General features: G+C 31.6%; 1 protein-coding gene across 1 annotated transcript; it reads left to right on the plus strand.

The window, feature by feature from the left end:
- Positions 1 to 8,890: 8,890 nt before the first annotated feature.
- On the plus strand, positions 8,891 to 45,335 carry LOC124356848. Its single transcript, XM_046808096.1, has 2 exons — positions 8,891 to 9,220; positions 44,669 to 45,335. The coding sequence occupies exons 1-2, from the start codon at positions 9,110 to 9,112 to the stop codon at positions 44,969 to 44,971; spliced, it is 414 nt and encodes a 137-aa protein (XP_046664052.1). The 5' UTR covers positions 8,891 to 9,109; the 3' UTR covers positions 44,972 to 45,335.
- The last annotated feature ends 26,754 nt before the right edge of the window (positions 45,336 to 72,089 follow it).

Here is a 72,089-nt window from a genome sequence, read left to right on the forward strand (position 1 = left end):
CAGTGTGAGGCAAACAAAATCAAAGTGATTTATGTTGATGTTAAAGATATTGAAGAGTGTCAAGAGTTATTGGAGTCTCGATGGGCAGCTGTCAGACCTATTCCTAAAGTCCAATCAATGCATTATTTACGGGCATCAACACTTTACCCAGAAGTATTGTAGCCGAAATACTGTGAAATCAGAGCTTCAACTCTCAGAGTCTTGGAACAGTCATGATGAGTCAATTAATGAAAAACTTTCTGATGAAGATTCCTTAGATTCTGACTTTCTCACTGAAAATAAAAAGGTCCAATATTTAGATGTATATAGTTTCTGAAGATGAGGACTCATATTTAAGACCTAAACCTTTAAAAAAAGATGAAATAGAAGCTGACAGTACATATTAGTAGAACTTGTAAGTGAAGGTAAACAGAAGAGAGCTCATAAGTATTTGGCTATAACCCAGGGGTGCGTAGAAAGAAGACAACAACGTGGATGTCTTGTTCATGAGATTAGTGCAGAAGACTAAAACCTAAGGACCAACTATTTGAAATAGACTCTTCTAAAACATACATAGTGTCTGTTTCAGAAATACAAGGAGTTTTTTGAGGGGCCAGAAGTAAAAGAATTGAGAAATAGTATTTATTATAAGTTTGCAAAAGTCAATCGAGCTGTAAGATGAAAAACCCTTGTAAATATTTAATTTCAATTATAACAGGTTCTAGTTGTAAGTAAATTTAAGTTAAATAGTTGAGTAAAAGTGTTCATGAATAAAAAAGTGTATTAAGTAAACTGTTTGTTGTTTTTATACACAAGTAACCTTTTGTCCCGTCCGTCACGTCCCGTCCGTCACACGTCAACTGCTAAAATTTGAATTTTTTTTTGTTGTAACACAGAGTTTTAAAATGGAATATAAAGCACATGATTACCAGAAAAACAACTTTACAAAACGTATACTATTATTTTAAAAAATAATTATTGTACAATTCACAGAAAAATGTAGTAAAAGTTAGTGTGTAGTTTCTGTAGTGTCCCAAATTACGTCCCGTCCGTCACACGCTTTAAAAATGCTGTAAACTCATTTATATTTCAAAGTATTTTTTTTTAAGTGAGTTTAAAAAATGCTTAAGATATGCTGAAAAAAACTGCAGAAGGTTTTAATGCATGATAACTTTTTTTTATAAGATACTATAAGGAAATTTATCTCTCTGCTTGTCCCGTCCGTCACAATGGAATGGCTGTTTTAACATTTATTTTACACGATGCAACGCACTATAGATAAAAGTCAAAGTCTAACTTCACTCATGAATGGTTTTAATAATGTATCGAGAAATGTACTCAACGTCAAACACAGCGAGCGCTTGAGTAACTTTCACATCGATGAAGAGAAGAATCCTTTTTCTCTCTCTTTCACTGTTTGCTACAAAGGAGTTAGTAAACTTTGAAAATACATTTCAAGGGTACTTTTATGTACATCTGCTTTCTTAAACTCTGCAAATGAATACACGAATAGCAAATTGACTTGATTTCCGTTTTTGCTGCTTTAAACTCTAAACGATCTGAGAGTTCCCATTAAAGATCCTTGGATATCACATGTTCTTTGGACTCAGTGTTATAGTTAGTAATATCAAGAACTTTCTGAAAAAAATTATATGTAGCGTAATATTAATTATACGCTTAGGGTTTTATTTGACGATTAGAAAAATCACTGTAAAATTGTATCAGTTTTTAACGTTTAATGTTAAAGCTAAAAGTTTACAAGTGTGGTTGTACGAAACCATGACCCCAGCCATGAATAGAATTGAATAAATCCCCTCAGCGTACATATATCCAAATACAATCAATTTTATTTTGTAATATATTGTTATATCCAAGGAAATATGAATCGCATTTATGGTTTTACATGTTACGTACAAAATAAATGTAAACAGTGATCTTCTACAGAATATACAGAAATTATATATTAGTAGATCGTAGCCGATTACTTTATTAACTTAGCTTAAATTTGTTATAACAGAGCTGTGTTAATGGCAATTGGATAACTGTGTACTGTAGATTTATAAAATATAAATAAAACTCTACAAAATGAAAACATAACTATATCTTTGTTATAAATATAAAAATTTGAGGGATAGTAAAGTCAATGCTAAATGAAATTACCATTTAATTTTAACCCTTATTTACTACTTTATACAGTGGATCGGTATACGATAGTATAATCTGTTAACTCCACTTAGATGGAAGAGCCCAAAGTAAACTAATTATTTGGGTTTTCACCGCGACGTGTTACATTAAATACCTCACATTCACATGTCAATTATTAATATTTGGATACAATAGTGATTGTACTCCGTTATTTGCCCCCTACTATTAACTCCCCACTCTTACAGTTAACTTTTTCTATTACAGTTAGGATGAATTATACTAATTGTTACCTTTCTTAGGAATATGTGATCAGAAACTTTACATTTTTGATCCGTTGCATAATAGTTACTCAGGTAAGTTTTTATTTCTAAGTCGGTTTTCAGTTATTTTCATCGAATAATTTTACTGTCCGCCTTTTTGAAACGGTTAAAAGAATTATGATAATTTTTATTTTTTCAAAAATTCTGCCAAAGATTAATACAATTTGCAAGTTTTGTTCAAAATATACAACTTTTTTGATAAATAGCACATAGAGATAGATGGACGGGAAACTAAAGGTTATATGACATCTTCATATTAACTATTTGCTCATTTTTATGAGTAGAACAAAAATCTAAAGAATTGGGACACTTTCACTGAACACCCTGTATGATTTAAGAGCTGACATATCCGCGTATTTTTTGGCACTGTTTATAACTAATTTATTCCCTTGACGGAATTTCCAAGAATATATGAGACACAATTAAATCCTTAGAATTTAATAGAGCTTAAAACTTTTCATGTATATCATGGATACTCAGCAATATATTCACGTTCATCGTGAAAATCAAAACTGGGTCATTTGGAAAACTCTCTACTTAAATGACATAAAATAAAAAAAATTCTTTTGTAAAATTATATAATAAGTTTGGTCTACAAGGGATTAAAACCGTGTATCATAATATACAATCATCACATACTAAAATAAATTATTCATTAACTTATTAAAGCTACACACGAGAGAACTTCATATTATGTAACACAGAATATATACATGTACACATTTGTGTGCATTTTGAAAGCTAAAATTTTTATTCAGTTGAATGGTACCAAACGGTAAAAGCTCTGTGAGATGGGATTAATGTTCCTTTATCAAATTAGCATTAACGTTACAAAGACCCTGGTTAAGGAATTGCCGAGTCAGTTTCTCATTAAGTTGCTTGAATTTGATTTCAAGATTATCGTCTTTCATTATTCAGTTTGTTGGCTAAAGGATTTTAAGAACAGATATTGTTTTACTGAAATTTAGTTTTAATTTTATCTGAATTATATCTTCAAAAATAAATCTATAATGCTGACTACCTTCATTTTCTTGTTATTAATAATTCATTCAAGAGAAAACAATCAAAGAGCTTCTTACAACTATAATCGATATTAGAATTTTCAGAGAAAATCACATCAACATGAAATTAGTAAATATATTTGTGGATAAGGAGATCTTATAAAAATGCACTGGAAGATGGTACAAGGGATGTGGTGGTTGAGCCATGGTAAGGTGTTTGTTATTTTAATCAAATATAACTTACATATTTTATTTCCTCTAAATCTCTCTTTTTCAATCAGCTATGTTACAGGAAAAAAGTAGCCTAATAATTTGAAGACCCATTATCAACATTATCCCGTACATCCACTGACTAGTTCTTCCTTAAATTTATATTTTAATTGTCAAAACCTGCATATTTGGGAAATAAAGAAAAGGGTATACAAAAACAGAATAGAAGAGTTTTATTTAGTGTGTTGATATCCACAACAATGCCCTCTGTTTAATTAACCTGTAAACAGTGTAAACGGATACGTGGGGTTGAACGAATAGGTGAACGAGTCCATTTTACAATAAAACCCTGCAGCCATGGTACTCAAGCTCGTATGCTTATAAAATACCTAGTCATTATTGCAATATGCAGAGACGATTGCATTATTTACTAAATAGCGTTAGGTTATTTTTGATGATGAAGAAATGTAACTAACTCAACGCCGAATTCTGATCCAAGGCCTATCTGTAATGTCGAACATTTGCTCCTGTACACTAAGCATTACAACCAGTGTCATTGTTGTCACATACAGAAGTTCGCAATGTTTGAAACGCAATAACCGGCTGGGTACAAGCAAGACACCCAAGTAATCGAATACCGCCTTACTCATGGAAACGTATTGTTTTTGAGAATCATTTAATTTTAAAATAAACGAATTGAACATAAACCCAATCCGGGATCCTAATGAAAGCATAATTCATCAATTTTGTGTAGACAGTTACACTCAAAATTTAAAATGCTCTATTTAATTATTTCTGTAAAAGCTACCTTAAAGCTGATCTCCAACTTCAATAGTGCTCCGGAATAGGTTAAAATTCGATCTTAATTTCCACATTAGCCTAGGTTAATAATTCCAAAATTTTAAGAAATGGTGTGCATGAGATATGAGTTTAAAGTTTTCAAACAATCCTGAAATTCCAAAAAAATCTTTTTAATTCAATCAAGATACTATAACGAATTAGTAACAGCTCAATCTTGCAGCCTAAGCTGATATAACTTTGTTCTTTGGAAGTAGACATCTGGGGAATGGGCACTTGGTATCAATGAGACAGTAATGTTGTTGGTCCACTTAACTGTTTTGCTGGTTAGGGGCGAAACATTGCACTTTTGATAAAAAACCATTTCACAAATGTCTGGACAATCCACTCCTACTCAACAAATAAGAGGCGGATCGTCAACCTTCAAAGTACAGGACTGAGCCTTTGTCATATAAGGAAAGAGACAATTACTACACGCAATATTATTCACTTTCTAGATTCACAATTTACTATCGTTTTAGATATTAGTTGAAGTAGTCAGGAATGTTTAATGAACGGCTCGGTATATAGACTCTGTTGTAGCAACTGAGTAAATGAAATGTTTATTTCTGCATCGTTTCTCACTTTATACCGTTTTTCAGAGTCTGTACTCATTACTAACTGTACTTAATAAGGTGAAATGTAATAAACCAATAATACTACAATATCAATTTTGTAAATTAAGGAACACAATAAATAAAAAAAGTTATAATGGTCAGAATAAAAACTAGACGTGCTAAAATAGGTATGTTTAAAATTCTAAAATTAGTAGACATTTATGAGTGTTTTAAAATCTTATGCTAAGGAATCACAATTAAAAGGTGTTGAAGGTGCGTATTTAAAGTGTTATAACTTATATAATATTAAAAATAAACTGTTTCTCAGCCATAGAAGTTTAGAACAGTTCCCAGAAACTACTCCATTTTATAGCAACGAGGTAATCAGTAGAGAGGTTAGACCGCATGATCTGCATGAAACCGATACCGCACCGCACCGCAACAACCACGAGTAAATTATCTAAACATAACCACGCAGTTTACGATGACACCGCATATTGCCAATTCTGATTGAGATTGATTTTGCATTACTGTTTCCAGTTATAATAACCTTTCCCTATGTATTAATGGAGGTAACTTGTTCGTGTGTTTGTCGATATGATGGATATAAATAGCACGTCTTTATTAAGTTTAATATACAGTTGACATAACAGCCACGGTTTTACGCCTCTTAAATAAGAGTATTATAACAAATGAGTAGACATTTAAATACCATAGTAAAATAAAATTGTAGAACACATCGGTGTTTGAGCACTTGTAGCCTACATTAAACAGCTTAGTCAAAATAATAAGTATTCAATAATACTTCAGTCCGGTACTCGTACAATTTGAAATATTTATTGATATACAGAGTATGATATCAGGGATAGGTCTACCCAAAACTTCCCAGACTATTCTGAACTGTGGTAAACGGAGCTTTTGTGGTATGTATTTCTCCCAGTCAGGCAAGCATTCCGCAACTTCTTGCAGATTATATACAGTCTATGAATTCATCTTAGAAGATTTTATAAATTATATTTTTATAATTAGCATACATTGTTTTGTCGACAACGTGGAACGTAAAACATTGCCTTTCTAGTGCTTTATATCCAAAGTTCAACTTTAAAAATGCATTACTGTTATCCGTCAAAATTTGTAAACAAGATAGGTACAAGTGAACCTATCTAGGTAGATAGGTTTTAGTTTATAATTTTAGAATAAAATAATTGGACCATACGATAAAATCGGTATTAAACTACAATATTATCTTCTATTCTTGTTCGGGTGGTTTGAAAGATTTGGCAATGGTGTCGTTATGGAGCTCTTAAAGTCATTGTATTCCTAGTGTGGTCTTGTACAATTTAAAATGTTTATTCTAACACCGGTTTAACCAAACGTGTTTTGTTAATTTACCACGGTGGGTACCTGCTCGTTTGAACGCACAAACCGCCAGAATGCCCAGGGTGCAAATAACCTACTATTTTTTAAATAATAAATGTTTTGAATGGAACCTATAAGTCGTTCTTATAACGACTGACTTTGAAAAACAAACTTATATTCTTCTATTTATTTATATTTATTATTTTTTCAATGTAAAGTAACTAGGGCTGTAACATTTATAAAATTAGAAACTTAGTTCCAGTTAATACTGTAATTAATTACTAACTTATGTTTCACTTGTTGAACAAAATGGTGTAGATTTACTTACTTATTTAAGAACTAAAAATGCACTTGCTTCTTTAAGATTTTACATACCATATAAAAACTTATAATTGGATAATCGGATAGTTGAAACTATAAGATTAAACACTTTTAATATAGTAAAATATTTAAACATATGGCCTAATTCCAACTGTATTTAGAATTTTAAAAATGCGAGTCATAAATTGCCCGATATTCCTATCTTTAAAAATCTAATAGAAATAACTATGGTACTATATCAAAACGAATGGAATTACCTAAGTAGTATTCGTATTATTACTACTTACTATTTAAATAGTATAATACATATTTAATATACATAAAATGTATAATTAATAGACTAAATGTATAATTAAGGTAATTAATATATTTGATTTACTGAAAAATAATTTTTTATTTGCTTTATTTTACCAACCACTAATATTCACTCTACGAACCAATAACACAGTTTCGTAGAATCAGATCTCTCTAAACATGCCCCAAGCTGTATTATTTGCAACCAGTGACATCCCAAACGTATAATTTTTTATTGGGAGTAGAATCAAAACGTTGGATGAATATGCAAATTTTATACTGTTTAAATTTCAGCTAACAGGTTCTCAGAACAAAACATAGTCAGAGGATACATATATTAGAGAAATATTGCACTAATGATTTATTGAACTTGCAGTTATTAAGATTTCAGACTCTTGCCACTGCACTCTTTTTATTTGCGTATACTGAATAAGTTAATTGTTCCCTCATTAGGGTTAGTAAACGTTGTGTCAACGGCGTTCTTAAGCCTAGTGCGCACAACAAACTATATAGAATTTACTCTTTGTCTCTTTTACTATAGAACACTTTGTGCGGGAGTCTGTCATGCTTGAGTACGAGTAATTAGTACAAAATGCTTCTTTATCCTAATGATGCATGAAGTTCAAAAGTTGTAAATTAAAAAAATATATAATTTGGAAGTATAAAAGTGTTTAATATTCTCATTTCAGAAACGAATATATGGAATGCAAGTGTTATAATGCTAAAATTTCCCATCTTATAAAATTACAATAACAAATATTTATTGGTCAAGAATTGTAAACATTTTCATAGTAAGTAGGTACTTAAAATTAAACGGTTTATCTTTTTTCCTTACTAAATATAAGACATAAAGTTAATATATTGAAATTAAACTGCCTATGATCATACTCCATTTAAAACCCCTCCGGTAACTAGATGAAATAAAACTCGGTATTAGGCCTACTTTGTGCATACATGTACTTGTAATATAATTAATTAGTTCGATTTCAGGAAATTCTGTGAATTCTATAACGGATGGACTTTTGGACTGATAACGACGATTTCAATAAAACCCAGTCGGGTTCTCAATAAATGATTAAATAAATAAAGTGGATGTAAATTAAATACTAGCAGGATGACCAGAAAATGCTCTGCAATCTTGCTAATTGATAAATCTTGGATTGCAATTTGGCCGAAAGAAGGTATTAATATTCTAATAATCGTTATACAGTAGTAATCATTAGTTTCTGTTCTGTAACAATTTTTTTATGAAATAAGTAGTTAATAAAATGCAATATGTAACACATTTTTAACTGGTACGCTAACACTTTGTTGTTGGCTGTCGATTCCGAAAACATCTGGTTTCGGAGCACACCAAATAAACTGGAGAAATCCATGAAATGTTCCAGCATCATAAAAAATTACATACTGCAACAATGTAAATTTTTGTATGTGGCGATATGGCATCCTTATTCTACTTACGACTCACATGTTGCGTATATGCAAATGTTTCCTTATATTTATAAATTTCTAGAGTGTGAACACTATACAAAATGTATACCTGCTTAGAAAAATGCATTGCATAAACTCGGTTTAATCTACAATTTTATTCCCATAACTACCAATAGTAGAAAAATAACATAGTCGAGTTCTATTATTTAGTATCTGTACAAGTATGGACGAATACTTTGGAATTCAAATAGGACACTTCGGAAGTTACCATTTACTGAAAGCTTTGTTTGTATTCACGCGGCACTTTAGGGACACAAAGGGGTCTATTCTCACGATGTCGATAAGAGCAAAGTTAGTTGGGAAATGTAATGCTCAAGTTGGTATTATAAAGTGGTGGGGACGAAGTATTGACAACTGCCGGCAGATGGGTCTGTGCGCCGCGCATGCAGACTGATATGTTTCACTTCACAGCTGAGCCGATCCAACAAAAATGGCCGCATAGTGCGAACTGAGCAGGCTCCGACCGATGTGGAGTTGTATAAGGTTGAAAGTCTAGACGCGGTTTACTTCAGTATCAAACGGACATCAGGATGAGACGCCGAAGTAGTTTTTAACTGTTTCATCGCGTGTGATTTTGATACCTCGCTCTCTCAATATGGGAATTGGTGTTTGTGTCACGACTGAAGGTTATTGGCTGGTATTTATTATAGTGTTCTTTTCAATAAACTTCGGAGATACCCAGCTGTTGATAAACGTCAAGAACCAAGTAAGTGGCGTCTGATTGCTTTGGCATGATTAGGCTATTATAATATGTAGCCAAAAATATTTTATTAAGTCAGAACAGAATTTCTACATTGTTACATCTGTATTTTCAGGTTATGGTGTTGATCTGTACATATAAATTATTTATATGCTAGGCCTAAAATTTAATATACTATTCAGTACGAAATATAGATATCTGAGCTAATAATTTTATAAATGTGGACATATGAATACTTGGGTGGATGTGTTTGGTAATAATAGTCATTAAGTATACTAGACAGTTTTACTTAATTATATTTGATGATTTTGTAAATTATTGGCTACATGTCATTTATAAATATAAAACATAGTAGCCTATACAAACCCAGAACTAGCCTAAACTTACAGTTCAAAATATTGTATTAAAAATAAATATTTTATATACTGCCATTACAAAATCGTGAGAGAGAACAGTCTAAAGAATAAGGTTATGTGAAGATAGATATGAAAGCTATGCTAGGCCTAAATTACTGTTGAGTTATGCGTTGTGATTAAAGTTACCAGTCTACCGAACAGTATGCCAATTTATAAGCCCAAAATTTTAATAAGTTAATTTGAGTTAAGTTCGCCTTTCTACAGCAAAGTTAATTTTTCTGAAAGAAACATTGGCAGTATACTTTACTTAATTAAATATTAAAAAGTAATCGTAGCCTATTCATACAAGGATATATATGCTATTTGAATACACTAGTCTACTTTTCAACCGATAACATCTATGAACATGTAGGTTACAGTAACCTACTAGGCCTAGTATACCTAAAGAACCTAACTTAGTGGATAAAACACCAAAACTGTGTATAAGCAATAGGTACCTTCATAACATAAAACTTAATAGACCTACATTTAAATAGAGGCTGTACTAGGCTATCATTAGGGACTGGCAAAATTATCGGTTATAAATATATATATCGATTGGGTAGAGTACGATAAGTGAACCCGGTTTTTATATTGATTAACATAATTGACGATACTTAAGTTAATATTCTTTATGTATTGAATATGTTCTTTACGATTCTATAAATCATAACATATCTATAGTTGTAATAACAATTAGATTTGAAATTAGAATTACTAATATAATACATATATAGTGGCAATCTCATAAATAATAAATGAGTTTTTCCTATTTCCAATTATTAAAAATCATAAACAATTAATAAAATGATAACAACATAACATTTATGACAGAAAATACAAAGTAGGGGAGACCGGGGCACTATTGGACGTAATTTCATGTTTCACTTTATGCATTTTTCTAATTATGAAAACTGTTAGTTAAAAAAATTTTAGTTTTTTGCCTTGTGTTTTAGTTGGTCTTCTAGAACCCCACAACAAATTTTCTAGATAATTTGAGCACCCTTTTATGTGGATTATTTTTTTTTTATAAACTCTACACTTTGTCCAAATTTGCCCCGTCGGGGCAGTTTTGGACAAAATGATTTTTTATTGGGGCACAATTGGACAGTGCTAAAAAATTGGTTTAATTGGACATAAAAATAACTCATTTATAGGTTTCAAACATCATCTATATTTAAGTAAACATATATACAAACTTTTATAACTGAAAAAAAACAGAAGACACACGTAAAAAACTATTTGAAATTAAAAGTAGTTCAAATTTTCCTTGAAAACAAAGCAGTTTGCTGCTCTGGATGTCCCACCAATTATATCTGGTTGTCGCAGCTTGAACTCGATGTCTTTGGTTTCGACAAAGCTGACTTCAACATTTTCTGGGAAGTAAAACTTGTAAGAGTTTTGGTTCTTTTTGAGAAATTTCACACTGAAAAACCATCAGTCACATGCTCCTCTATTTGGCCAATAAAGTGGTAGATGGCCTTCTTAGAAGCAAACTTTGTCAGTATGAAGTCATTTGTGGCATAGTTTTTATTCAGGAAGGTAATCAAAACAGTTTCTTCTTCATCCTCAGAAAAGTCTTCAGGGACTAAGGCCTCCATCGTCTAGTTTTTATTTGTATCTCATCTTCGTTGCTAGATGAGTCATCTTGATACAGCTTTCTACAGGCCCCCCTCAGGTTTTTTCTTCTTACTTTCCTTTTTTACTGCCCTCTCTTGTTTTCTTTTTTCCACAACATTTTTCTTATGTTCTTTTTCTTTTAACTCTGCTACAAGAGCATCTTTCTCTGGAGTATCAGTCAGAATTCGCGAACGACCTTTTTTTCGGCCTCGCCTTTCCTTTCCCTTAGGAACGTATTTGGGGTAAGGCATGACATCCTCTGGAGTAAGCGTCAATGTAGTAGGTCTTTTAACATTTACTGGTTGTGGCGTTGATGGGCCAGGTACATTCGGGTCAATAGTTGGCTTGTTTGATGATTGTGAGCCTTGTGGGGTCGTCAGAGCTTTGGCTATTTTCCATCAACGGAAAGTCACATGACGTACCAGGCACTGGATTATGGTTGTTGGTTTCTTCTACTTGCGATGACATAACACGGTCAGTCACACTGGCACCTTGAAATCATTGTCAGTGAACCACACTGCGGCTGAGTGGATAGATTCCAGCTTTACGAAAATTCCACTTTTGATGTTAGATGCAGTGAAAGATTCAACAAAATGGTTTAGCAGTAAGCTGAGCAATTTCTCGAATTGTAATCGTATGACCAGGATGTTGAGATAGCCAGAGATTGAATTCAGAACGTAAGCGCCTTTTAAACGGACTAAAAACTGCTACATCCAGCGGCTGACTTTTGTGCGTTGTGTGTGGATGGCTAGTGATCATATGTATGCCATGATCTCTGCTGTACATCACCACATCCAAGCCAATGTGGGACTCATGATTATCCAGGGTTAAAACCACGGGGTTTTCTTTAGAACATTTTGTGGCCTTTTGGATATGTTTAAGCGTCTCTAAAAAGAGAGCTGATGTCATCCAACCAGAATCAGAATAAAGAGCTTTGCTTCCTTCAGGTGCCCCAATCATGTAGGCAAAGTTTGGGCGTTTTCTGGGGAAAATGTAAATTGGTGGCAAGTAAAGTCCCATCGGGCGCATATGACGGCACAGAAAGTTATTTGCTCCCCCCTCTCTCCTGATACGACTTGGCCCACCTGTTTTGTTCCCCTTGCTGCAATCACTTTTGGCGCCTCCAGCACAGTACTTATTCCACTCTCGTCTAAATTTAAAATTCTTGACGGAGGAACTTCTACTTTTGCGAACAAAAGCTTCTAGGTTGTCAAAATACGTTCCCACGTTGTGTTTATTAAAGCTAGTGTTCCTGGACAGACTAGTCTTTTTCTGCTTGGCGAAGTGAAAGTCCTTGTTGTCTCTTCATAAAATGGTTTAGCCATTCTTCTCCTGATAAGCCTGTAGTACGCCATTTAGCAGGTATGCGTTGATCGAGATTCAAAGCCAAGGCATATTTGAAGGCTAATTCCCTGGCCATCATGTAAGTTAGGCCATAGTTCATTCTGGACCTTTCAATGCAATAGTCTGCAATTTTTTGTTCTTGTTCAGGTGTAAATACTTGTCTTTGAGAGTATTTAGTGTTATAAACAGGGGCCATATCTTCTATAGTAACCTCTTTTACTGGCTGGTGCTCATCTTCAACCTCTTGAAATAAAGTTACATTTTCATTGCCCACAGGCTCATTGACATGATCCTCATTGTTAAGCTCATCAACTCCATTACCATTGTTAGGCTCATTAGCTATAAGACTTATTCTCATTGTTGACTTCCTTTTGCTTTACTTTGTTGAGTCTGAAATGTTAGGGTCGACTTTTTAAGCCCATGGGCTTCGGCAGCTTCTCTAATGGATCGGTAGTTACCATTTCTATAGTCATTTAATGCCGCTACTATAGATTCTCAGAAATATTAGCCCCTGTCTGTTTTCTTTATATACTTCCTAACCATCTTTAACCTGGAAAAACAAAAAAAACAGTATGTAGCAATGAACAAAACATAAAATAATGTTTTGTCCAATTGTGCCCATACTTTTGTCCAAAACTGCCCCGAGGTAGGTTAAGATATAAAAATTGAAGATTACAGAAAGGAAGTGACATAACCTCAAAAATGAATGAATTCATTGCATAGTCAGTTTAAACTAACAATTTCAAAATAATAGACACAATTGTTTTCAGGATAATACTTACTGTGAAGAGATAAGTTTGTGAATATGCAAAATCACTTCATTTTGGGTAAAAAACATAAAAATATGAACTCAATTTCTAAGAAGATGTGCCACAATAACCAAACTTTCCACAGTGAAAATGTGACCGTCTCAGGCATACCAAAATGGGAAATTGAAGGGAGACAAAATTTCCCTCTAGCTATAAAAGGCATTGTCCAATAGTGCCCCAGTCCAATAGTGCCACGGTCTCCCCTATGCTTAGCATAATTATTTATATATTTTCTCCTGGGTAAGTGCATACGTTTATTATATGAAAAAGTGGTTATAGTTGGTACAAGTAGATTATTGTTCAAAAATTGATATCAGTTGGTTGTATTGAAAGTTATGGTTAAGTAATATCGTTAATAAATTTCTATATAAAAACCAGGTTAAGTTAGCATATCGTACTCTACCCATATCTATCTTAAATGTTTATATCGATATTGTTAAACTCGCTATTATAATAGGGTAGTTAATGAAATAAAAATGAAACTAGAATTATACAGGTACAAATACCATAAGTCAATAAAGTTAAAAATACACTACCGGTAGTCTTCTAACAATTAGGTAACATGATTTAAATTAGTTCGTTACTTGTTTGCCTTCCAAGGAATTCATAATTTGTAATTAAATGGTATTACATACTGGAAATGTATATATAACTTAGTGTAAATCTCAAACATCTGATTATAAGTATCAATGTAACAAAACAAATGAGTATAAATATGGATACAAAATCATGTTTACAATAAATATTACAGCCTTCCGTTGATATTACCTACTGTACAATATCAACAGTAAGCTAGCCTAGGTTCTAATATAATCATTATTTTTATAAGCCAGCTTCTTATGGAAGTGCAATCTAAATAAACCTACAACTAATAGTACCTAAGGGGTAACCCACACGTACTAACTATCGGTTGTTACAATAGTGTATTTATAGATAAATACAGTCAGTGATGGTTTCTATTTCATGTATTTACTCTGTAGACTTGATTTGTGTATATATGTAATTATTTTAAAAGCACTGTTGGGTATACTTCAAGAATGGGTGTCCTTGAGTACTCGATAGAGATAATCAAATTATTATTAATGGATAAGTAGAGTACATTAGACTAAGTATGTGTGATGTAAGTTATTGATCATTTTTAGGTAAAACTATATTTTTATAAGAAATTGGTTTTTGTTTCAATATGAAACGTACTTATTAATCAAAAACGCTTGTCAAAACTACTAAAGATATACAGAAAGCTGGAACTATCATACTACTTAAATATTTTAACACTTTGACTAGCAAATGGTGCAGTGTCTAAATTGTCAGCATACACAACACAAAATATTCCTGTAAACTTTGGTAGCGAAAGTGTTCTATGTGGACAGTACTCTAGCTGTATTTGACCTATACGATATTAAAACTTGACAGTGTATGATTCTGGCACGCACACTAGACAATGATCCTGTAGTCTTGGGTAGAGTACATGTTAAAGTATATTAAGTCAGGGTTAACGTTTGTAACTCATATGTAGAAACAATAATGTATTATTTCAACCATTCTGATTGTGATTGTTATCACTTTACCATTTACCACAATTCAATGCAAATTTCATCTTAGTATAGTACGGTATCATTGGTACTAATAAGCAAACAGTTAAAAGTAGCATATTATAAAGATTTAAATCTTTCTGAATAATCTATCTCGTATACCAATAAACACCTATTTAAAGTGAAAATATCTTAAGAAGATTCATTTGCATATTTTACAAAAGCAATTACCAAAATAGGCTATCTCACAGAGAATAATATAAAAATAATTTTGTTTTGTTTTTGGTTTCTTATATTCTTGTAATTTTACTCGTAGAATAGGATAAGTTAGAAAGCCTTTACTAGTGATTAATAATTTTTTATTTATTTTGATAACTAACCTTCTGTAATATATTTTCTTTCAAAGCGGGTGTTTGCGCCTTTTACAATATCACTGGAAGTAATTATGCAAAACTTTGAATTTAGACAAAACTATTCTATTTTGTAACAATAGGTATATTTTTATAAGTTTTTGTTAATTTATTATCTCCATTCTGGTATAACCAGACAGTAAGCAAGGAGAATGAGCCATGGATAACCAATTCCTTTTTAATATACACTTTTCCACCAACTTAGGAATCAAAGTTATAAAGTAATTGGGTCTTAGTCAATCCTTTAATAATTTGGTCAGTAATTTTCTAAAGTATGAAAGGAGTATATAACTTTTTTAAGTTATTCTGCTAACTATGTGAGTTATTAATTATGCAGTGATCTTATGTTATGGGTTTTTTATACAGGGTGTATATTATGTCTGGAAACACCCAAATATATCCTTTAATAATTTAAATATAAATTTGAAACCTTTTACAATCGTGATAGAGATTGGGCATCTACTTTTTGGAACAATGTTTTGTTATGTCACACCAACGGGGGACGTCCTGCCGAGGGTATCGTGAATATTCTTAATGGAAGCCTATACCTTGTGATACATAATTTTAAAGGTAATAGCTTACTGAATTGAATGCCACAAACCGCATCTCAAGGGAATTATTCTATCAGAAAATAGAGCATTTTTAGTATTGAAAATTTACTGATGTTCAACAATGTAATTTTAACATGGTTCTTGCCACAAAATGTGTTACACTAATTTTTTTAGCATTTTTTTAAATGTTCAATTAAAATAAAACAAACAATTTATTTTTAAGCTGGTTTATTAGCACAAATTTATCAGTTTTTATTACAATTATTAAAAGAACTGATTGCATTTTGAATCTGTATGGTGATGTTAAGTATCTAAAATTATTATTTTATGTACTTATTTGATATCAATCAAGAATTTTAAACTCTAGATATGTGGTTTTTGTGGATTTTAAATACATTAGCACTCCATTGGCTTTTCACTGATGAAAATTTTAATTCATTTTATTGTAAAACCTGCCGTTTAAATACTTGAATTTAAAATATAGGGTTTCTTGGTTTAAAATTATATTATCCCAAGTACAATCGCCATATCCAGGAATATTCTAGGACCTTACTCCTATTTTAACTTTTTCTTTCGGATTCCACTATAAACCAAATATTCCAGTACAGTACAGTTAAGTCCTAATTTTTGCTGGCATGTTAAGATTAAGATCATTACTAAGTTGCTCAATTTTGAGAAGGTGAGTACAATATTATGTATTCATAATGTCTGTCTACTTCTGTATAGCTTCTCATTATGACTTCCAAGCTCAGAATCGCCTTAACATACCTTAAGTAGAGTCCTGAATATAGTGAAAGAGTATATTTTTTGATAAATTGAGTGAAATTCACTAATTCAGAGTAATTTTACTACTTTTTTACTAAATGATGAGAGTTTTTAAAAGAGATAAATAAAGTGGGCAATATGAAACTACAAAGAATAAAAGAAAAAATATCATGAACTTGAAGAAAAAACAAGTTCAAAATTCTGAATTTAGAGAAAATAAAAGGCAAATACGGGTTTACAATAATTGCGGGGTTTGAAAACTGCAATCTACCGAACAGATTTTTAACTGTCCTAGATGACAGAAAGAGTAAATAAATAAATAAAAGAGATATAGGCTACATATAATTTCACTGGAAAAATACAATGAAAGGTCAAGAATTTGTTACCATTAATTTTGTAAAATAAATACGAGATTATTGACAGATTATTGTGATTTCCTTGTTTTCTTCGTTGACTTTGGCAGATTTTGTTTTACAAGAATGTTTTTACAGTAGATTATTTTTCAAAAGATTATTCATAGAAACATACAGCTTTGAACAAGAGATTTCCTGTTTGGCACTTTGAACAGTAATTAACTTTGATTTACTGTTAGTTCCAAATAATATTTTTATAATTTTTCCATGGTTCTTTGAACATTAATATTGGGTCCATCCAACAGTAATTAACTTTGGTTTACTGTTAGTTCCAAATAATATTTTTATAATTTTTCCATGGTTCTTTGAACAGTAATTTACATTAATTTTCAGTCTATCGAACAGTAATTTACATTGATTTTCGGTCTATCGAACAGTAATTTACATTGATTTACTGTTGGCTCCAAAAGTGCACTATAAACCCTATATTTATATCTACTTATAAACATATACACACATAAGTATTTGTTTATATAATAGTTAGTTGAAGGTGGGTGAATAATATTGTTAGTATTCTGTCTTCATTCTCTTGGGTCTGATTGGATTAAAATACAGTCTGACCTGGAGACTAATCCATAAACTTACTGTCAGATTTCATTGAGATTCCTCTACTGCTAAAGTCATTAGAATAAGTGAATTAAAACTTTACAAACTTGGATTCTGGCTCTTTGGTACCAAATATGCTGAAACCTTAATTAACATATATTATTGTAAATACTTTTTACTAATTTTGTGTTATTTTTAGTCAATAATTGTAAGCTCTAAGGTTAAATTCTTTATATCAAAGTTAAAAACTAGTTATATAAAGTCTATTTTTTAGTCCTCACAGCATATATATTATACACAGTACACGGTTTTAACAAAAATTCCATTATCATGTTTTAAGTTAGTCTACGTCAAAGACTACAAAATGAATTAAAAATGTTAAAGTGTAAAGAGAGAAAACCTGATGTTGACTAACTTAGAGTTTTTAAAACTCAGTTGGGACACTATATCAAACTCTTTACTGTGTTGTTTTCCGGGCTCTGCTGCTGACAGCTTTTCATGTTTTACTCATAACTTGTGAAAAGAGTGTTCGTAAGGCTGCTTAGAGCTATATTACTGACAAAACAAAGTTACAATCTGACAAGTGCAAATATACAAGCTGAAAGTTACTTGTAGTTTGGTGGAGCATAAGTTATAATAATATTGCGGTAAAGTTGATACATGTTACATTGCCCTCTGGAGTTATGTTTGCTCTTCGTAACAGACTTGTCTGAATTACTCGTCCAGTTCTGCAAAATTACTTGTTCATGGATGGTTTGAATCATGGGCAGATGTAGGGAACCAACTTTGGGGGTGGAATTAATCAGGGGAAGATTACAATACCATGAAACACCTTATTTAAGCGTTAAGCTGCTGATGAGATAAAAGAATAATCTCAAATACAGTTTTAGGATGTAGTAGAATACTTAATTATAATTTTCTAACCTGGTAAAAATAGTTTTGTATTCTTATCAATGTGTAAGATATGTCAGTTGACTGGCATTATAGCTTTCGTTGCTATGACAAACTACTAATTTTCTCAAACTAGAACAATTAGTGAGACATTGTGCTATATTACTTCCCAATTGACTTATAATAAGTGAACTAGGGACTTAGCCCTAGAACTAATAGGGTTAATTTCTGACTGGTAAAGTGATTTTGTTAGATGTGTTCATAGACATTTAAAAATTTAAAACAATATATTTAGTGGACAGAAACATGATGTTATACATAATTTTAATCTATACGAATCGGAGAATATTGTACAAAAACATATATTTAAAAATTATTTTTATCCTCTTAGACAAAACAAAATTTTCAATAACATTTTTTCAGAAGTAGAAAAATAGTGTCAGGAATACATATATACAGTAAAGCAAATAAAAGTTACACACTAAACAACTAAAACTATGCTACTCCACTTTTTTTGAATGTGTTCTTAATCAGAGTCACTTTCAGCTTTTTTCTGACCCTTTTGGTAGGATATGAACCCACTTAAGACGTGAAAAGAAATTAGAACTAGATACTAGAATTACTATGACTGAACTCGGTGAGATCTGAGATTGACTGGAAGTTCACTATCACAACCTGATAAGGAAAAATCATCCAGTATTTCATCATAATATAAGCCGTATGCATATCGGTTAGCAGATTAATAACAAGCAATTTATAATAATATCTTGTATCTGAATTAGGCTACATATAATTTTCACCACTGTCTTTTAGTTTGTGATAAGGGACTCAAGTTTACTAATCATTAATTTTATAGATTATAGTCTATAGTAGTACAGGAGGATCATAAAGAATATTATGGACAGGTTTTCAACTTAAAAATAGTTTTTTCTTGTTTTATAAATACAGGTGAATTTTAAACATAATTGACGTTCTATGGAATAACATCTAACATGTGATAGGTTGTTAACATCCTTTTGAGCCATGGAAGCAAAACTTCAGAGCCAAAAAAAATTCTGACTCATTTATCCTGCATGTCTTCTACAAAACATTTTCATGGAATATGTATGAACTAAGTTTTAATCAAGGTTAGTTCCAGATTGCTTTTTTTTAAAGACAGTTTAAAGAGCCAAAGTTGAGTTACAGCCACTTATTGTGCATTTTCTCTGTGATACCTTTTGGCTGATTGGTCACAAGATAATGTGAATCTGGGGTCACTCTGGTTTCTCATATATCCTCACCAACTTGTGTTTTAAATGTTTTAAAATTATGATAAGATGATTCTTCCTTTGACCTTTGTATTAACAAGCACATCTTGTTAGAATACCAGCGGACATCCTATAGATGTTCAACTGAAATTGACATGAACAATCTATAGAAGGAATTTTAATCAAATAAAGTTGCTTATCTTTAGTTAAACAGGAGGAGGCTCTGGAAATATATAGTTTTCATCACAGCTGGTATACATATCTTATTAATTAATAGATTTTCCTATATAAAGACTGTAATAAATGTTAGACCAGCATAGCTGTGAAGAGAATGTAGTGTGTGATAAATGATTATGATGGGCAGGGTTACAAACAGGCAAGTATTCAAAAAGTTACTGCCTTGGAGCATGAAGAGTTTGGAGCATGTGAGAGCTCCTTAAGGTCGAGAAATCCTAGATATCAGGAAACCTTATAGTCAGGGGGCTCTCAGGCAAAAAGCTTGAATTAGTTGGGAACTGCAAAGGCTAAGAATTTTCTAAAGGGTGGAACTCCCCATAGATTCGAAACTTTCAGAGGCCGAGATATCTCGCAGGCTGTAAGCCTCTAGAAAGTGATAGCTTTGAAGTGAGCAGCTACCAGAGGCTAGGTATATTCAGACAAAGGAAACTCTCATAGACCAGAAAATCCTGTAGGGAAGAAGGTCACAGGAGCCAGGAAGTTCAAAAGTTAGTAGAGACTAAAAATTTGCAGATTATAAGTTTTCTGAGATTAGGTGTTTCCAGAGGCCAAGAGCCTCTACAGGTCTGAAAACCCAGTATACAGTTATACAGTTACATCATATAATTTTTAAAAAATTATAAAAATTATATGATGTATGCCTAATATATGATTTTAAAATGTTTAAATTACTTTGAACAACATTTACATACTATAGCTAAACCTCCATTGACATGCAAAAGTGTGGATGAAGTTGACATAACCTCTCAAGTCCTTGTAACAGCAATATCAGGCCTCCTTGTCCAAACATGCAACATTAACACAGTCTATAGAACAGCATTTGAGTACAAATAGAATAAATAGAACAAAAGGCAATGGAAAATCTGAGATATATACTTTGAACAAAGGATTGGAATAAAAAAACACAACCAAGTCCATAATGAATCACATCAGGTTTCACTTGCTTAGTGTTTAAAATAAATAACTGATAAAATTTTGCAGTTTGTGACGATTTGTATTTATAAATCTATTGTAATTAATGTCAATAAAATCAAACCTGGCAACAATATAACACTGAAACTTTATAAACATCTGGTGAAATATGTGGGGATGTAAGAACTGAAGCTTACTTAGACTATACAAATAGCCCAACTTACTTTCTGGATGACATGGTGGTTTAGCAATACAATAAAGTGACTCTTAATGAGAGTAAGATACTGTTTAATCCTGATTTCACTACATTATATAATTTTAATAGTCTCTCAGGGCTAAAAGAAACAAGTTCATAAAGTGTACCAAGGACTTATTATTCAGTGCAGTGTTCTAGAAGATTCATTTGTACAAACTCTGCCAAAAACTTAGCCTTTACCTCTATGTTGGAAAAAGACTCAAAAAAATTAGCAATGTGGATATGGCTATTATAGCTGCCTATTGTTCCTGCCTATAATCTCTTCTTAGATTGATTGATGGTAATGGAGTTAAAGCTGTGACAAACCTGCATAGAGGGTCTTTATTAATAAATAGACCTATCAGAATCCTCTTAACAGGCTTAGTGGAAGGTCTTTCTTCTGGAGACTGATGTTATTAACAGTAGTAGCTCCCCACGTAATTGAAAAATCCCACACTTCCCCACATAATTAAAAAAATCCTACACTTACTTTATAACAGAGCATTATAACTGGATATCATCACTATTACAATTTTGCATTTTAACTAGTCTTGGTAGGTACAACTTCCATAAAAAATTTCAACAAAATCTGAGAGATCAAGGTCCATATTTAATTTTTCATTGGTTGATTATTTGTAATTTTTGTAAATAATATAACAAATTAAAACATCTGTGTATAATGTCATAAGTATTAAATAAAAACTAAATAATGCATTATATCACAGTAAAGGCATGAAGTCATGCAAATGATTGAACAATAAACAAACTGCAACCATATGTTGTTTGCAGATTTGCTGAACAAACCCAAGCAGTCAGTTATGTCTGACAACCTTTCTGTTTACTTGTTCCATTATCTTCCTAACCATTTCATCTATTTTCCAGTTAAATTTAATGATATAGAATGTACTTGAATTAGGTATTACATTTACTAAATACAATAAAAATGAATTATTCTATGGTGAGCTGTTATAAGTAGATAAATTACATCCCACTTTGATATAAGAAGATTTATAGGATAAATTTAAATTATGGTTTGAGAATGTTAAAAAATTTCAACACATTGATTGAAACTTTTAAATTAATAATTAAGAACTCAGTAGAGCCTTCTTAAAGTCATTGTCATCTGTCTGTGCTGTTCTTGAAGAAAGTCATAGATACAAAAAACTTGGTACATCAATTCCTCTTGGTCCAATTAAAAGTGCTATTGATTTTTTTGTCAAAAGGTAAAAGTCTTGTTTGTTAATTTTTGTGTGTTAGATAGAAAAGTTCCAAGGAACTTGAAACTTGGTAAGGTGTGTAGGATCTTTTAGGTCTAAGGGAGGACTGTATTGATTTTGGTATTAAAGAGTAGTCTGTCCGTCTGACTGTCTGTGCAATAACTCTTGATAGAAAGATCCTAAAAAACTTCAAATTTGGTGGTATGTAAATTCCTTTTAGTTCCAGTTCAAGTAAATATCCTATTGATTTTTGGATAAAAAAATAATAGGGCTGTCAGTCCATCTCACTGTTTGTCTGTGTGATAACTCTTTATCTTTGTACTGTTGTGTCCTTTGATATTAAATGTTTTAACATTTTATTGTAACTCCATTTGTCAAACAAACTTAGCACACAAAATGTTAGAACTAAGACAAAATATGTTAATTTTTCCAATTAAAATTGTATATATCTCAATTTTTATGATTAGTTATTATGAGGTAAATTTCTAATCCACCTACTGCACTGTATTTCTGTCCATACATTTCTGAGCACCATTGTGGTTAAATCTGTGATCCTTAGCGAATTCTAATAAAAATTAGCATGGATATTTTCCAAGTAAATTGCAAGTTTAAATTCATTTTCATAGCCAACCCCTTCTATAGGAACAACACAATTAATGTAAAAACCATTTTCTACACAATTACCATGTCTTGCAAAACTTATGCATGTGTCTACATAGATTGACATAGAAAAAAAGGTGAAATAACTGGAGCCTAAAAGGCAATGCTCCAAGGCCAAATCCGTTTTCTACACTACTAACTTATTAAACACCCTCTGTTCACATTTATTTTTCATCAAGATAAAAAAAAAAAAAAATAAAAACCAAGGTTTTCACCTAAAGCCCTTTGCCCAAGTTGAGTTTTATGTTGATAATTTTTGTTAAATATTCACACGCAGTAGATTAGTTGAGACTCTTTTACATAAAATTCAGTAATCTATTTATGTACCTGCATTACATAAGAACTAAATTATAAAATTAATTTTACAATATGAAGAGCATGCATGAGTAATCTAAATTGATATCATATATAAAAATATTAAATATTTTTGTAAAAATGGCATACTAGTACTAAAATAAAAAACTGTTATATTTTTGGATCCTTTTATATAATGCTCCATCAAAAATATGAAAGTTTAACAAATATGCCATATTATTATTCATCGTAACTCAAATTCTTTGTCAGTATTTTTATTGTTAAAATTAAAGTTTGATACCATGGTTTAAATGTTTTCCTTTCTTTTGCTATAAATGATAAACTCTTCATGAAGATCTCATTTATTGAAATACTATATTGTTTTTTACATAGTATATAAATAAAATTATAGTATACTCTTATTTATAAATGTAATAATTTGCATGTTTGTTGATTAATTAATAATAATATCTATTGTAGGTTGGAAAAATTTCATTTCTGTCTATCTGTCCGCACAATATCTAAAAAAAACTTACCTTTGGTCTTGAAATTGTGCATTAGGTTTCATTTCTATTTGAAGAACACTGAGTTGATGATTATGCATTTCACTTCATGGGATTTTGCTGAGTGGTAGTGCATATTTTTACATGGGTCTTGTGGGTAACCATGGTGGCAACAAAAAAGTGGCAGAATAAATAAATTTGTAAACAAACTCAATTCATCCACAAGAGTTTCCAATGTATGACAGTATATGTATCCTAACTATCTCAACACATTCAAAAGCCATTGTATAGTGACTTGGTGCTTGGTGTTTAGAATTTTATTATTTAAGCACTTATTTGAAACCCAAGTGAATGAACAAATTCTGAAAGATATTTTGAGAAAGAATTCATCTATAAAGCTTTAAAATTTGGTTGAAAATTCATTTCTACAAGAATGAGTTTTATGATACATCATTTTTGAGTCTACTTTATATTTGTATGATGTTCTGTCAGTGTATCTGTCCGCAGGACATCTGGAGAACGAAATGAGCTTAAGATTTGAAACTTTGCATGCAATTAGAGTGAAGCTCATTATGACGCTGGTGTGCTTCTACCTTGTAGAGTATATAGTTTGTTAAAAAAAATCTTCAGTTATAGATTTCTTCTATGTGTAACCTGTGCAAGCAAAAAGATAATACGTGTAATTGTGATTAAAAGTAGTAAAATTATATAGCAAAGTGATATGTTAAAAAGAATATTCTTCTTCATAATTTGTTTTCAGAACAGCTTTATAACCTATTTATTTACCACCTGGACTGCATTTATGTTGCATATCTATCTATGCTGAGGAATAAATTGAGTTACAGATTTAGGTGTGTTTATGTTTATTTTCTTTCTTTAAAAAAAATTTAATACATTATTTTTCCAGAAAGGTTGGTATAAAATATGTATATTTTGTCATAAATAGTTCATTGCACGGTAGTGTGATGATTTTTTTGGACACGAAACAGTAATCAGTTCTAGTTTTGCCATGGAAGGTTTCTCAAAAAACCACTATGTATAAGTTTTTGAGAAAACTTTCAGTATTTCATAAAATGATGTTTTATTCTGTATTTAAGCAAGATAGCTGATAAAGAAAACAAATCTTACCATTTACAAATTATATATATTGTTACTACAAATTCATAACCACTTGGTTGCAGAATGGTTAACTACCTACTTGTATCATGTCAACTTGACTATTGTTTTGTCATATGGGCAGCAAGGATATAATAATTTAACCTTGAACGCTCTATGTCCTGGCTAGTGGAGTGGGTGCTGTGAATGTTTAATGTGCTGAGAGTAAGTGGTTACTTGCGTTGCATGTGTATTGTGTATTGTTACATATATAAAAGGTTACGTTTTAAGCACCAAAATAATGTCTGTAAAAATCTAATAACACTACAATATTTTCACAACCAAACATATTAGTGAGATGCAATTGGTCACTAACTTAGTTAATAAGTCCAAACTCTATGATAAACAAGTAAAAATGGATAGCTAGTATTTTTTTAGCCAATGGTGGTAAAATTTCTGATATTTTCATCAAATTGGCTTTTAACTTTTTCCTTTTTAGTATGGATTTGGAAATATTTTGCTTCACTCACTGGTAAAAAAAATATATAGACCTGGATTCCCAAAAGACTAAAAAAAAAAAAATAAATAAAAAATAAAAACAGGTATATAAAAATATATAGACCTGGATTTTGGGGATGTACCCAAAAGAGATACAAAATTGTGGAAACGTGTTGTAGCGTTATCTGGAAGTCAAGTACTGAAATATTTATCCAATCAGTATACATTCAATAAAAGGGTAACAAGTTGTTGGTCAACTTTATTTGTCTGTTTGCAGAAGTAATTTGACTTGTCCTAGTTTTTTAAGATTGTATTTGATTAGTCAGTTGCTTTCTTTAAATAAAACACGACCAGCATATTTAATGGACTCTTTGAAGTTTGAAACGTAATAAAATTTACTTAAATCAACTTGTCAATACAGATTTTCCAATAAAGTTTTTATGCACTGTAGATGTAGTTGTATAATTATTTGTAGTTTGCCATGTAATTTATGAAAATAGGCTATTGGTTAAAGGAATAATAATGTATGTATTTAGCTTTACAAAAAATCTACTCAGTATGAATTTACATTAGTATATTTTATGTAAAAACTTACTAGTATTACTAAACTTGATTCATTATATTACTCAAAGACCAAACCTGTAGATTTTGTAGTTAATATTAACACCACATTATGTAAATGTCAAGTAGTTTCTAAGGAGGGAGGAACTGTGTAGGGTTGTGGAGGTTTGTCAAGGAAGGAAGCCCAATATTGCCAGATTTATCGTGCAAATCTGCTTATTGTTGTGCCAAACGGATTGCCAATTGTTTACCTATGGTTTCTACGTCTTGCTTATTTGCGTCCTGTTACTGATATGTACTTTCAATAACTGTTCATAATTTGTCTTTTTTTACATATTACAGTAATAATAAAATAAAAGACAATTCAGCCATTCTTTTGTTACGTATGTGACACTTAGACACATTTTATGGTGAAATATAAATAAAGTAAAATTATATAAATACATTTATCACAGTTCAGTGTATAGAAGGTGATTTAATTCAAAAGTATACAAAATTGGGCACAAGAATTTTTATTATTTTCCAAGCAATACATGTTTTTATGGCTGTTACGTTTGTGACATGAAAGGCACTCATCCTTAGAGTGTTAGGTACATAACTTAATGGTAAAGTTCTGTTAATTTTTTCCTTCAATAAAAATTTAAAATAAAAATTAATTGCATTCCTAATTAATATTTACGTACAACTCTTAATTAATCAATGTGACCAACATGTTTTGAATACTTGTTAAAAATTGTGATTTGTTGTTACGTATGTGACAGGTTGTTTGTTACGTATGTGACAAGTACAGTATAACTAGAGTACCAAGAACACTATTTATGATAAAAATAACAAACTTATTCTATCTAAAAGTGATATCCTTACAACTGAAACTGAACCAACAAAATAGGTAACTGTTATCAATTCACATAGAAAACATTACAATAAAACTTAGGTACTAAATTCACACATACTGTATATTAAGGTTCCTTATAATTATTTCTACAATATTAATTTTTTAAATAAGTTGGGTACACTTTTGTTCTAAGTAAAACTAACAGAACATAGTCACACTTCTTTAACATGTACAGTTTTTGGAAACTGATAAAGTACACGAACTCAACGGTTTTAATTTTAGGTTGTTCCCTACACCCGAATAATGTCTTTAGTAGCCACGAGCCTTTCATCATTTTCATCAATTGTAAACAGGTGTAGTATCCCTCCCCATACTTTCTCAAGAAAGTGACTATAATATCTTCATTTTACTTTTGCTCTGGCAAACTGCTACATAGCGAAATTCTTTCATTTTATTACTTAATAATTTCACTAATACAAAGTCACCAGGATTTGAGTGTTGGACATTTCTATCAGTGTTTGATAATGGGCTCTTCATCTGTCTCCATCTGTGCATCATCTTTTCCAGTACTCTCATACTTATCATCATCAGATTCATCACTGTAAGCATTCTTCATAGTGTAGCCGTCGTCGGGTTGACAGTTTTGTAGCGTCATATTCTTTATTCTTAATGTCAACTTTAGCATGAGTGATTTTGATGTCCTGCTAATCAGTATCTCGTGATCACTATATGCTTGATAGTGGTGCATTGCTTTGAATACCAGTTATTTGATGAATTTTACCCCATCTCTCCTCAAGATGTTTTCTATTACGATCTATTTCTTCCTTTGAAACAAACAATAGCCGAATTTCTTTGCATTTCTCCAATGCCACTCTGTAGAAATCTTCTGGGGTATTAACAAAAAGCTTTCCGACCCTTTACTGCTCTCCATACAATCCTCTTTTACCATCCCTTCGATACCATCTACAGCCCCCTTCCCATGGCTAGAAGCAAAAAAATTCCAGTTCATTGCAATACCAAAGTCTTCCTCTGCAAAACAAATATTTGACATAGTGTACCGGCTTTTTAAATTGGCCGGCACAGTTATCAGAAAATATATGTAAATGTTTTACTTCTGGAGCTATTTGATTAAATTTCTTTTACAAGAACTTTTATAAAATGTCTAAACAGAGTTCTTACAATGCTTCAAATCATCACTAACACAAGCAAAACTATAAACTTTATCATTATGCAAACCTTTTATTTTTTGAACATAAATCAGTCTGGGAGGCTTTTAAAATAAACAAATAAATAGATTAACTTGGTAGATAGGCTAGGTTAACTAACTTCCTAAGTTTAATTCTTCTTCAAATTGACAGTTTTTGTATCATAACTTAATGTGTCACATACGTAACATTTTGATGTGTCACATACGTAACATTTTGATGTGTCACATACGTAACACAGTTTACTTGCCAAAGAATAATATTTAAAATAAAATAAAAAATATATTAACAATCATTAACTTAACCTTACTTTTACAAAATGTTATCCATGTCAACATTCTAGATGAGATGCAGTTTAAAACTTTTTCATGTTTCTTGTTACGTATGTGACACTGTGTGACATACGTCAGAATTATTTGGAAATAAGGACTTGTTTACTTACCAAGTTTATTTTTAAATTCAGCTCAAGTTTATGTAAAATGTCCCAAGCTTCCTCTCTCTAACCTCAAATCTGAGAAACACTTATACATTATGTAAAATCAGCTGTTTTTTAAAAACTAGATTATTGTTATTAGTAGACTGTCTCATCAACAGGCAACTTTAACCTAGAATAAAAATAAATATACATCTTCTATTAAAACTATTTTTCTTTGGATTTGGTAAAATTAAAGTATTTTACAACATAAATATGTCTTAAAAAACTAAACTTTAAATTTATTTCATTTTTTAACACTGAGGTGTCTGTTATAAAAGAATGGCTGAATTTGAAAATATTTGACATTTTACTATCCTAATATTGTTTCTATTTTGTGTGTATAGAACTAATTATACGAGTAAAAACGATTATTGCACCATATTAATGATTTATAAACAAGTATAAAAAAAATCATTCTCAGGAAAGGCAATGGTTCTATAAATAGGCTATCTAGTAACAGATAAAGGTAAATTATATGTATGAGTGAAAATTAAAAAAAGAAAGCTCTCCAAGGCTAAAATTCTGATTTTTTTTGTACCTAGTAATTCATGATGTAATAAGAAAAATAAGGTTTTTATCTTGATATGTATCACTAAATTATTCCAAAAAGACAAATTAAGAAATACATTAAACAGTTTTGAAACTAATATTGAAATACTTTTCAAGGAACTTTGTTAATTTCCTTTGTTGTTTGAGAAGCATATTATTAGAAAAAGGCATAAAATCTCAAAAATTTGAACTGTGATCTGATAACCAAATTAAATTAATAAAAATATATATAAGCAAACCGTGCACTCTTATTCCACTAGTGTGCTTTATGTACTAAGGGAAATATGTTTTTATATATGGTAATACTATGTATATTGGCAATAACTTGGGTTGGGTTATCATTTGGTTGAGCAACAGCATGGCATATAATCATTCAGATAAATAATTATCAATCAGCTGATATTAACTTGGTCAGTGAATAGAGAATAACTGCCTAGGAAACCACATGTGTGTACAATCAGAAGTTTGAAACTGAACAAAAATACTCTCATAAGACGAATATTTAAACTTAGAAAGCCCATGGGACAGACTCCTACAGTTGGATGTATTTCAAATTCACAAAAGTGTCATCTATTTTGTGAGAGATTTTTATTGGTAACAAAAATGTGTATAAAAGAATAGTTTTAGATACCTAAAATTGCTGGAAAAGTCTTTTAATAATTAGTAATAAAGTTCTTCGGAATCCACTTTAAATTGTAACCTTTCCTTGGTTACTAAACAAATAGCTAGAAAGTCATTACTGTCTTAGCATTAGTCACCATTAGATAGGAACAAGACTACAAGTGACGTCTTCCACACTTAATGAACTCGATTTTAACTTTGTATATTTTTCAGTGTAATCTGGTATGAGAAGAGAGCAAATTTTCCATGTTGCAATCACAAAGTAATATATACAATACAGCCATAATTATTAGCCATTTAACATATTCTAATAAATAATGTTAGACCACTAGCACATACATGTATTTGAGATGGTAAAGGCAACAGGTTTAACAAATATATTGTATAAAGAAATATATGAACGATTTAATACATTTCGAACATAGCATTAGTGAAATAAAACAAATTATCAAGATCAAATAAGGTGGGGCTTTTATAATGAATATAGTATAAGATTATTATAATATTCAGTAATCAGATAGTTTTAATCAGATTAAATAAGTTTTATAAATTAACAGGAGTATGGTTACCAATTGGTTTTCATAAGCAGCAGACAGTTGTAGACAGCGTCCACCCTCAAAGGTAAACATTCACATGAATATCTAATAAGCAAAATATGGAGAATTATTACAGTACAAGTTACAGTATACATGGCAAGTTGCATGTTCTTTACTACGATACTCTACCTTTCTCAGTTTAAGACAATTTTCCCTAACTATATTTTGACATTAATTAATCTTATAAAATCACTTAAACCAACCTATTTGTTTTGAATGCAAACATGGGATTTTAATATACAGATTTTAACATTTGTTTTTGATTGTTTAGGAATATACTTTTTGTAGATCTTAAAATAGAGGAATGCAAATATTTAGACACATAATTCAATGTTGGTTATGAAAGGATTTGTATTATTTGTTTTAACTTTTTGGTGGAGGTTAAAGGGGTTTAAAAGAGAAATATATTATTCTTACAAAGTTTTTTTTAAATACAAAAACGTTTTCCCTAGTTAGGGTGTATATTGAAATGTGTAATGTGTCATAGGAGGCAGATTACTTTAAAGTTAAAAAATTAAACTAAAAAATCTATTAAAAGAAGTATAGAAGTATAGACACATGATTATATTAATATATACACTTGTAACTCATTATGTTATGGTAAGTTATAATTTTATAATGCAAGCTAAAAATTCTGTTAAAATATTAGCAAAATTAATGTTTTATGTTACAAAACCCAATTCCTAATTTGAAGCGACAGACAAAACTGGAGGAATGTATATCTAGGTCATTGAGTGCTGTGTTTAGGAATTTTCAAGTTTGTGTGGCTGTCCGAGAACTGTAGAGGAATGGAGGAGATGAGGTTATCAAATTCAAAACTATCCAATGAAAAAACATGTAAGTCATAACAAACAATAAAATAACATTTAATTGTAACGTTTCTTTGTGGGGGGGGGGGGGGGTTAAAATATTTGAAATATGGCTTGTCCAGTGTTTAAGTGTTAAAAGTGTGTGAAATGCTTATCATTATTCACCCATCAAATTAAAATATTTCCTTTTTAGATTTAAAAAGGATTAAAGGGTTGAAAGGGTTAATTTGTTATGTGTTATTTACTTGTTTACCCTGAATATCTAGCAAACAAATTGAAATAACAACTTCTGATAGGGCTGAATTTCTTGTTAGGTTGTTCCCTTTCCAAGGAAAGAATTAGCGTTTAAATTGACTTAGTAAACTCTTTAATAAACAAAAACGAGCAATGAAATGGTTGCTGCAGAAAACAGCTAATGCTCAGCAGAAGAGACAACTTTTATTTAAATATGTAAAACTCATTCATGTTTAGATTTAACATTTATTTTTAATTCATTTGGTAAATGCACATTTTTTGGATGACTGATACTATTTGTAAAAGTAAATAATCACTCCTTACAAAAGTTAAACATATTGCACAATTACAACCTGAACCAAAATTTATATTTAGTAAAATCATGATAGTAAAACTATCAAAGTATTTTAGTTTTGTATCTAACAGCGTCAATGTTTTGTAACATGTGCACATGTGTGTGTGTGTTTGTGTGTGTGTGTGTGTGTGTTTGTGTGTGTGTGTGTGTGTGTTTGTTTGTGTGTGTGTGTGTGTGTGTGTGTGTGTGTGTGTGTGTGTGTGTGTGTGTGTTTGTTTGTTTGTGTGTGTGTGTGTTTGTGTGTCTTTGATGCTAGCTACATTTACAATTAAATATATATTTAAATATCTTACAACATTGTGAGTTAAAACATTGAATTAAGTTTACAGTAATAATACTTTAAGTTAGTATCAGTGAAGCTTGAAGTAACATCTTAAGATTCTTAGCTATCTGAGGTTAAACAACAGTGTGGTTGGCTTCTAAATTCCATATTGATATTCTAAATGAGTCTCAGGTGAGTTCAACTAACTACACAGTTTGCATCATAAATTTATGAAATCAAATGTGTATGAAAAAATTTTGTCTTGCCTTAAAGATGTTTTAGATCAGAAGTTGTTTTCAACTGATATGCTACCTACGCCCACATTTACTATAGCAAATAATCTATTATTACAAAAATATATTCTTAATGTTGAGTAATTGACATGTATTGAATACTAGGAGTAACCAACTAACGTGGGATATAAGTTATCTAAAGGTCAGTAGAGAGTGTTTAAACATTAACACACTGTTATTATTTATTTAATGATATTAAGTAATATCTATAAAACTTCTCTCATATCTCTTATGTTGTAAAAATGTAACGTTCTCGAAAACTGGTTTAAACTGGATTCCGATTTGCAAATAAATAAGCATTTTGTGTTCTCATGAAAAAAGTTTTAAAAAGATAAGTTTCATTATTATTGTGAAAAGAGTAATTATTTTTCAATAATACCTTAATGCATTAACTAAATTTCAATGAAGCTTCAAGTTGATAATCAATATTCTGTCAACATTTTAAGAACTCTCTCTTCTATTATTCTTAATTAAAAAACATACTTACTTTAATTTATTATTTTATACTTTCTCAATAAATCCTTTAGACTATTTTTGCTTATATTTTTATTGGCAAACCTGTGGTAATATAATGTGTGTTGAATATTATTTGTAATTGTATACACAACATTACTAACTTGAAATGTATTACTAACTATAGCATGCTGATTGTCAAATAATAACTGTAATATAGACATAATTAATATATTTATATTGAAATAATATTTACATTACTAATTTAAGGAAGAATAAATTAGTAAGTAATCATGCCCAACACTACTGTGCCGGTGCCGTAACATTGGCGGCTGTTGGGTATTCAACCTGCCTTGGATAATAAGCTAGGGAAGTTCTCACTGGGAAGGTTTATTGCTCTCCTTAAAATTCACTCATTAACCTTGTTCTGCCGTGCCTTGTATTTAGCTGTTAAGTTTTCAATTTGTCGGTATATAAACTTTTACACCATCTGGAACAGTTCATAATTCTTCTTTAAAACTCTGTATAGTAAATTTTTTCATTATTCTCATTATAAATAATTATAATAAAGCTAAAGATCGGTTTTGCAGGACCTCAATGATATCCAAACGAAACTATCTATCAGTTTAGAGGAATCAGTGTTGCCTCGAGGTTAATAGGTACCCAGGGCGAGATTTTGATCTGAACCCCCTTTTTCCAGTAAGGGCATTTCTATATTTTTGTATAAGAATGCATTTTAGAAACTCAACACATTTATTTTTTTAATGTTGTGTTTATATTTAAAAAGAATAATTATATATTACGAATAAATATAACAAGAAAACTTCTGCAAAGAAAGCTTTTGATTTTACGAATAACTTCAAAATAATTTGTCTGATTCGTCCTATCCTGTGACATCGTAGATCGAAGATAAGTTTCAACTTGCAAAGATTTCGGCTCAACACTCGTCACAGTCAGGGATTTCTCAGATCCACCTACAATTTAGTAAAGGTCTTTTTGGTTAGATTTAAGACTTAAAAGCACCTTGATATAAGAGAAAAAATTTACTTGTTTTATCTTGATTGTGAACGATAATTTTAACATGAATAATTTCATTATACAATTCTTATCTGTTTATGTCAGTGATATTTTAAAATGTGATTTATTTTTAAAGATTTAGGCAACACTCCTTCAGCACCTCTATTTCAGGTATCTTGTTCATGTGATATAGGAAGTAACATAAAGAATGGTGTTCTTTAACTGTTTCGTTTGTTCCCTATAAATGAGAGAGTAGTTACACTATCAACCAGGGGCAAAAACAAAAATTCTCTTAAAATGTTTCTTCAAAGTGCCACAAACTTCGTTAGAAGCATATGAAAACGAGCAGCTTCTTGGTATATGCTATATCATCTTCCCTTGCAATGCTTTGCTAATAAGATTTGCTTGAAATAAAGGTTGTGCCTAACATTCAGAGACAGTTGGTGTTTGGTGGTGTGTAAATAGCAATTTTTGATTTCTTCGAACTACAGCCTCTGAGGGAGCTTACCCAGTTGATTCTTTTGCAATTTATAGCAAATACAACTTTTTTCGACAGCTACACTGCCACTTGTGTTCAATCTTCTTCAGTCACACACCAGATTGTGAAGAGAGATTTCTGGTCTTTATGACTTATATCTGGAGTGCTGTCCAAAATTGTAGAAAAATACTTAAATTTAGCTAACATAAGACGTAACACAATCAAATTGCCTAAATAATAGGTACCTGTTGCTTGAATACTTCCTGACATCTTTCAGAGTCACTCCTAATTTGATCCATTATTAGCTCATGATTAAATGAAACACTTTTTTAACTGTAACTTGACTTCAAGCCAGTCATATATTTGAAATTTTCTTGAAAAGTTTGATGTAAACAGTCACTCTGCTAGGTGTTTCCAGTCGTTAAAACTTGACTCTTGACCAAGTTGTGATTTAGAGCAGGCTAAAAAAGTCGACTAGAGAAATAGTAAACTGAGTCGGAGCCTTCAGAATACACTAGCCTAAGGTTTTACTTAGGTTATTGCACATCAAAATTGGTACTCATTATAAAATTTATGTTTTGGAAATTTTTAGCGTAATCATTATCAGCCTTTATTGGTAAGAGACCTTTTGAAATTAGCTCAGCTTTCCTTATGCTTAAGTCTTATGATTGCTTTTGTTTGAATTTTCAACCCACTCGTGCGGAAGCGTTGCTTGGATAATTTCATTTCCAATCTCCATCCAGCTACTTATACTTGTAAAACCGTCCAACCTCACCTCTCCGATCACCTTGGCCCTGCTGCTGAATTTCGAACTTCCAGTTACAAGCTCACAACCCCCGTAATGCGGGTGAAAAAATAACCTACAACTATAGACTTTTAAATGATGTAAATATTAAATAGATTGAAAGTATAGGTTAAGTAATATTAACTGGCCATATATTTTCTCAGTAGCTAATGATCTTGAAAGTGCCTGTTATTCTTTTCTTTCTACAGTCTCTGTCATTGAGCCTTTGATGAATGTTGCCCTCTAGTTACTAAAAACTAAAAACTATTTCTAGGCCTAGGCTTGCCAAAAAACTGGTATACCCCTTTCTTTAGGAAAACTTAGGCTATTGCTAGATTTAAGCCATCAAAAAAGCAAAAATGATCCTAGCCTGTTACAAAATCATAGGAGAATCAAGAAGTTTTATAAAGAACAGATTGATATTGCCAAAAAGGAATGCCAATGATAAATACATATTAGAATCTCGTAACCCTTGCAAAGCGGCTTGGAATGTCATCAATGCTGAAACTGGCGTAGTTAAAAAAACAATTTATTGTCAGTCTAAAACTTCCCTTTTCTGCCGATGACTTCAATAACCATTTTTGTTAATATATATAATAAAATAAATCGTAGTAATGATAATGTAAAATATAGCTAGTGCCATAGAGATATTAAAATCAACCATCAAGAGTCCTCAGTTTATTGCCTTTTAAGTGGAGTTATGTTAACCCTGTTGATATTCATAACACTGTATGTAGGCTAAGTAACTCTAAGTCTGAAGATGTCTTTGGATTATCCAATTTTGTTTTAAAGAAAGTTACAAAAGGAAATTTTGTATCCCTTGACAATTCTTATTAATAGGATGCTCAGTGTGTTGGTGTTTTATCCTGGATGTTTAAAAACGACTGTAACTGTGCTGATATACAAAAAAAGGCGATAAATTAAATGTTAATAACTACCGACCAATTGCTTTGGTGCCTGTTGTGTCCAAGATAATCGAAAGCATTATTAAAATTCCAGGTTGAACATTATTTTGAGCAGAATTGCTTACTCTCATCGGAGCAATTTGGTTTTAGACAAAACCTCTCCACTGTTAAAGGCTGTAGAAAACATTGTCTCCTATATTATTAATGGTTTTGAAAAAATAGAAGAGATATGCACTTTATTGTTGGACCTTAGTAAAGCTTTTGACATTGTAACCCTCACTCAGAACTCATTGGAAAGCTTAACCATTATGGACTCGGAGATGTTGAGAACTATCTCTTTTTAGTTCTTACTTGTCTGATAGGTACCAGTTTTGTCAAACTAAGTGGCCAGAAACTCTGATCTCAAGAGAGTGACTAGGGGGTTCCCCAGGGCTTCTGTCCTGGGCCCCCTTTTTGTCCCGTCGTCTTCATTAATGACCTCCCAAAATTCCTACCAAACAAGAGTATCTTATATGCTGACGACACTACTTTGATGTGTTCTAGTAAACTTCCTGAGCTTAATCTTGTTATGATGGACTATATGAAAGAGAGATCCTACTTTTGGTTTACTGCAAATAGTCTTAAGAGTTAATGAGGATAAGTCAGAGGAAATAATATTTAACCTAGGTGTCAACTCTGTAAATAAGTCTGGTTTAAGTTGCTAGGTCCTCCATCTTGACTCAAGGATTACATGGAAAGCACATACTGATGCCTTGTGTGCTCGTCTATGTAGAGTTATCTTTTTACTTAAGAAACTAAAACTTTGTACTAGATTGTAATTTAGTTTTTAAAAAGGCTTATTTTGCTCTTTTTTTCACTCTCACCTTCTGTATGGCACCCTTCTCTGGGGTGGATCTAGTGGTGCTAAAGAGGTTTTTTTCTTGTGCCAAAAGAGGGCTGTGCGTACAATTTTTAATATTAGCTAAAGTGACACCTGTAAACCATATTTTATAGAATATGGTATACTTACGCATCCATTCAAATTTTTATCTTACAAATTTTTATCGTTTCTAAAAGAAAACTTAGAATTATTTAATTTAAGAAGCTCAGTCCCCACAATCATTATACTAGAAACCAACATTCTAATTGATCAGACGTTTGCTAGACTATCTAAAACACACGGTGCATATCTTTATTTAGGCATAAAACTCTTTAATAAGTTACCATTAGTTTGTAAGAGACATTTCATGTATAGATTTTAAGAATTCAATGACTAAATGGTTAAAAGAAATAGCTTTTTATTCTGTAGAAGAATTTTATTCCTATAGTATAAGTGATTGCATTTTCATGTAAGTTGTGCTATGTTTAATTTTTATGTGTCATGTGATTTATAAACTGTTTTGTTGTAGGCTAATTTTAATTTTAATTTATGTGCTCCTATATGTTGGTCATATTTATATATTTATTTAGGCCTACTAGTGCTATTCTGACGTCATACATTGTTATGTATGTTATGTGGGATGACAATAAAGATTCTTGATTCTTGATTCTTTTTACTTATGAATTCTGGTCAAAAGGATCGATTGGAATAGATTTTGAAAACAGTTTAAGGAGAGGGAATGTAGTGGAAGGACGAGTCCAATTATTTTCCAATACATAGCAAGGGCGTTGGAGTACATATTTAGCCAATAATTTATAATTTACTTGCACTAGGAATAAAATTTTTACAGTTACTTTGAATCAGTCAATATACCTACTTGTCTATGCCATACAGTACTACTAAAGTGACCAATCAATGATGATGCGTAAAATTGAAAATGAAACAAAAATTTGTTGTGTTTCCATTACACGGGAGCGATTTCTTTTATTTTTCACTTACACTTACCACTGTGCCTATTTAGAAACTAAATTATCACTATCATGATTAAAGACTGCTGGTAAACAAGTGAAACACTGAATTGGAAAGCGAGTAGAACTCCAGACAATCACTTGAGTGTTCACTTAGTCTCTTCTCTGACCTGTTATTTTAAACCTACGGTCTGTATTAATGTTAGTACTTATAAAGAAAGTCTAATTGGTCATATAAAGGCCTGTTCAATTTTAATTGTCCTTCAAATTGTAATATTGTACCAATAAATTAAAGTTTCTATTGGCATTTATTTATAATATTGCGTAATTAATCTCTTATATGTACCTGTAGTCCCAAGAATTCGCTAGATTTTAATCCTATCTTGATTAAAAACGTAAATTCAACAACCTATCATTGAAACTGAAAACAACTATCAACATTCATTCTATTATTTAAAAGAGATATTTAAAGTAAAAATCTGCTAAATTGTTTTCTTACAACCTTTTTTAAATTGCAGCTTAAACTAGACATGCAGAGAATTTTCCACTGTCAAGTGTTTTATCTTTATTACTCTGAGAAGCTTAAATCATAAATACTGCTCCCAAATATAAAGTAAACATGTTCAGTTTGTAACTGTTCTCAATTCTTTTCTAAACTTTCAAATTAATGAAACATTTGTATGTTTTAAACCATTTACTACCAATAACATAGTTTCTTGCTGCTTAACTGCATCTAATTTCTTTTTCATGTTATTTGCTGCATAATACATGGGTAAAGTAGATTCAGTTCTATAATTTAAAAAATGTTTTCTGTGTTTTTTTTGTACGTTAATGTTAAATATGAATTCACTAGCTTCTGATAGTAGTGTAATATACCTACTATATATTATAAAAATATATTATATTTTGCCAATGTATATAATTGTTTTATGGTATGAAACCCAGTTCTGTTTATTGGGTTAACACAGTTCGGCTTCGACTCTAAAATTGGACTTTTTAAAATAGACCGACTGTCACGTATTTGATTGTGTGCAACCGATTCATACCAGCTTGACCAACGTACACTTGTGTGACTCTCGGGGCACAAACTATAGCCGACGTCACGTTATTTGTGGACACGGATTGTATATACTAAATGTTTTTGGCTTGCAGTCGGTCTACTTTTCCAATATATTATTGCATGTCGGTCAGTGGGAATGTCCGTACATATTACTGTCGCACTGGTCTGAGCGTTGGGATTTTTATTTTTGTTATGCGGAATCGATTGGCATCACCTGGGATCGTATTGGCAAACCTAGGTTTTCTGGTGTAATATTTCCAAGCCTCGCGTGTTGTCTCAAACCTATAACAGTGGAATATTTATATGTGCTTTTGTAGTTAAACACTGAACTGCTTTTTGTTTTATCGTTGCGATGGGGTGAAAGGAAGAGAGACCTTTTGATGTCTGTGAGGAAATCGATCGTTGTGAGATGGACGAAGATGACCGTGAAGAAATATTTAGTTCTGACGGTGCCTCAGAGTTGTTCCTGACTCAGACATTCAAAGTTCATCTGAGTGATGAGGGGGTGAGATTTTGATCCAATAAATATGTACGGTTGATTGGGCCTAAAACCCAAATAGCCCTTTGCAGATGACATAGAGGTTCAATTCGAAGAGAAGTACATGGATGGATTTAAATGAAGTCTTGAAATAAAAAAAAAAAAAAAAAAAAAAAAATAAAAAAAAAAAAAAAAAAAAAAAAAAATAAAAAAAAAAAAAAAAATAAAAAAAAAAAAAAAAAAAAAAAAATAAAAAAAAAAAAAAAAAAAAAAAAAAAAAAAAAAAAAAAAAAAAAACAAAAAAAAAAAAAAAAAAAAAAAAAAAAAAAAAAAAAAAAAAAAAAAAAAAAAAACAAAAAAAAAAAAAAAAAAAAAAAAAAAAAAAAAAAAACATTCTCCAATGGATCCCAAACGTTGTTGTTTGTTCGTTTCAAACATCCCATGATGATTATCCGAGTAAAAAAAGGTGTTTGGGACTGGACACAATGAAAGAACCTCAGGTCCACAATTTTATGGCCAGAACCGATACACATTCAATCGACAGATCTGTTGAAATATTTTTAAATATATTTGATGAAGATCTGTTAAAGAAAATTGTAGCTTTGATAAATACTCGTGCCTTATTTGTTCTGGGAACTCCTACTACCAAGATTCCAACATGTCGATGGTGGAAAGCTGTAAATTTAGGAGGAATGAATTTAAGAAATTTTTAGGCCTTCATATGATGGGACACTTCAACTTTTCAAGAAGCACGTGTGGTCAACTTGTGAGCTTGTATGTCCCCCCCATCTTTGGTTAAACCCATGTCCAGAAATAGGTTTGAGGCGATACTTAGATGTTATGTTTTTATAACCCTAATGTTGATCTATGCAGATGACAAAACTGCATATAAAAATAAAAAATGTACTGCAGCATCTTTTCGAATTTCACAAGAGCCTACAGTCTGTGGAAGAGTCTGTCACTTGATGAGGGCCATTAGGTATTGTATGGCGGGGGAAGATAAGGAAGGGGAACAAGGTATGGCAAGATTCGAGAGGGAAGGGAACGGAAGTAGGGGAAGAAGATTGTCTTTTAGACAGTATATCAAAACAAGCGCCCAAAATATGGCATTAAGCTTTATGAGCTTTGCACTCAGATGGATTAAATTTTAATATTCTCGTATACAAGGCAAAGGTACGATATCAGATGCCGTAAAAGGACATTCCTTTGAAGTTGTTACTAGCTTGATGCAGGATTACATTAGGTAAGGGACATGCATTGTTCTAGGACAACTTTTTACAACAGCGTGGACCCTTGCAGAGGAGCACTTGATTGCAGCAAAACCAATGTTTGTGGTTACTTTACAAACGGCAAAATGGAGCAGGAAATCCGCTGCAGGTCATCACGGCAAAATGAAGAAGGGTGATGTTTCTAAGTCGCAAAAAAGGACGTGTAAACCGTTATGAATGGATAAGGACAAAACGCAATTGTTTTGACAATTTCCACAACCATGGCCCCGAACAGATGAAGTATAATTAAAAGAGGGAAACATAACCAAACCCTCATGGTACTTGCATATACAAGAACATGAGGGGGAATTGATCGCTGTGATCAAATAGTTTTCATATTATCGTAACTCATGGAAGTAACTTCGTTGGTATGTCAAAATATTTTTCACCTCCTCCTTGATGCATTCTCTCTGGATAGCAAGTACCATTCTATGCAAGAACGGGGAAAGTCAGATAACCTATTGGATTTAAAGAAACACAATCCATAGCACAACTTTCCTTCAAGTACAGCCAACGCCAAACGCCTGTTCGACCTAGTCCTAATGAAACAGACAGGATCGTGAAGGGCGACCGAAGAGTAAGATGTCGTCAGTGTTCAAGATCAGAGCAGGAGGAAGGCCAACGATTTACTATTGTGGTGAAGTTTGCAAGATAACAGTGACAAACAAATTGACTTTGCGCTGCCCCATTGTTTGGAGAGTTGGCATTAGGCGGAATCAAGAACTAAAAATTGTTCTTTTTATTTCATTCGTTTAGCCTATTATATGTAGTTTGTAAAATATAAACACTATGTTTTTTTGTACAATATCGTTTTTATTCAAACAACAACAAATACAATAAAATATAAAGAATGGCAATATAGATGTGTTAATAGATTTTCTAAATACAGCATTTTTTTTGACAGTCACACATATGTGACGGTCGGTCTGCGCAGATTATCACACGCTGTGGCCGAAGTAACGCCTGCGTGACGTAAAAAAGAAGAACCTTAGAACTAAAAAACAATTGGTTATAATAGTAATTATAGCATTTTTTAATGGACAAAATTTGAAATATAAATGGAGAGTTTTAACAAAAAAAAGGTGTTTCGTCTGAGGTTAAGGTTAGTTTACTTTTGCACTTGGCCTGTAGTGAAACTAACGTTTTCCGTATTTTGGTCCACTAGAAACACCCACTGCGTCACCCTTACGTGACGCTCGGTAGCGAACGTGTTAATTTAATATATTTTGATCTGAGTAACTGATGTATAGATGTATTAATTGTAAAATGTTTTTTAAATCCAAAATCTTGATTCTTTTTATTTTTAACTATTATAATCTCAGTGTCTTATTAATGCACAATCTAGAACAGTGTTTCAAATAATGAAAATTTTGTAATTAATTGGTTATGGCCCTAATCCAGTGAATATTTTTGAAAGATATTTGAAAGATAATTAATCTAATTATGTGAAATCAATGTAATTATGTGTCCTAACTGTAGTAGAGTATTGTTATAAAGATTCCCGCTGACAATTATTGTACTTAGTGGGGCTTCAGTAATGTATTATTTCTTGACCAAATGCAGTTGAATTATATAAATAAAATAAACACACAATTACAAATACAAATAAATAAGGGTTAGGTGCTAATATATGATGGTGAGGAAAGTTATATGTATGAATGTTGTGTTTTTATTGGCTATGTGTTTTGCAAACAGTATTTTGTTTTCTGTTTATGTTCATATCTAGGATGATTTCCAGTAATATTTAATATCCAAGTTGTATAATTGAAAACCAATGTTTACTCACAAAAGTAATGGTTGATCAGTATTATTTAAAACAAAGAAACACACACCCAACATTTAAATTGAGTAGTTAGAGTTGAAGAAGAAAGTTGAATGGCCGTAACTTATTATGGCCTTTTTGTCTGGGCCTCAGATCTTGAAAACTCTAATTAACACCAGATTGTAAGCTTCATTTGAAAGAACACAAGCAACACTTTTCTTTTTGTAGCTTCCTTTGTTTTTAATCTGATAGTGATTTATTTAATAGTGCATAATAAGCTCTTTGCTTGCCTAGATTTAAAAATGAGCAATTCCTGGAAATCCAATTTAATGAAAAACAATTTCACAAAAGCAAGTGATCAAGCATAAATTTCAGGTTAATTATTACAAAAAACCGTAATCAAATCAAAATCTTCTATATTACCAAAATAATCACAAAGATTATTGGCAAAGTCAACTTACAGCCTGCTTAATGAACAATTCACTTTTAATCTCACAAGTAAAATGAGTTTCCTGTTGCTATCGATGGCTATAGAGTCGTAGATTTCTAGGAGTAGTGATAATTCTCAGATTGGATTCTAATGATTCAATATTTATTAGATTCTTCAAGAACACATTTTGCTCTAGCCAAGTGTTAACAGCGACAATGAGTCACACTTTGAATTGATTAGAAATTAGTGGATAATTTCAGTTACAAATATTACATTTCTCTAGGTATTATTTAAATTACTACTGTTTAGAATTATAATAAGGGAAAAACACTTCTTTATATTCTAAAAGGAATGATTTAATATTTCTTGAACATACCAATGTATAGTCTGTCGGAAGCAATCAGGTTGAACACACGTGATGGCTTGTCAAACGAAATCTCTACAAACATGAGGGCAGACATGTCACAGGCCATGACAGTTGCCAATGAGGGTGCGGTGAAGGGTGTGCATAATGCATGAGTTGTCATGTCTCATGTCTGACATGTGATGGTTTGATCACTTTGTCCTACCAGTGTTACAGTACAGGTCATGTGGCAGCCAGGTTGATAAGAAATGTAACAATCTAATCTCTGAAAATGACTGAAACAAAAAACACTTGTCTATGTCTTAATAATTAAATACTTTTTCTCTGGACATGTTATCTCTAATTATGGCAGATGTATCACATCCCGTTTTCATGAAATAACATTGATTTTATTCTTATTACTCGAAAAACCTAATGCTCAGTGTAATGATTATGACATACGGCCATGTAAATTTGTTCAGATGAAGCCCTTGCATATTGAAGTAATGTAATGTAGTACAACATTTCAGACTCAATTCCAGCAGACCATCGACGTAACCGTGTCCAAAATTCTTGTGGCAAGGCGTAGTTGTAAAACTCTTACGATTGTCATTGTTCATCAGGATTTATAATATTGTTACACTTCATATGCTCATATTAATTATCATTTTAATCTTATTAAGTAGTTGTTATGTCGTTAAATCAACAATTAGTAAACGTTCTAAAATATCTTTGAATATTCTTAAAAAATATCTTTATGTACACCTTTATAATGCCTCTGATTATAGTAACGTTGTGCTTAGTTACCAATTAATTGGTGCTCAGTATCTTAAGTAATTATTTTTTTTCAGATTTTCATATATATAAAAATTAGAGCTTGATGAATAGTGTTTGACGTGTTAAGAAGCATAGCGTTAAACAAGTTATCTATTGTATGTTCAAAAACCATAATATAAATCAGCTTAAAATATAGTGTCACACAATAGGTTTCTCGTCATAGATTGGCAACAATAGTTGATGCATTGGCTGAATGCAGTTAACCAGAGTCAACTACGATTGATAGGAACACATATTTACCATATGACCTCTCACCAATCAATCGGTCTATTTTATCAACATGAGTCTTGTTTGTCCATCTTCAGGGACGTTTGCTACTAATGTTAGAACTATGGTATGAGTGTAAATCTTTGCCGTTACATTTTCAACAGACCTAACAATTTACATTCTTGCTCATTCTTTACTTCCTATAAGCTTAGTTATTAACTGAGGTTCATTAATGCATTAACTAACAGTATTCTGTAACTGTTTGTCTGTTGTGCATAGGATATAATTCAGGTTGTAAGCTTTCAAATAATTCTTAGTAAAATTTGTGAAATGAAAATTTTTCAGATTTGTATTTAGTTATTAGATTTTATTACTTCACTATAAATTATCAATTAAAATATAAGCCATAAATTAAACCTTATATGTGTGTATAAAATGATTAGTGTTTGTACTTGGAATCACTTATTTCCACTATATGTATTACTACACTAGTTTAATTTTAAAAATCTAGGATTAATAATGCTTAAAAATGTAAAGTAGTAATCTAAAACGTGGAAATAATGTACAACTGTGTATTTATTCTTCTTTTCAAGCCTGTTCTGTTATTGTGATGCTTACGGTAATATTGTGTTCCAGGGAGGTGATGTGCTCCAGGAGACCATCTCAGCCAATGTCAGCGATGATGCTGTTATGCTGGAGTTCCAGAGGTCTGATGGCACTCTAGTTACACAACTGGTCGACTTCAAACATGCAAGTTTATCCCCAACATATTTATCAGTTTTAAGTGGTTGTTTTTATAATTTATTACAATATAATCAATTGGTTAAGTTGTTAGCTTCGATTGTTTACTTAGGACAAGAAGCTAAGAAACCTCTCATTGCCCTTAATTATAAAAGGATCTTCGTACTTGCTTCTAGAGTACCAGGATATTTAGGATGAGTTAGGTTAGGGGTTTAGGCAGCCTCCTGTCGAGATCCCATGAGGGAAAGTGGGCACACTATGTCTCTGTCATGTCACCTGTGGAAGAAGGGAAGGCTGCTCTGCTTCTCCTGTCAAAGCGGACAGGAGACAACACTCCCTCATGTCCCCCCAGACTAACAACACCTTTAATACTAAGGGAGATCCACCCACTCAAACATTAATCTTCCACAATAGACTAGACTTATTAGTTTTACCCTTTACACCAATGTCTCGACATTTGTGGTAAGTGATGTGTGACGCTCTTGTACATTCTTATACTATGGTTGTCCAGATTTAAGTAGAAAAGGGATTCTTGATGATTTTCTGGTGTTGTAGCTGTGGTTTCTAGTTTCTTGGAAAGACCACGTTTGTTAACCAAAAATGTTACTCCATGAATATAGATAGTATGAAGATTATTGCATGCTATGAAGACAAACAATGAGACAACAAAATATTTAAAAAACTAGCAGTTAAAATTGGTTCCCACTTCTGAGACAATGGCCTTCTTGCCACAAGCCATTATTTGATACATTATCCCAATCATTTTAAAGCACTGAGTTCTTCTTCGTAAGTTTTTGTCTTAAATTTCTGCAAGAATCAGCTGTATAATTTTTCAAGTCAGCCATATTAAGTTCACTAGGTAGACAAGATGAGTGCTAGAGCTGAATGGGTTGAGGACCACTTAAAAATTCTCAAAAGGTAAAACAATTTGTTGATGGATTTTGCTGCGTGCAGTGTATATTCAATTGGAAGGTATAAACAAGCCAGAAGCTACAGATATTACTTACTGATAACCATTAAATGTCCAGCACCGATGTTGTGTGTGTCTCATATGTATGATTTTACTGTCGGATAGGATCAGTGTTAGTCCCAAGAGAGTTAACATGTTGACTTGTGAGACATTATAGTGCATGTTTATTTAAGATAACTCAGTATAGAGCCGAAGGTGTTAACTATATGTATTATAGCTAGACAGTTGTTGTACATTAGTTTAAAATGTTGACAACCCTTTAGTGTGTGTGTGTGTGTGTTTTGATGTTAGGCTACTTTAGATGACTCAGTATAGAGGCACAGTAAAGGTGTTAAGGAACAAAATATTTACAATGCATACATTATTACAAAATTGAAATCATCCCAATTAATAAATAATTAAGCAATAACCAATTATATCACAATTTTGTTATTGTATCAAATATTATAGACATATATTAAATCTGGAGTGAAAGGTGTACAATTCTAGGAATATTCTATAATGATAATTAAAATATTATACACAAGAAAAATCTTAGGAAACATCATTAATTTAATGCGTAACATACAGTATTAATCCATTCGTTCTACTTTTGTTACAAAGGAATAAGAAAACATAAAATTGATGAATGCACAGTAAACAGTGATATTCGATATTTTAATCATATTGTAATAATAATTATTATAACAAGTACTGTTGATTGTAATGATTATTATTATCTTTGCATGTTTGCAAATACGAGGGTGGTCTGAAAAGTTTCCGATCTCAACGTGAAGATGGCAGCACTCAGTAAATTAAAGCTACTAAATTTCGTTGTTCATCTGTTGACAGTTTTTTACATTTTTTTTCTCCTTCCTGAGGGGAAAAAGACAGTTTGTTCCTGCGCTTAGTCCTAAAAGGACCTTTGTGCCTCCCTTACTTTAATTTACTTTAAGTCTGAGGCTTTTGCAAAAAACGATCAGATTTGAGGGCTCCTGTTCTCTGATATCCTTGGGGCTGAGGAGATATGCTCCCAGGAATCTTTTCCCAAGTTTCTAAGATGGCAGGACAATCTAACTAGATATGCTCTGCTGATTCCTCCTCTTCTCCACAGAGTCTACATTCGTCAGTCTGGCTAGGACCCACCCTCATAATATGTTTACATAAGGGGCCCCATGTCTTGTCAACATTCCTAATATTAGTCTTATATTCTCCTTATTCTGATCTAAGAGAGCTGTCCACCCTTTAACGTAAGAATAGATAAACATTTTGGATAGTCTTAATCCTGATGCTCTACTCCAATTATTGTTTCTTATCCTCTTTTCCCAATCTTTGACCAGAGCTTTACTGTTGGAGAAGGCTATTCCGCAACCTGGCTCAGGCCCCACCATTATGGACTCCGCTCCCTTTTTGGCGTGGATGTTTGCTTTTTCATTACCATGAATGCCTTCATGACCCGGCACCCAACCGAGTGTTACTCTGTTATTTGTTGCCAGCTCAGCTAGAGCATTCTTACATTCCCAGACTGCTTTCGAGTCAAACAAACAGGTATCGAGTGCCTTTAGTGCAGCCTGACTATCAAAAAGTATTAAGTATTTTAATCCTTTTGTCCTCATTTCTGGAACATTAGTCTATTGCCATGACCTCCACCTGAAAAATCGTGGCATGTCTTCCCAGGGGAACAATCATGTCAACTCCTGGTCTGTACATTCCGTATCCTGCCCTAGAGTCAAGGCGTGAACCATCTGTGTAGAACTTCAGGACTCCTTTTGTAGGGTAGGCCTCCTTTTTAATCCATTTCTCCCTACTTTCGATAGAGACCGTATATGGGTTATCAAAGGAGTATTTCTTAAACCTTGCATCTGACAAATTGGTTAGCATTTCAGCCTCAGGAAATACCTACCTGCAATATCTGCATGTGGCCTTCTAAGGAGGTAGTATTTATTACCTTTGTTCCTAGAAGCCTGTTGACAGCTACCCACCAAAGATTCAGCCATTTTTGGACTCACAGTTTTTATGCAACAGTACCTAATTTGAGTGAGTTGATGTGAGCTTTTTTTGAGAAAATGGATAAAATCAAGTATTGAGCTGTCATTATATGTTTGTTTTTGAAAGGCAATACATCTAGTGTATGTGGACTCTGGACCATCATTTATCACAGTGAAATTAGAGCTGCTAAACATGGCCATAAAAGCTTAAGAGGCAATGAATTTTTTCGGGGACGTTCAAAAGCTATCTGCAGGTTGGGTGCCGCGTTTGCTCACGTTAGATGAAAAACTTGTTCTAATAAACTTGTTCTAGTGCATTTCCAAATGCACTTTTGGCCCATTTTTTAGGCAAAAATAAATCAGAGTTTTGGCACCGATTAATTACTTTAGATGAAACTTGGATACACCATTATGTGTCAAAAAAAAATACAGTCCAAACAGTGAACTGCAAAGTGGGAACCAGTACCAAAGAAAGCAAGAACTGTTTTTTTTTTCGGCTGGGAACGTGATAGTGACTGTTTATTGGGAAAGTCATGTAGTTATTTTAATTGATTATCTCCCAAAAGCATAAACAATTACAGGAGCATAAATATGCATCATTACTTGAAAAGCTGAAAGGCCCCCCCCCACCCCCCCCCCCCCCCACCCCCCCCCCCCCCCACCCCCCCCCCCCCCCACCCCCCCCCCCCCCCACCCCCCCCCCCCCCCACCCCCCCCCCAAATAAAATTTATTGTATGATACTTTAACGCTACAATCTCGATAAATTAAAGTTAAAAAAAAATCATAGCATTGTAGATAATTTGATTTGGATTCAAGTCGTATTAAAGGGGATGTCGGTTGACTATATAGCGCACATGTTAAATTAGATAAGTTTAGGAACATGTTTTCTCAATAACCAATGAAACATATCAAGATAAGGTTTGATTTATTTGAAATCTGCTATTTCTTTACCTACATTATATAGCACAGCAAATTTCCATAGCATAATATAAAATATTAAAAATATTTTTTTTATAAAAGTCAAATTTTATCAATTTTTTTTTAATACATAACTGTTTTTTTAAAAAGTTTATAGACTATCATAGCAACATTTACAGTGCTATTAAACATTGCTCTTATTACGAGGAACAAAAATAAAAAAAAATCATACAAAATATATTGGAGTGGGTTCTAGAAAAACGTGTTCCTAAACAAAGAATACACAAGAATTTTCAGAAATAACTCTTTTAAAGAATTGCATATACACTGAATCAGGAAACATAACAACATTTAATGCATTCCAGACCATAACTAGGGTTGATCAGGATCCTCCTCTGTGTTCATATAAAGTCTTCCTAAATGCCTTTTTAGATGCATTTACTTTCGAAGACACCTTTTTTCTCGATCTCTTCCACAGCTTTCTGCTTGTTGATTCGGGTGACATCAAATTTTTTTCATTTGTTTCACACAATAGAATGCAGGTTGGTGATCCCTTAGTTTGCTCAACACTTCACATTTTATTTAGTTTACCTTTGTTGAAACTTGCCCACAGTAAATCAAATACACCTAGTTCTATTGGTTTCCTTCATCACGAAGGTTGATTTGGGGAACTCGCTGACCAAATTATATTGTACAGTGATTCACGGGGTTTGAGTACCACCGTGCAAAACATTTTGATAACAATGCTGGATCTGATAAATCTCTAAATATTTGTTTCACCTCTTTCATTACAGCAGGACAATGTGTTTTGTGATTGTTGTGATCAAAAGTTTCATCATTTATTTTAGCTAGTTGGTTACTTAAACACCAGGTAACTTGGCTATTACTTATATCAGCTAGTACTTGGTTCTGGTTCATTCACATTCATTAGGCACAAATATTTTTTTACCGCCGGGATTTCTTGTCCCTATACAACCACTTTGCTTTGTATTTGAAGAGGTTTTATGATGCTCTAGGCATTTTCACAAACAATAAACTACACAGTATAAACGTACGTATATATAACATTAGGGCTGAATGAAAGGCGAAAACAACAATGTATGTGACAATAATGAAACAAACAACAAATAGAGTTATAGTCCAATATCTCAACTGACTGTAAACAGATGGGTTGAGCAACCATGTATATTCAAAGTCAGGCATAAAGCAGGTGTGTTCTAACATAAAGCCTAATAATAAATAGCGCTTCAATAATGATTAAGTATAGACAATGATGCAGAGTAGCCTACAGCTGAATTATTACGAGCCAAAAAAAAAAAAATAGGGAAATATGCTGAAGCCATTTAACATAATATTATATTTTGGGTGTGATATTGTTGGCCGATTTTGTATAAAAAATGCACCAAATAAAACAAGAGAGTCTAAAGATTAATAAAAGTAAAAATAAAACAGTTTTTTTGTGTTTTTTTAGATTTTTTTCAATCCGACTCCCCATAATTAAAAGAGCCTATATCTACTTTGTAATGTTAATATTTTAAAAATATTTTGGTCGAGCAACAAATAAATATAACGGAAAATGTCCTCATCAACATTGTTTGTTTTACCGTGAATATGTTGCGAAGAATTCACTGTTAAATAAGTGACAGGGGTTGACGTACGACTTTCCTATAAATAGATATATCTGCCTACCGAAACATGTAGAATTGTTACCGTACCAAGGGTTGTGACAAAAGAATAAGGAGGAAGTATTTGACCAACTTGTCCTACTAAAGCGACACTGATACACTTTCAGGCCAACTCGATTATTGCGTTTCAGTAACTTACACTACTTGTACATTTTCTGCATTCACATTTGAATTTAAAATATCTTGGATCAAATCTCTTTGAAAGAAAATATTCTGTGACTTTCTAATTTAGTATCCTAACAAACAAAAAAAAAGAATCCATCTTTTGTCCGAATAATACCCTTTTCCTTGATTTCCTTGAACGTTATCCAAACGGATATCTACTTTTTCAAAAACTACTCAGTTTTGTGGACTGAGAAAGAAAACAAAAAATACTTATTTTATCAGTTTTATTTTGGTTTTGATTAAATTTAGTTTTTTAAATCAAAATAGATTAATAACTCACATTGGTCATCTTGGCAACCTAGAGTATGAATATTATTTTTCATAGGTAAGATTGAATTCAACGATGATTGTCCATATCTGTTCGTGAGATTTGGGATGGGGATTAGGAAGCCTACTCAAGGAACAGGATTTGATTTCGAATTTTAATTATTATAAGCTTGAAATTTGGACGACACGTTTCAATTTATTAGTAAGCAAGGTAAGTTAAAATAAATGTGCATATCCATTTTATGAAATTTGGCTAAATGTGAGCTTAGCCTATTACGCAGGGGAAATATCTCGGTATAGGATTTAGCTACAGACTTGAAATTTGGGGAAGACGAAACAAATAGGTAAGATCGAGTTAATTGACGTCTCTTTAGTCCCTTCTGACATTATTTAGTAGTAACTTTAGTACTGATTAACGGTAGCAAGGTTAAGGACAGCTTTCTGGAAAACGCTATGAACCGATGTTCTCGCCAGGATGTTGTGGAGATAACGCCCATGGGTTCGAAATTTAGCCTGTCACTTTGTCCTGTCGTCTCCTTATCTTTTGTTAGGAATAGGTACTACCCTTGGGATTGATTTTCGGTTAGCCTAAATGTAGTTAGCCTCATGTTACGATTGGGTATACCACTTGCCGATAACATTATCTTATAATCAGTAAACTATTTTAATATGTAAATAGGCAACAGACAGGTAATATGTATCCTATACTTAGATTATATAAGTATAGATCTATAAGTAGAATAAATAGCATTGGCGTAGGTGTTATGACAAATAAATGTAATATTTAATATTAATTTTTTATATTTTATGTAATTGTAAACTCAGTAAAAAGACGAAGTCTATGAATCGACGAAAGCTGTTAATCCCTGGCAGTTATGTTTCTTGCATGACGAAACTTGTTCTTGTTAACTGAGTCTCTCTTTTTCTCTCGTAAAAATGACTATAAGATACAATTTTATTCTAATACGCGTTTTTAGAAAAAAATTTGGGATACATTTGTATATTTATTACTAATTGGAAAATATTCTAATTAATTGCTATTGTTTTTTATATTTTTAAATATAAAAATAACAAGTTGACCACGTAATGAGAATTGCGCCAAGCAAATAATAAAGTTTATGTATATTAAAGAATTTTAATACAGTAACGTCAAAATGTGTACAAAGCGTCCGGATAGTATTTGTGAGTTACAACCAATGAAATATTCGTTTTCAATACACTAACAACTTCTTTTCATCGTATCTTAACCGATTTTCATCCATGCAGTAAAATACTAATTGGTGTTATTAATATTCCAAGTACCGTAAAGGGTAATAATGAGAACATTTAAAGTTTTTTGTTCGTGGAGGGTATTAAAACGTGTTTTTAACAATAAATTTTGTAGCAAAATTTTTTATTTGGAACTTTTAGTTCGGAAATGTGTCAGAATAGAGCTGATTACGCTGAGTATAAAATTTTTTTAGCTTTGTGCTTCTACCACTTCGGATCTCTATGTAAGACTTAATAAAATTTGACAGTCTGAACTGTAGCATACATGGTAACCCGTTAAATTATTTAAAACACGAATGTATTCCTAATAATGAGGAAGATTTTTAATATAAGAAAGACAATATTATTTTGTTGCATGATTTATATCCTCTCTCCTTTTAGCAGCAACCACTTGCAGAACTTCCAATAGGGCAATGAAAAATAAGGGTACAAAATGTACCGAATGGAAAAATATCATGAATACGAAGTATAATGCAATAAATACTCAAACTATATGTATTTCCGTGATTAGTAACTCAGTACATGGAAAGGATTTTTATAAGGTGGTAACGTTATATTTCCTGACAATTACCAAATGATAATACTCTAATTTAAAAAAAAAAAATGTAAACCTGGAAATGTTGGTGTTTTTCAACATAGATGACTATTCTTTGTACCAATTTTATCTCAACATTCCTATTTGAATACATTGTACGTTTTAATCGCTTGAATAAGAAATCCAGAAAAAAAATTTTTCAGTAACACTGCTTCCAAATGATTTACAATTTTTTTGATAAATTTGTCAATTTGAGGTAAAGTGAATGGTTAAATTTGGTTAGCTAGCTGATAAACAGTCAACAGTGGGACTACAATATTAACTCGAACCTGTTCTTGGTTACCGCATGTGTACACGTCCCGTACGTGTTCCTACATACATGTCATGTTATACTCATAAATTTCCCAAAGCTGTGTCGACTCCTGTTTGGCCAATTGAACTCTATGAAGTGGGGTATAAAACTTTGATTTCTAGTTAGTTCCTTTAAGACGATCTAGCGGCAACTCCCGTATTTAAATGCTGCAACTTCTCGTGTGTCACGCTAAATGTAACAACTTATTTATAATATATTTATTTGAATGAAACCAATCTTTAGTTTTTGTTCCATTAATCGATTACATCAGTTGTTTACGGTGTTCATTTTATTAAAAAAAAAACTCCCTTTTGCGACCGGAGACATTGAAAGTGGTCGTTTTTTTATTGCAGCACTTCAACCTGACCATCGGATAACCAGTCTTCGCAGTGCTTCAACCCTTCTTGTCACTCACTCCTCCCCCTCTCGCCATCCATATTATAGGTCTCCAAGATTATCTGGTTCATCTGATCCACCTGCTCCAACACCATGAAATTTAAAGAGGTTTTCTATCTTTCTGACAGCTCGAAAATACTGTAGCCGACAGTGAAGTATATAAGACACACTTTCCTTCAAAGTTAAAATCATTTCTGGAAACATTGTTAAGTTGAGTTCACAAAAGAAACTGAAAATATGTTATTGCTATAAAAATTGTCGAAGAAACATTTGTCAAAGGCTTAGAGATGTGCGAAATTGCTAAGCATATTTCTTTGGTCTTTCCAAGAATTTTTTAACTGGAAAGACAATAATTTCAAGAATTATCCAAGAATTTTATTAAAGTATTGCAGCAAACTAGTAGCGCATAGAGCACTCGCCAGTCTACCTGTCTACAGTTTACTGCAAGACCTCAAGTGAAAATGGGCTAGGTGTACGTATCAAACAGTTATTATTATATCTGAAAAAGATTAAAATTACTTAGTTGTCCTGTGGAGCTTCGTTGAATGGAATGTATAGTTGTAATAGACAGATAATTCTCCTTTTTTTAGAGAGCAATGTATAGGAGATTAGATAAAATTTTAGTCAGTTTGAATCATTATATTCTATAATTTTCTAGGATTATTATTAACACAAATAGTAAAATGCGTAAAACCATCAATTTATATTGAACAAATCAGGTTTAACAATTGGAATGATGCATTGCTAAATGAGAATTCTGTAAAAATCAGGCTTAATGGGATGGCCAGAGAATATAGAGGCCTTTTGCGCTGTGTAAAGTCTTGAAAAATATTATTCTATAGAGCTACTAATATTGGAGTATTGTGTGCACATCCTCTTTGCTTGTCTTCGGAAACCACAAAAGATAACCTGTACAAATGTCTTGAAAAATGTAAATATAAAATTGTGTTAGAACATTTTCGTAGATTTAAGTTACTAGCTGTAATTGGTTCACTATACGTATTTGAGCATGAAACTATGCATACATGTTATTTTCCATACATGTATTCAAATTTACATTCTTTACTATTCCAATTTATAACTTAATATGTTGTAACCGTTATATAAATCATAGAATTTCACTATAGTTCTATTTATTAAGTGAAGTATAGTATAGTGACTCTTAGAATACTTTGTTAGCAGAGAGGAATCCTGCAAGATTGTCTTATTTAATAATGTTCGAGCAACAAAACCGTTTGCGTAAACTTTTACGCAATACTGAAAAGTATTTAATAGCTTCAACACAAATCAATTAACTGTATTGATACCCAGGACATGCTTACTTTTTTCTTATTATATTCAACTTATAGCACAATTTTACTCCCCCATGAAATAATGGGGACGTATCCCAGTATTGCCGGTGCTTTCATTGTCAGCTTTTGTCAGAGGCGGTCTGAGTGGTATAGAACGCATTCCGGTAAAAAGAACATCCGGAGGACTTTCCTTGGAAAATGTTAAAAAAACAAAATCTTAAAACGTATTTTTTCACAAGTAAATATTGACATTCACATTCGGATAAATTGTTAACTTAGGTATTATACAGTGATATTTGCTATTGTTATTAACTAAACAATTACCTTCAAGTTTTTGTACTTGCAGTAATATCACAGAGACAATAACCAAACATATTATAAACTGTATAAATGTTATTATTCTTAAAATTATTGTGAGTTTCATTCATACACAGTTATAAGTTTTACTGGCGGAGTTAGTGATGTAAATAAATGTATTGTAAATGATTTACTCTGGCAGTTTGTGGTAAAATGAAAAAGGGAGACCGAAGAGCCAATGGTGGATTTTTGCAATTTTAATCTTAAAACGTTAGTTATCCAGTTACAACTATCTAAAAATCGTTTCAGCTAGTGTGGATGATAATCAATGTCCCAGCTTGTTTCTTCACTATTGGTCATTAAGAGTTTGTTAGTAATACTAAAAATCAGCATACGTGATTCCAGGACTGCATTATAAAAAACGTTACATTAGTGGATAAGGAAATAAAAGTAACCTCTATTGTAGTAATATAATGTTAGTGATCCAGGTTCATTTAAATCTTAGTCTACAATAATTTAAACAGTATTGAAACTGTTGCAAACCAGTATTTAGAAATAGTATCATAAAACATTTTAAATGTAACAACAGTATAACCAAGGGGAAGCTGGTAATATAAGGTGAACCCTTTCACCCTAAATATATCAAGTTATTGGCTTATAATAATACGAGTCATTGCCTTCCAGCTGTAACCCAAACCACCGGTCCTTATTGAAACTGAAAGTGAAAGCACAGCCTCGAGCTACAACGACGTAACTGGCCTTTTGCTCCTGTGTTTTGCAGAGCAAAGTGGTAAAAGCACTGACCGTGTAAACTAGGCAAGAAGCGAAACTTCACATTTTTCTTTATACTAATTATATATATTTTAAAACGTTTAATATAAAAGATGAAACCAGCCTAAATAATACAAGTTTAAAATATTTGATACAACTGTAAAATGACCTAGAGTTTTTTTATTGTATGGACAATACACATCCAAATGCTTTTTATTTTTTATTGTAAAGTATATCCATTTTCAATATCTAAACAATGAAGTACATAAAAAGGTTTGTTTATTATGAATAGCGCAAAAATATCTAAAAAGCATTTGGAACGCGTATAAATTATAATTTTATTATGAGATATCTCTTATAATTCACGAACTAAAAAATAAGGTCGTAAAATTTTTCGAGTCGGAAAAATGTTCTAATGGAAATACGTACGATAATAAATGAATAATAAAACAACTCTAAAGTAAGTAAGTATAATTAGTGACACATCAACCGTAAATTCCAATTAAACATATAATAATAATAATGTTATCAGTATGCCCGGTTATATTGTTCACGGTTAATTCACAACTTTAATTTGTTCTTTAAATAATGAAACCTCAATCAATGCGGTTGAACGAGCGGCTCAATCATCATTGTATTGTAAGAATGATTGCCTCATCATTATCTCCATAATTAGCTTTTTACATTCGTTTTTATGTTGAAAATGTTGTCTGGTTGGTAAAAATACTATAGTTCTGCATGATTTATAACAGATGCTAAAAATAACCATAGTTAGTGTTTTATTAATAAAAACAATTACCGTACTAAAATACTAATATTCACTCAATATGTTTACATTAATGTACTAGAGACTAATCGAAAAGAGATTACATGTAAGTAAAATTGACGTCCTAATATGAAATTCTATAATACTTTTTCAATATTTTCAATATTAAAATTAATTTCCTCTTTATTTTTATAATTTTCTTCCATACTCATATTTTAGTAAAGTTAGGTAGTGTACAAGTACTTACTGTATTTTTTAGAGTACAACAATTACTATCACACAGAATAAAGAAAACACACGGAATTTACATTGGAACCACAATCGATTCCATGACAAGAAGACCTATAGTACTACCATTAAAAGCATCTAGTGCAACAATAGATTACTCTGTTTATTTATACCTATTTTGGTTGAATTTTGCATTAGTCTAAGTTTCCCAGACTACTCTTCATATCCAGAATTGCAGAAAAATGTATTGGAGGGCCAATCCTAAGACTTCCTTGAGCCTCTCTGAAAAACTCTTTAAAAATATTCCTAACTAAAATACATTGATTGTGTTGGTATTAAGTCCATTTAAAAATATAAAGAAAATCATAGAAATTATAGTGTTACAAAATTCTTGTTAGATTTTATTAAAATTACTTTACTACGATATTCATATAAAGGTATACATCTAAATATATTTAAACAGGTTTAAAAGATAGAATAATTGATATTATACAACATACTAAACAAACACCATGTAGGGTTCTATGGATAATCAAATGGACGATGGAAGATGTAATATAGCAGTTCTAGAATCGTAAAGCAATTTTCAACATAATTTTATACTAATAATGCAACTATAGTACGAAGAATTTATTAAATAAGAATGTTGAATTTAGCTCCATTCCACCTTACCTCTTGGTGTAGGCCCTGAAGTCTAACGCAGACTTACCTTCTGGAATCACCTCCGTCTGAATGGATCCAAAAAAGTGGAGGCAACGAAGACGTTGAAAACAAACTATTTGGCGTTCTTGTCGACATCTTAAGACTACAGCCGAGATATGTCTGGATTACTCGGCACATATCGATTGTAATCGAGATAAACGAGAGGTGTTTTCCTTATTTTCCTCATCCGTTGCACAATTAAAATGCACTACGATGTTTTACGGATGATTCCAAAGAACGATGGAGTAACCGAGTTTTCTCCACAGAACATTGCTATGGTGGGAAGGGTTGATTCAATGAAAATGTTAAGTTTTCGCTACATTTCACCTCTCCGTCGGCAACGAAGACGCTGAAGACAAGTGCTTTGCATCCTTTCGATACAGATACAACGGAAACACATGAGTTTATAAAATTCTTCAGCGTCATCCGCCAATGAAGAGTATGAGTGAGAGAACTATATATACACATAATGTTGTACCAAGAATTTTTGATATATAATTATTTTACAATATTTTTGGTGTAAATACTAACATTAGCCTGTGTAATATTTTGAACATTGTGTTATGTTGAAGTACATTAAACATAGAGTTTCAAATGTATAATAAATTAATTTGAAATGGTTACTTAAATGATATTAGAGATGTGGGCAGTAAATCAGTAAATGCTTTAGGTTAAAGTACGGTGTACATAATCGTATTACATTAGAATTGACATTACAATAGGGGTAGTACGGTATTCAAAATTGATTTACGAAAGTGGCTTATAAGTCACAGTATACTCGTATTACAGTGGGTTTGTTGTGATTGCAAAATATGAAATAACTGCACATGCATTTGTGCACGTATTTTCCCCCATTATACAAATAAATATATTATGAAAAAACGAGGGTTTGGCCGAAACGTTTTTTTACTTTATGTTATTTTCTCAGTCATTGAATTAGACCTACATTTTTTGCAGTTCTTTGCTGTAGTTTTCAACGGCTAACTTATACACTTTTGACAGGTCGAATTTTCTTGAAATTGTTATCAAAAGTTAATAAAAATATAATTTTTTTCTGTTTGCAATAAATGTAATTAGTTATTATTAATAAAAATTTTGTCAGAATCTATTTGCTATATCCTTATGCAATTTATCAGAATCTTTTTATAAAGACCCAATACAAGTTTAGAAACATGGAATTTTGTATTGACTAATACATTATAATTTGATGCAGTTAAGTAAGAAAAGATTAAATCTTTTGACACGTATTACTAAACAATTATTTTTACTTTTGAGAACTATTTCTAGAATAGCTCATGTTAAAAGGTGGTCATAGAGCTTTAGTGAAAAAAAATAATCAATGTAGGTTTTATTAGTGAGTCAGAAATTAAATGTTCCTTGTGCTTTTATTGAGTCAAATAGTAAAAACAATTAGTTCCTGCTCGCCCTTAAAATGAATCAACTATCCATTCTGTATAATTTATTAGACATTTTTATGTCGCTGTCAATATTGTCCAGATTAATTGAGATGTTCACTTAGTTAAAGTTTTTCATGTTCCTAATAAGTTTGTCAGCAAAGTAAGAAATTAAACAAGTTATAAACTTGTTGAAAAAATAAACTTTGCACGAAACATTATCGCAATAAACAGTCACAGCATGGAAAGTTTGGCTCGTCACTTGTATAAGAAATACCGGAGATTAAAAGCTTCCCATATTTAATGAGAACTTTCCTTTGGTCTTTTGTAATTTTACATGGCTTAGAGAAGCTCATTAAAGGTTTTATAACCGCACGACACTAACTACACTAGGTTTGACATGTTATGAATTTGTTTCCTAAATTTTTTAAATATACTACTGTAAATTTATAAATATGATATAGTGTAAAAAAATAAATTAAAAACTCATAATTAGTTCATACAAGTGAGTATAACTCAAATACCCGCATTATATGAAGAAATATTAATCTCGGCTTATAACATAAGTTTTTACTGGTATTAAATTAATTTGAATAAAGCATAAATTGAATTATATAACCGAATCTCTGTTATTGTTTAGCAAATAACCAAAATATTATCTATGAGTATATAATCGGCGTGACACAAGTTACGTTTATGGACACTGTAAAAACATAGTTAATGTTTAAAATATAGGTTAGGAAAGGGAAAAAAAAAACTGAAGATTAATCATATACTGTCGAAAACCGATATTATACGTATTGATTAATCACGTTTCAGCAAAAAGGTGATACTATCAATAACAGCTAAATTGAAATGTGGCTTGTGGCTGAGCGTAAAAGAAATCTAATCCTCAAATTTCTCAGAACGCGTTTGTGTTTTTTTTAGCTTGTGGTGGAAAGATTAATATTTAAAGTTTTATAATGCATTTTTCTTTTCATTCAAGGAAAATACCAGTACACTTTTATTTTGACCGACGGATGAGAATTTATTGCACATATTACACCTTTTTATCAAGTTTTCATATCTTTCAGTGATGAAAAATATTAACACCATGTCTTGACATATCATTGTTTCCTATCCGCTACACAAAATGTATACAGTTAAGGAGTTCTACGTTTTTAGTAAACATTTATTTTTCAATAATTTAAAAAGTATTAAATATGTTTGCACGTCAATATACTAAAAAATAAATTAAATCAAATGTACTTCATATACAATTTAACATTTGAAATCTTTAAATGAAATATCAACGTAATAAACTCTTTCATAACGAAAAGTTTGCTCTCTCTTTTTGTATAATAAAATACCAAAGATTAAAAGTTTCTATATTTAATAAGAAATTTTCTCTGCTTTATTGTAATTTTAAATAGCTTCTATAATCTCATTAAATTTTTTTTATACTGCAGGACACCACCGTACGAGTTCTGTCATATAATATTTTTGTTTCAAAAATTAGTTGATATTTTATTAGCTACTATTAATATTGTTTTCATAAAGAAAAACAAATTTCATTACAAGTAACAAGCGTATAGATGAGATTCATTATGTAATAAAGATTTCCCTTGGAGAAATATCCAGTCTAAAATATAAAATTTTCTCTTTCTTTTAAAATTAGTTTATGCGAAACAAAAATTTGAGTAGTTTGTGTTCTTATTTCATATGTTAATTTTATATAACATTACTATTCGTTTGTAAAACAAAGGTTTGAGCCTAGCTATAAATAAATAGGTAATTGTTCAAACCATTCCATTATTATTGTACTTTAGTGAAAAATTAAAGTAATAAATATAAAGCACCTGCTAAATTTACATTACAAACATTACACAATTTTATGTACGTAAGTAATTACAAGTTTTCTTGTTTCAGCATTAAGGAAGGCCATTAATGGATTGGAAAAAATTTCATTTCATTTCTCTCTGTCTGTTCGCCCAATATGTCAAGGATGGACTAAAATTATAGCATTTCCATGCAACTTGATTTGTATATAAGCAATATAAAATTTTGATGATTTTGCTATCACTCGATGGGATTTGAATGTAGCGTTAGCGATCATGTTTTTACATCGATTACATGTGTAACCGTGATGATAATGAGCATTTGAGCACATTCCAGAATTAAAAAGTTTTTTTACATAGTGCCACCACCTTTGGTTACAATGATGTAATCTAAGGTAAAACGTGTAGTCTAATGAAATGAGCAATATAGACGAGATTTAGCATGTGATCTAAGCAGAGCCTTATATATAAATCATCGAAATTGACGATGCTATATTTTTCTCCATGGAGTTAGCCAATCATTAGGGAAGAAAGCACCTCGAGAGTTGATTTAAACTATACACATTAAATTTAAATTTTCTTAGTTATCACTAAGTGTTATGGCAAAAGTTATCTTCTTGTCTCCCCCCTACATTCGTCGTCTTCTGGTCAAGAACGAAATGAGCTATGTCCGTATATTTCGTACGTATCCTTTCTACTCACGATATGCCGTATTTGATGATAGGGAATGTTTTCTGTCTTCCTGGGACTTTAAACCTTTTTTCCATAATTAATGGTCTGAATTAGAAAGTACGCCACACCATGTGTCGTAATATGCTTCGCTGAGTTAGCATGCAATATCTCAAATCTATAGCTCATTCAATTCTCGAGATGTCCTTCGGATATAAAGACACAAAAGACAATTATAAAAATCATCAAGAGTTTCACAGAAAAATAACGCATCATGGAACTCATTCTTGGAAAAATTAAGCTTCATGCAAAATTTACAGCCCTGTTTTTTAATATATTTATTCGCATATCTTATCGCATTATACCTTAAGAGTTTTGTCCCTTAATTTATGTTTATATCAATGTTTAAATAATAAAGTCTACACACCAACTCAATATAAACTGATGTATGTGTTGTGATATTTATGCTACATTTGAAGGAAACAGGATTTTTCCAGACATTTGCCATCGTTTCAGTGAAACAAGAAATCAGTAAACACCGTGTGATGTTTTCACTGAACGATGGAAAATGTCGGGAAAAATCCTGTTTCCTTCACAATCCTTTCCATCGTCCAAAGTTAACCTTGAAACAAATAATGCTACATGTGTTATTATGTCACATATTTGAATCGTACATGGTTTATTGTGTTTACAAATTTATTTATTCTGTTAATTCCTCGTCGACATCATGGTTGCATGTAACACCAATGTAAAGATATTCGCTACCGCTCAGCCAAATCCCATGAGTGACGTATACCATCATCGAAACTCAGTGTTCATCATGAATAAATGAAACTTTCTATAACATTTTAAGAGTATAGGTAAGTTTAATTTTCGACATATTGTCCGGACACAGAGAACGACAGACATAAATTACATGTTTTCAAGCCCCACGAGTGATAGTCTTCGCTAAAGCTCAGGTAATAAATAGGAAAACACGCTGTTAGTTACAAAGCACATTATAAAAAATTAGACAGGCATTTATCCAATAGGGGAATGAATGACATGAGTGGGAAATCAGTATTTTGACATATTTTCTTAGGTTAAAACTTTCGTCAAATTGGATTAAATATATAAAGTTTTGTAAAAATGCTAAATTTTCATTAATAATCAACATAATTGTAGTTAACTACGTGTGCGATGCCATACCGTGCAATAATTTTTTCCCCACTTCTTGATTTTATTTACTTATTATGAGTTTTGTTGAAGTGTATGCGATAAAAAAAACAAAAAAATAAATAATAAAATCTAATGTTTTTCCCCCTTACTACTGCACGATATAAAGACTACACTTTGCCATATTCTGTTGGGAACAAATAAATTATTTGCCCCTTGTGACTTGGAAATAATAAATATGATTCTATTCCCAGTGTGAAAGGCGTTATAGTTTTGCTGCATAAGAGGTTACGTAATTCACATATTTGTCTGTATTAGATAAGTAGTTTTACAGCAAACATAAAAAACTATGTTTTTGCTTGAAGAAAAGGGGTTTAAGTTCTAAAATATATTAAAACTCTGTAAAATAATAACATAACATTTCTCCAAAAAAATATAATAACTAATTTTAAATGCAACTTAAAATAAGAATATAAATAATACTACTGTTATATAAGGGAATTATAACCTACTACTCCGATGCATCCAAATGTCCCACCAATATTGTTTCAACCGCAAATGCAGCTAAACGTAATTAAAGTATAACGCATTTCTATCTTTAGCAGTGGTTGAATTATTAATTTGTTTGATTCACATTATCGTGGTAAATTTCACCATATTTTATGTATTGATTACATCCTGTTTAACATTACTGGATGTAAAAAATACATACTAAGCCCCGTTGGTGCAGTAAATCTTAGTTTTCTGGTAAAGAATTATACATAATTATGTGAGTTTTTAAAATTTAAAATTAGCACACTGTAATTTTTCGGCGATTTTAGCTATTTTCAAACCTCCGACCAAAATAATACTCCAGAAATTTCTAGAGTTAATCTTGAAAGAGTTTATAGGTCTTTACATAACAAAAAAAGCTTAACATTTACAACTATACTAAATCTAATTTAAATGTAATGTATTCTGTTATTAACAGAATTTAATCACAGTTATTTCCATTTTTATTGAGCAAAAAGTGAATTGAATTGAGATGGGAATGGGTGTTAAAGTAAAATATACCTAAAGAAATATTGTAGTCTGTTTCCTTGGTTAATTGCGCCTGTTTTTGTCCTATTAAACAGAACAAGGGTTCAAATTTCCAAATTCTCAGTAGGTGAGGAATTATCTCAAGTTTTTACAAAATACCTACAGGCTATCATAGCTCCCAATGACCTAGAACATATTTGTGAGTGTAATTTTCTACCTGAATTTGTTTACGGCAGCATTTTTTAGTTTCAACTATAAGATTTCGCTGTTCAAGTATCTATTTTTTTGCCAGTGTATCTGCATAACGGCACGGAAAAGGCGCAGAAGTTTTGTCAACAAACTTCTTACATAGCTGCCTTATAAAAACTTTCAAATGTTGCGAAAATTGTTCACAAACGACTTTTCACTTTAGTGTGTCATTCTAAAAAAATACATGAGTTGTTAGATATTACTGCAAATGCACGCTTTCAAAAAGCGAACATTTAAATTATTAATATACGTGCTTGACCTGTTTAAATCATGAATTTAACGTAATTCATCGTCCTTAACAACAACCTGCACTACATGAGTCGTCTGCACCTTAAAGGATTAGAAAATTGCACCTAGTCATATAACCAGCCTCTCCAGGCAAAGCAAGCAGGGGGTGGCACACCCTTATGTCTCGGCTGGAAATTACCTTTGACTCTTAGGGAACGAACCATACCATTTCCAAGAGTCATCTCCGGCAGTAGACTAGACCCATCGAATCACCCTTGCGCCCCAGTATCTTGACATTTGCAGTTAGTGATGTGCTGCTCCTGGACATCCATAAAGGTTGCCCAGATTTAAGTGACAAATCAGTTTTTGCTGTGGGTTTCAACTGGAAGGAACAAACAGGGAATATCATACAGGAATTTCATAGGTTTGTCATTTTTGTGACCGACCGCGGGGTGAATGAAACCCTCTCGCGGGCGGTAATTTGGAGACCCCTGCTCTATTCCAATACTCTCGGTATACGAGTTCAGAATTACTGTATTAGATATTATTTTGGTAAAAATGAACTTATCGTGCCAATATACATCCTCTGTTGCGATCTAACAGAATATCTTTTAAACAGATGCTGACTCTAGAACTTAAGAGTAAAGTCTTTTGACGGTATAAGATTACAAATACTAAAAAAATAAAGAGTGAAATTGTAATAATAAGAATACAAATCATGTGTAGAGTGTATTTTAAACACTGTATAAGGTTATTTGGTTGTGGTTTCCAACATTGTTAATAACTAGTCAACAGTAGGACAAATGTTTATTATAAATATTTACTAATATTGCTTACAAAATGAATATTTGTTTGCAACAACTCAATAGGCATAAAATAAACTTAAAAGATGCGTGTTTTGTTAAATAACGAGTACAACACATTTATTATATTAAACACAGTATTATAAATTTATTATTAAATAAATGCCTCATTAGTACTAGAATGGCTTATATCATTGTCACCACGTATTTAAAATTACAATAATTTTAAAGAACATAATCTGAGAGCGGCCTTAAATTACACAGAAACACTCTTGTTTAATAGCATACACTTTACTTAATGTATAGGAATTGCTCATTGAAATAACAAGAAATTCTCGAACTCACACTAGTATAGACATAATACAAAATCAAAGTATGCTTAATCCCACTAGATAGGAATTACAAAAAATACTTAAAAAAAAAAGATTTCTAGTATAAAAAAACTGAAGAAATAAATAATGGCACCGTAGAGCTCCCATAAACTTTTTATGTATAAATATCCTAAGGCATGACATAATGCCATTACAGTTATTTTACCGAATTATCCTTTTTTTACAAAATAATGTTTCAAGCGCAATACGCGTATATACTTTTTATTTATTCTAACTCACAAATGTCATAGCTTAAACTATCACGTATACTTTAGTTTAAAAACCTGTCGTACAAGTAGTTTTTAAGAAAATGTCTCAAAGGTAAAATGCAAAATCACAATGTAAGTTCAATAATATAGGCTCAATGGTACTAATACTTGGAATATTAATATGCCATTTAGTAGTTTTAGTATTGAAGGAATGCAATGAAGTAAAATACTGACTGAGACCTTAATCTAGGCAAATATTAAATTTTTACCATGGAGGAACTCGTTAGATAACATGTCAGAAAAAATGAGAGAAGCGAAAAATGAGCTGGTGAATATCAGGAAATATTAAATTTTTATAAATGTGAAAAGAGAAAAAAAAGTCTAATTATTAAAAAAAAGAGTGAGCTATCCCTACTGGTTATGATTTTGTGTTGAAGGAGCAAAAGCTAACATTTCTTAAGACGCATTTGACTCCTTTATATATTTGTGAACTCTAGCATTCATGGTCTTGCACTGAAACAAATTATAGATGTAAATTAGTATAACGTTAAAACGGTCAATAATTAGGTTTAGTGCTGAGACGTGAATTGAAAATGCAAGTTTACTCCATTTATAAAAAAGCTCCGTTGTAAGAGAAGCTACAGGTTAGCTGAATTTTCTAACCTAAAAAGTTAATTATACTTCAGCACCGAACGGCGAACCGTGTGATGAGAAAACAGCCCTGCACGCTTCACGCAATGTTGTCTCATTCCTCTCATGTCAACATGTAACGCAATGAGTTTTAAAATGGAAAATATTTTACATTATCGTCAGCTCTTAAGTAGCTTTTTTTGGCAATACCTACCCTTGTATCTGAACTCACAATGTTGGTAACAAAAAGGGTGAAGCAAATAAGAAGGAAAGTGCTGGTTTCTAAAGTCAATACATATTCGTATTACAATCGATCAGACCTGCCTGTTTATTTCCATAGCAATATAGTGTGATGTGATATCAATATGAACCGCTTGATATGTACGAAAAGCGGTCTTCTCTATTTTTACATAGATCGATGCCGGCAATGTCTTACAAATAAAAAGGGCCAAGTAGCTTTGAACTCAAATGGCTGTGACCTATGCGTGAATAGGCGGTCATTGTATAAAGGTTTATGTTCAGAAATTATGCTTTTAGGTTATGTTAACTTACTTCCAATATCAGAGAGACTATTTTTGGACTATTATAACTTGTAATATATTTTGTGTATAAATAAATTTATAAAATAACTTATTTAGTATATATAGCAATACTCATCTAATTCTTTCCTTTTGTATTTCATTCAAAAGTGACACTATTTGTGATACCTGTTTTTGAAGGAACGATGTTTAGAGTAATCATTAAGTACATATTTATGTTGGAACCAAATAATTTTTGTTCTTAAAAAGTACAGTACTTGAAGTGTAAAGGTTTTTTCACGTGACCTAAACAAACATGAATAAGATATACAATAACTGTATAGTGTTGCGAGAATATATTTCACTACATGATGCTAGGAATTTCGAAAGGTATACGAAACTATGTGTTAATTAACAACTGTTATCGTTTAATATGTTTTCCGAAGTGAACTTTATCTAAAGTAGGACTACACCATTTATACTGATATTGCTTATTTGACGTCAATTAAAACAATATTTTCAGAACTTTACGTATTAGCGCATTGTAAATTTCACTGCATCCGTTCCTCATGTTTAACTTATAACCTGATCAAATTATCTCGTGCACATTGTAATTATAAACAAACTTTGCCTATCAAACTTTGGAATATAGCAACACGATTGTGAAGAGAATGATGTTTAAAAGCTAGAACATAACACAAATCTTAATTAAAGTTGTATTTTCTGCTTTCGTTAGCAAATCAAAACTTAACGGCTGGAAAAAATCTTATTATCCTCCTTTTTATTTAGATATAATTAAGGAAAAATATTGTATTATTAAATTCATATCTATATATATATATATATATATATATATATATATATGTGTGTGTGTGTGTTGTGTGTGTGTGTGTGTGTGTGTGTGTGTGTGTGTGTGTGTGTGTGTGTGTGTGTGTGTGTGTGTGTGTGTGTTTTATATAACATATAAAATTCATTAAATATATACGTATATATATAATTTCAATAAACTTTGATTCACAAAAAGTACTTGCTCCGCCGGGACTCGAACCCAGATCTCTCACTTGCTGGGTAAATGTGCTACCATTACACCACAGAGCCCTTACTTTTTACAATTCAATTATATTGTATTTGGCCGTAACTGTCACATATGCGTTTATATTTTATATATATATATATATATATATATATATATATATATGAATTTAATAATACAACATTTTTCCTTAATTATATATCAATAAAAAGGAGGATAATAAGATATTTTCCAGCCGTTAAGTTTTGATTTGCTAACGAAAGCAGAAACAACTTTAATGAAGATTATGTTATTTTCTAGCTCTAACCATCATTCTCTTCATAATCGTGATGCTCTATTCCAAAGTTTGATAGCCGAAGTTTGTTCATAATTACAATGTGCACGAGATAATTTGATCAGGTAATAAGTTAAAAATGAGTATATATATATATATATTTTATATATATATATATATATATATATATATATATATATATATATACAAAGTGTAAATAAATCCACACTCTGTTGGATATCAACATATTTATGGTTGGTAATCAATGTATTAAAACAGCAATTAACAAATATTTTTTCAATAAATCTTTAATAAATGTTTAATAGTATAAATACGTTTAATACCTTAAATTACCGTACTAGTGAGTGTTGATTATGTTAACGTTCTATCTTCATTACATCAATATAACGATATGAAGTATCATGTATAAATTAACAATTACAATATATGATGTAATTATAATAGCTAGAATGATTATTACGCTCATTAGCTACAATCCTAATTAATTAGAGACGTGACCCTTAAGGGTCCGGTGTGAGCAGCTGAGCTGACGAAGCTGTCTGACGAGCATCTGGGCATTGCTAACTGATATATGTTTCATAGTTATAGAAACTAGAAATTTTAGTTTTCAATCGGTACAATCTAAAATACGAATAGAATGTTGTTAGAATGATATTTATCTTGAGTAAAAACGTAAATTTTCAGTGAATGTTATGAAACGTAACAACATCTTTTAAAAATCCAGCCAGTTTTAACAAAACTTTCCTTATTATAACGGAAGAATGATATACATAAAGGCAGGTAGGTGTTACGGATTTTCTTTTTGAATAAAAATACAATACTATATTCCAGAGTTAGCCTTTTGTTAATAAATATGTAATTGTAAGGTTAACTACCAATACTAATCAAAATAAAGTTGCAGTAGCTTGTTATTCAGTAAAAATAATTTTGAAGAGAGAAATAAAGTCCCAAAAACAAATATTTTACTAATCCAATTTATAAAACTGATGGGTACTCTAAAAGCTGAAAACGCATCTCAATCAATTGGGCGTTATTGGTGACCTCTTTCCTCCTCTTTAATTTGTTATAAATGTTTCGATTTCTACTCGAAGTCCAAACAAACAATTATCTTGATTAAATGACCACTTTTCAGTTATTAAGTTACCAGAAAGTCAATGGCTATGTAACTTAATGTTTGTTACTCCATATATATTTTTTATATACTTTAACTGTACGTTGATTACTAACGTTTATTAAACCTACAATATTTTAACACTATATTAATTCAATCTTGTGTAGTTAAATGTAGTATAGTGTAGGTGTGGTTACATATCTAGGAATAGAATTGACATCTTACAATTCGATATTCTTGTCTCATATGTTTAAAAATTAAAGTTTTTTCTAGTATAGTTATAAAGAATTATGCAATGATGAAGTAATAATAGCTTGCAAATCGAGCTGGGATTGGTAGCGAAGTGGCCAGGGGCCTCCTACAATATGTAATACACTATATAACGCCTTTTACAGCCGTCTCGGTTTGGTTTTCAAAACTAATGAGTCGTATTTTTTTAACTCAACTAGAAAAAGTTTCTTAAACTAAAATTTCTGAGAATTATCTCTTTGAAAAATTGAAAAGGAAAAGCTATTTAGTCAGTAAGGAAAAAAATGAATCAATCATTAAGAAAAGTACACGAACATTTATGTTTTTTTTTTCAATATTATACACTTATAAAAATAAAACGTGAGTATTACATTTGTTTTTTTTTGTCACAGTATTTGCAGTGAGAATATGGATACAGATATATAATCTCACTCCCAATATAATTTTTCCTTGTTAGAATATGATTGTTTTAATACTCTATGTACAATTCAGGGAAGATACAAGTTCATTTACGTCTATAATTGAATTGAGTCCATGACACAATTCTCTAGAAATGGCATTGAAAAGTTTAGCAGTAATTAAGTTACAACATTTTCAGTAGCCAACGAGCATTGTGGTATATTACGAAATGGATGTAGTACCCTGTAGCAACAATGCCAACGATGACGTGACAACTGCAAGTTACGGATGGTCTCAAGGGTATCACAGCAAACACGAATGCACCAGCCAAGGCCATTGTGACATTATAAGAGGTGTATGTAAGACGGAACTGTCGCGACAAAACCAACGATGCCATGACAACTGCAAGTTACAGACAGTCTCAAGATATCACCAGCATACGAGCGTACCAGCAAAGTCCATTGTGGAATTGTAAGAGGTGTATGTAAGACTGCCCTGTCGCTACAAAACCAACGATGCCATGACAACTGCAAGTTACGGATAGTCTCAAGGCAACACAAACACAAGAGCGTACCAGCCAAGTCCATTGTGGCATTGCAAAGAAGTGTATGTAAGACTGCCATGTCGCTACAAAAACCAACGATGCCATGACAACTGCAAGTTACGGACAGTCTCAAGATATCACCAGCATACGAGCGTAGCAGCCAAGTCCATTGTGGCATTGCAAGAGGTGTATGTAAGACTGCCCTGTTGCTACAAAACCAACGATGCCATGACAACTGCAAGTTACGGATAGTCTCAAGGCAACACAAAACAAGAGTGTACCAGCCAAGTCCATTTTGGCATTGCAAGAGGTGTATGTAAGACTGCTTTGTCGCTTCAAAACCAACTGTCGCTACAAAACCAACGATGCCGCGACAACTGCAAGTTACGGATGGGGTCGTGGTGTCTATCACTTATGGATGTTTCAATAGTTTCCATGTGTTTCATTTCATATTGCATGCGAGTTCTGTGGGTTATATAATTGAACTGCTAGTGGCTTGTATAATTCAAATTTCACGCTAAATTTTAAGTCTGTAGGTCAGTACGTTCTCAACATTGACAGAAAAACAAAAATTACATTTATCTAGATCATAAATAATAAAAATTAATGTCCCTTCTGTCTTGATAGATGGAAATCATTGTAATTTAAAGTTAAATTACAGATAATTTGATTGTATAATTCAATTTAGGATAAGTCCGTCTTTATATTTATTCATTGGTTGTAAGGAATAAGCAGAGGAACACGTAAATACCACATATAATCTTTCGTACACTTGAAATTTTGTACTGTTTCATATTAAATAAATACAGAAGAAAAATTAACATTAAACTATTTTACTACTACACATTTAAAGTTATAAATTATACAAATGAATCAATTGTATTTTACTGAGGATTCTATAAGGATAATATTCCATTTATATTTATAAGGGCGTATTTTATATTTGTAATTATTTTGTTGAACAACATACAACTGATCTTATTCTTATCTAATAATATTTAAACCATAAATTCAATAATAATGTCTCTACTTGGAAATATGAGAAAAGGGATTGCTATTAAAGGATGTTTTTACAGACTAACAGACCAATAACGCGTGCAGCCTACATTCACAGCAGACTAGACACATCACATAAAAACTGATGTTAGCAACATAAATAAAGGTTTCAGGAGTCGTCTTTCGGTGCAACTTCGGATGAAGAAGTTCAGGAATCACATGGTTTAACAATTTACCCCGAAACATTGTACTTAAAGACGGGTAATATATCTTTGTGGTTAATGTCAAGAACCCCAAAGGAGTTTTTCAATGAAAAGCCATCGCATAGAAGCTATTGTTTTAACATCTTGCATATGAAATTCTTCATATTGAATTGGAGTAGGCTATACACAATCAGATAATTTATTTGTATCTACTTCTTACAGTAAGTACTTTTCATATTAAGTATTCCGATAGTAATTTTAAAAAATAGTTGTGAACGATATGTGCGTATTGATTGTTAATAACAAGAACAACTCTTAGCCTACAGCATAATACGAAGAAAGAAAATAAATAACAGAAAATATGTGTTTTGAAATATAAAACTATGTAATACATTTAAACAATCTGTTATTTGAGACATTAAATAATTAAACAACCAACTGACAACTCTCAACTATGACAGATTTGGTGCTCCCGGGCTTTTGCAAGCGTATCTTTAAAATGGCCGTACTCGCTTATGCGTTGATGGATTTCGATGTAAAAAGTATTGTAAGAATTATTATACAAATTTAAAAATAGTTGTTGTCTTTTAAATTTTTTTTTATAAACAATGTAAAACAGGTGATATCTATCAAAAGTCACAATGTTTGCTGCTCACAGTTTGTGCAAGCGTAGGCCTACTTTTAAAAGTGATCGTGCTCGCTTATACTTTGACGCATTCCGTTGAAACTAGTACCATTGGAATTGCAATAAAATTCTGCGAATATCTAGTGCCTAGTTTTGTACTTATGCCTATACTGGTTCTTTGTTATTTAACTTTTAAAACTTTCAGCAGAGATCAGTT

The sequence above is a fragment of the Homalodisca vitripennis genome, chromosome 3 (assembly GCF_021130785.1).
Source record: "Homalodisca vitripennis isolate AUS2020 chromosome 3, UT_GWSS_2.1, whole genome shotgun sequence".
Classification (NCBI taxonomy): domain Eukaryota; kingdom Metazoa; phylum Arthropoda; class Insecta; order Hemiptera; family Cicadellidae; genus Homalodisca; species Homalodisca vitripennis.

Coding starts and splice junctions, on each gene's coding strand:
- LOC124356848 (XM_046808096.1), top strand. CDS start 9,110: ATGGGAATTGGTGTTTGTGTCACGACTGAAGGTTATTGGCTGGTATTT. Junction 9,221..44,668: donor TGATAAACGTCAAGAACCAA/GTAAGTGGCGTC, acceptor ATTGTGTTCCAG/GGAGGTGATGTGCTCCAGGA.